At 36.4% G+C, this 72089-nt stretch overlaps 2 protein-coding genes across 2 annotated transcripts; both read left to right on the top strand.

Annotated features, from left to right (window-relative positions):
- The first annotated feature begins 14018 nt into the window (after nt 1–14018).
- LOC110882513 (biotin carboxylase 2, chloroplastic) lies at nt 14019–21552 on the top strand. Its single transcript, XM_022130515.2, has 17 exons — nt 14019–14188; nt 14365–14430; nt 15436–15761; nt 15899–16040; nt 16444–16542; nt 16640–16696; nt 17692–17763; nt 17907–17996; nt 18165–18224; nt 18905–19090; nt 19197–19289; nt 19377–19458; nt 19879–19985; nt 20546–20621; nt 20723–20769; nt 20864–20926; nt 21316–21552. Exons 2-17 carry the CDS (start codon nt 14380–14382, stop codon nt 21370–21372), a joined length of 1608 nt encoding a protein of 535 aa, XP_021986207.1. The 5' UTR covers nt 14019–14188; nt 14365–14379; the 3' UTR covers nt 21373–21552.
- A 15525-nt stretch (nt 21553–37077) lies between these two features.
- Nucleotides 37078–42099, top strand: LOC110882507 (delta(24)-sterol reductase). The gene is made up of 3 exons (XM_022130509.2): nt 37078–37251; nt 39598–40861; nt 41502–42099. The coding sequence occupies exons 2-3, from the start codon at nt 39614–39616 to the stop codon at nt 41943–41945; spliced, it is 1692 nt and encodes a 563-aa protein (XP_021986201.1). The 5' UTR covers nt 37078–37251; nt 39598–39613; the 3' UTR covers nt 41946–42099.
- Nucleotides 42100–72089: the final 29990 nt, after the last annotated feature.

Raw genomic sequence — 72089 nt, 5'->3', positions numbered from 1 at the left:
AAACCCACTAGTTGGGTGATGAAGATGACATGGGTGTTTCACCATGTTCAAGCCTTGCTCAATTCATGATGTAGTGTGAGGTATTAGATGGATTAATGTTAAATGAATTGGGTATTTTATAGAATATGCATGATGTTTGGTTATGATAATGATTTGTGAAAGATTATGTTAATTCATGGATGAACTAGGAAGAATGTGCTTTAATTAGTTATACAATGTGCACTAAATGGTGTACGCACACCAAGTGTATGATGAAATGTCTAAGTGAAGTTAAGATGTGAGATTGTATGAAATGGCTTGATATATATGAATGAGATGAGGTAATGATGTAATTAGTAGTATAGTAACTTGAAAAATGTGCTTTAGATGGAACTCATACAAGAATTCGGGTTGAATGAATGTCTTGGTCAAGACTATGCATTAAAGACTTGTATGTTGTGTTTAATATCACTAGGTGATCATGTGATTGTAAGAACATTTGCATCGTGAGTAAGAAATGTATATAGTGTCATTGTTATAGCATAAATGATGTTACGGATATATGTGCACAAGTCGGAAGTTCATATGATAAACCGTTGACTTCTGAAAGTCAACTACACATAGGAAGCATAACTTGACTTGTTGTTGTAAAGGTAGGATATCAGAAAGTCGTATGGTACATGTTACATCTATACACATTATATGAAATGATATGGTAAATTGCATGAGTTTGAAGGATGTGAAATTGGGTATATGTCTTATGCTTGTTATAATCGACTAATGAAAGTCAATGTGAAATATGCATTTGATATGATCGTTAACATGCGTAATCATGTATGCTAATAAGAATGTGATTGCGATGATGTGAAAGTATAGGGATCATATCAAGACGGATAAAAGCATAAAAGGTTAACGGATCAAAAGGAGACAAGATAACGGACGCGAACTCGGACGCACGAGGTAAGTGATTCCGTAATCACTTCTTAGTTGTTTATGTAATGTTATATGCAATTTAATTATATGTGATATTTGAGGTCGAATAGGAATGAATTGTATGATGTCAATGAAGTATTAAACGGATCTTAGTTTTGATCCGAGCAAGGTAGGTGTGATTAAGAAATTGTAGCTAAGTAGTGGAATTGGTTACTTATGTAAGGAATTCCTTTGTTGTTAAGGATAGAGCATAGTTGACTAAAATGCCCTTGATAGGTATATCGGGCAAACGACCTTAGAAGTCGTTTGGAAACAAGCTATTCGATTAGAGTGATGTTTTGGACAAGTATGAAAGCGAAGTATAGGGTTTGGTATGTCATAGTCCACTTATTACGCAAATACCCATAACGGGTCAAAATAATCATTCAAGTATAAATGAGTTTAAGATTGTGCATAAACTTGTGAATTGAACCTAATATGTTAGACAACATTGAAATTATAAGGTTCATGTGAAATCGGGATCAAACAATCATGTTTGTTTGATAAAATGCATAAACGGGTTGAAATTCGGTAAAAAGGTGATGAGTCGAAGGCTTAAAAGTCTAAAAATTTATTTTGTTGGATGTTGGGTTTCAACTCCAAAAGATGGAGGATTAAATTACGGACGCGTGGGAAAAAGAATCGGGTAAAACGGATCAATAACGAAGAAGTTATGGCCGTTTCCGTAAAAACTGGCATAGCTGAACTGAGCTGCAGACCTGCTGGAAAAGCGCCTCCCCCGCGCCACGCGAGGGAGCAACATGGCGCCGTCACGTGGCGCGAAAGACCCCATTTTTGTTGAAAAACTTGTATTTCAATCAGTTCAGCTTCCTGGACTCGTTTTGACACGTTTTAAAGTACGTATGACTGATTCAATTCATGTTTTATGCATTGTAGGTTTATTACGTTTTTATGAGCTTAAGGGTATGCACTTATGTAGATAGGTATGTATGTATGTTTATAAGTATGCGAGCAAGTACGTGGACCTATGATGGTATGTATAGGAGTAGGTATGTATAAGCTTGGTATGATGCAAGTAGGGATGTATGTATGTGTACATGTATAATGTCCTGAGTGTATGTAATGATGTAGGTATGGGTACTTGTAGATACGTATATAATGATGTAGATGTGTTTATATGTAAGTATGCATGTAGGTTGACATGTATGTGTGTGAGTATGTATGCAAGTAGGTATGTATGCATGTGTGTACGTATTGTATGTATGGAAATAATATGTATGAAGTTAGGTATGCACGTAGGCTATTCAGTACGCTTAAGTGTTTACGTTGTTTATTCGTGTACCTGGAGCTTTAAGGGAAATGCAGGAATAGCAAAGAAGTCTCACCACGGATGGTATGACAGGATGGGAAAGCTGGGATGTAAAAAGTTGTCGAAATGAGAAGTAAACATGAACAAACCTTGTGTGTTTATTTTGCGTACTAATATTGTAAATTTTATGTGGTGAGCGCAGGTAGTATCAGTCATGAGGATATCCAAGGATTTGGAAATCGAGGATCGAGTCACAAGACAGATTGTACGGGAATGCTTAATTATGTAATTTAGTGAGGATAAGTTATGTTCTAATATTATAAAAATGAATTTTTAGAATGTCAAGACGTATATCATGAAAGAAATTTTTATGGCACGAATTTCCGCTGCGTCATTTTAAGGTATTACGTTTAGGGCGTAACAATGCAAGTGCTCGCAATGTTCATCCTGACTTTTGGAATAAATAAGTATGTCGTCGATAAAAACGATTACAAATTTATCCAAATACGGTTTACAGATTCTATTCATCATGTCCATGAATGCTGCAGGAGCATTAGATAATCCGAAGGGCATGACTGTAAACTCGTAATGTGCATACCTAGTTCTGAAAGCAGTTTTAGGTATGTCTTCTTCTTGTACCTTCAATTGATGATATCCTGAGCGCAAGTCTATCTTAGAAAAATATCTAGCTCCTCGCAATTGATCAAAAAGATCATCAATCCTAGGTAATTGGTATCGATTCTTAATTGTAACCTTGTTTAATTCCCTATAGTCGATACACATTCTCATCGATCCGTCCTTTTTTTAACAAACAACACTGGAGCTCCCCATGGAGAGGAACTTGGTTGTATAAACCCTTTACTTAGTAATTCATCTAATTGTTTCTTTAATTCCAACATTTCAGTGGGTGTTAACCGATAAGGTGCCTTGGCTATCGGTATAGTTCCTAGAATTAAATGAATTCTAAATTCTACCTCCCTATCGGGAGGTAATCCTGGTAGGTCTTCTGGAAAGACATCTGGGTATTCTGATACTATTGGTATATTCTCAAGTTTCTTACTTTTGGTATTAACAACTACCGAAACCATATATGCTATTCCTTGTTTTCTTGAATAACTGGCCAACTTTATTACTGAAATGAATTTCAGTGGCTTTTGTGGCTTATTTCCGGTAATCATTACTAATTCTCCTGTGGGTGTATGGATTTCTATGGAACTTTTATCACAGAGAATTCGAGCATGGTTGGCTACTAACCAATCCATTCCTAACACAACATCGAATCCGGCTAAATTCATAGGTAACAAGTTTGCAGAAAATTTATGACCTAAGAGTTCTATATTTCCTTCTCGCAAAACCTTATCTATTTTAACAGAATTCCCATCTGCCGTTTCAACTGTAAAAATTTGCCTAAGGTTGGTTAAGGGTAAATTAAGAGCTTGGCAGAACATAGTATTTATAAAACTTTGGTTTGTACCAGAGTCAAATAATACTTTCGCATAAACGTTGTGAACTAAGAACGTACCAGCTATAACGTCATGAATCAGTTCGGCTTCCTGAGTAGTCAATTGAAAGGCTCTTGCGTTCTTCTTGGTAGTTCCTTCTGCAAGTTTAACCTTGTTGTCTGCTGGTTTGATAAATTTAGGGCATTCTGGTCTAAAATGTCCAGCTTCTCCACAGTTGAAGCAGATTTTTGTCTTCTTCCGGCAATTTTCTTCACGATGTCCTACAGCTTTGCAAAAGTTGCAGGTTTCATTACACCTTCCAAAATGCTTCTTCTTACAGTTCCTGCAAAGTGGCGGAACGGAAGATTGACCAGTTCCTCTTTTCCTGAAATTGCTACTATTACCCACATGAATTCCTTGGGTAATCTTTTGGGCTACTTCCTTCCTTCTATTTTCTTCTCGAGTGCGCACCAGTTCGTCAGTTAAAGTGTTGGCTAACTCCACAGCATCGTCAATCATGCGGGGTCTAGCTGCCCTGACAATATCACGGATCTCGCTAATTAAACCCCAAATATAGCGAGAGATAAGTACCGGTTCTAGCGAAGCCATAGTAGGTACAATTCTGGCATACTCAAAGAATTTTGAAATATACCCTCGACAATCCACATCCATCATTCGGTGGCTCAGAAATTTGTTTGCCATTTGTTCTTTTTCATATTCGGGACAGAATTTTCTTTCTATCATTTGCTTAAATTCTTCCCAACTCATGGCGTAAGCCATGTCACTTCCCTTAGCTTGTAATACCGTGTTCCACCATTCTAACGTTTCTTCCTTAAAAAGGTGAGAAGCGTACATGACTTTATCTTCCTCAACACATTTACTTATTTTGATTACCGCCTCGGTTTTCTCTAACCAACGCAATGCCGCAGTTGCCCCTTCATTGCCTGCGAACTCAACAGGTTTACAGACAAGGAACTCTTTATAAGTGCAACCAGGTGTTGCAGCTTTCATTCTTTTGTATGTTAGGGCTGGCATCCCATTATTATTATTACCTCCTCCATTAATACTATTACTGGAGGTATCGTCGCGCGTGCGTTTGCTAGGGTGAGCTTGAGAAGGCTCAACAGGGCTTTTTACCGCAGCAACGATTGCTGGAATATCATTAACTATTCCCTGAGCAACGATGTTTTCTATGTCTTGCCGGTTTAGGAAGTGATCCTCATTATTGTGTTCCGATTGGTTAACTTCATTAACTGGTTCATTAACAGCGTGTTCCATCTGAATATTTATCAAGCACAACTATTTATTTAGTACAACATTTTAATACAACTATACAGCCAAATTTTATTTAAGATAGCAAACACAACAACCTTATAGATCTATTACAACTGAAATTCAAAGACATACTATTATTTTCACTTAACTATGACTATTATGCTCCGCATTTATTTTATTGCCTCGTATTTATTTATCTAACTTTCATGGTTGGTCTAGGTTTGGCAGCTTATCTTAATTAAGGATCAAGATTCACTGCTGTAGTGGCTAACATATAGAGATCTGACCATTTTTCATCTAACTTGTCTTCCCATGGCGGGTTTTTGCCTAGTTCCTGAGTCTCCTTATTAACTATCACTTCTTTTGAATTGGACGTCCCTCTTTTCTCTTGGCTTTTTCTAATAATCCAGTCTCTCTTCTTGGGAGTAAGTGGGTTTTCATAGTGTGCCTTACGAATAAATATTCCTTCATTAGTATTTACTGAATATCTTGAGAAATTTGATTGGGACGAGGTTCCCTTATTCTTTTGGGCACTATCTAGTTGACGATAAATGTCCGAAAGCTTTTGCTTACCCATTCTGTAAATTAACAAGTAGTTAAATAACCCGAAAAGAAAAATAGAGAAACAAATAATCACACAAACATGTACAGCCAAAACTGTCGACTTTGCGACTATCCGATTTTTAATCGTAGCAGCGATCGAGTTAATACCCGGTATTGTGGCAGCACCTCACTAGGGATGGCAATGGGTCGGGTTTGGGACGGGTTTAGGTAATCCCAAACCCAAACCCGGTTAGATAAGCTTGTCCCAAACCCGTCCCAAAACCCGTCGGGTTTCTAGCGGGTAAATACCTATCGGGTATCGGGTAAACCCGTTAATTTAAAAAGATTACTTGTTGGGTATACTCATCTCAAAACCCATTGGGTATTTATCGGGTAACTACTAATCGATTACATTTTGTATTGTCATTATAAAAATATATATCAAATAACTATAATGTATACGAAATAGAATACCTATATGTGTAAAAAATGGGAGTATCATATACATATTTAATAATATAAAAGAAATTATATCGGGTATACAATCGGGTAAACGGGTACACTTTATCGGGTAATTGGGTCGGGTAAACGGGTATATCACTAAATCCCAAACCCGCGAAAAAAATAAAAACTATTCCCAAACCCGTCTCAAACCCGAATAACCGACCCCAAACCCGTCCCAAATATGTCGGGTTTCGGGTTTACCCAACGGGTTCGGGTTTGATTGCCATCCCTACACCTCACTATATGAAATTATGATTTTGAGCAGTAGAACTTCGTTTGCGATCAAAATTTTGAGCACAGATGAATTGCTCATGGCCTAGCAATTTATAGCTGAAAAATGTGTTTTAGCGGCCCGCATAAGCCTTAACAGGCTTTTACGCGACCCGCGAGAACGCCCTATATGTAGATTAGGGCATCCGTGTCATGCGTAGGTGCGCCACGTGGCCTGGAACGCGCATCCGGTCAATTTCTAGTTGAGACGGCCCGCGTAAGTTTCTCTTAATGGCTTACGCAGCCCGCCTGGAACCCTAAACGCTTATGTGTTGATTCAATGAGTTGTCGCGGCCCGCGTAAACACGCCTTATGGTTTACGCGGCCCGCGTGAAACCCATTTTTCTTGATTTCTTGGTTTTTCATGCTTGTTAGGGTTTTAGGGGTCCGGGTTTTCACTTATGGCTCCTCTAGGGGCATTTTTGAAGGTCCTTACATCAATGAAATGGCTTACCCGAACCATGCTACAATAAATATTATATGAATAAGAAAACTGCAAAAATCGAGTATCACAATTTGATGTGTCGCTCCCAACATATTGCGCGGACATCCTGCTAGTAAAAAGTATTTGTGAGGGCTTAGTAAAAAGCTTTCGGCCAGATTCCGGCACAAAACATGTATATTCCGGCCAAAATGTCTAAATTCCGGCCAGTTTCCTCCCAAACCATGTGAATTCCAACAATTAATCTTGTATACTTAAAAAATGAGTTGAGTAAGAGTTAAAAGCCAGTTACTTTACCTATAACAATATGTATATGTATACATAAAACTGAAAATTACATATAAAAAAACGCGACCCGATTAATCCCGAGTAGTCGCTAGTCTCCACCTCACCGGCCGACTAGCGACTAGCGAGTTTTCCAACCTTGCATTTCGGTATACATCCAAGCTAGTTTACGTTTTGACGTAAATTTAGCTTGGCAATGAGTGAGGTGAAATATTATATGTTTTCAGTTATTCTATGTTTTGACGTAAGTTTTGCTCGGAAACGAGTCGCGTCAGATATTTGAAGATACAAATTCAAGTTACTTTACATTTCGACGCCACCGCAACGCGCGGCGGCTCAAAATTATAGTATATGTACAAGTTTGGGTTGACGAGTTGGAAATGTAACCTTAAAGGCCTCATTTTAAATCATTGTAATATTGCTTTATGTCTAACACTTGTAAGAATACTTTTCTTTCTATGTACCCCGTAAATCTTTAGGAAAAGATATTTTTACATATATCCGCTTTCTAAGTATGTTTATTGCATATTTACCAACTCATTTTGTTAATTACATATTTCCCCTTCTCATAGAAAATTACCCAGTTACCCTTTTCTAATTATATAAGCCTTCCACTTTCTTGATGATTTAAGATTAAACCAAGATAGATCTTTTGCCAATCACCGCATACCGGAGCTTATCGTTTCACCGGGATAGTGAGATGGAGCCAACCTCCAACTTCTACACACCATGACATGTGAGCAACTCCGACCGCCACCGCCCAGACTCAATCATGTCGCAACCCCCGACCCCTACCCCGGGAGCGGGCGGCCGTGAGGACAGTATCAGTGGTACCGGTGTTTATTAATTTGGCAGCGAAAAATACATCAGGACCGTAGTTAGGAATTAGTTTATCAGAGTTAAAACACCACACTTTTATAAATAATAAATACATGGGAAAAAAACCCAAGTTTCCATTATAATTATGTTTATAGGGGTAAACCCTAATTTATTGAAATAAAACTTCTTTCTTGTTTAGGTAACTTTTATAGCTTCTTTTCCAAGCCTTCAGTGCTCTCCAGCTGGCTTCTATTTAGCTTTCACATTTTGTTACTTGAAACGCGTTTTAAAAAGTTTTATCATCAAAAAATATTGGCGAGTGCATCCCAGTTTAATCAAAACAATTTTTATCACTTTACAGCATTGAGGGCATCCGCAATTACATTTGTTTATATCTACCCAATTACCACCCACGATACTGTCAATCCTGACTTGTGGTCATGCTACTACTCACAGTGTAGTAACAAGTAATGTATACAAAACCCCAACATAACGACAGTAATTGTAGAATCACAAATACTCAATCACTGTTAAATGTAATTTAAATAACTGAGGTTTTGTAAAAACAGTTTACAAAAATAAGATGTACTCACTTTGCTATTTTAGATACTATTACTGCTTTCTGGTGACTTCCTGGTTATAATCTATTAAAATAAACAATGCACACGTGTTAGTAAGATAACCCAATTTACATTAGTTATACCCTCGAGACAGAACTCCAACGACTGAGTCAGGCAGAGCCTTGACATGCGTTACGGAGCTCTAGATCAATCGGGCATAGTAACTAATACGTAACCGAGGGTTATAATACTTACAATGAGGCAGAGCTTCGCTTTTTAGGGGTATTATTTCGAGCACTACTATTGCTATTATAGGGACAAAGAGAGAAAAGAAAATGAGCGACTGAATTCTGAGGCTGAAGCCCCCTTTATAGGGTCTGATCAGGGTTCGCTCGCGCCCCGCGAGAGATAGAAGGCAATGCCTCCGAGGGCCACGAGAACACTAGGGTAGGCCCTAGCCTTGTCGATTCAACCCCTAGCTCCAACACGTAACGGACACGTGGCGCAACAGGGTGCGACCTGGTGTCATGCTGTCGCGCCCCGCGACAGCCTTAGGTTGTCTGGGTCGTGCCCCGCGAGCGACCTATATTTTTGTTTTTATTTGATTTTTAATAACATAAAGGTATTTCAGACCCGTTTTTCGTATACGTGGTGTATTTTAGGACGTGTATGAGTGTTTGAATGGTTTTAGGAGAGTTGTTATAAATCACCGCCACTACAACCCGCTGATTATCCGATTCATCGCCGTACATCTCTTTTACTTCTCTATCGTGGCCCATTGTCCGCTTTATTTTTCAGGATTTGTGTTTTTTCTTCATGTGATACTGATTTTGGGGATATGAGTTTAATTTTAAGGTGAGTATATGAGTATTTGATCGGCCTTTGCCCCAAACCCTTCATGATCTCTTCTCATCAGAAGTGTTTTTTCATTTTTCTCTTAATAATCGGCATTGAGCGAGTACTTTGGTATGTATTAAAATCATAATTTCTTGGAAACATTAGAGCATTCACATTGGAACCTCTAACTCCATCTATATAATTTAATAAAAAAACACATTTTTCTCTAAATTATATTTATTTTCAAAAACCCTTTCACACCCAATCCTCTATCTATATCTCTATCTTCCTCACAAACATTTATTTTATTGTTTCTTTCTCTTTCCTATACACTCACAACAAAAATATAAAGGCTTGGATATGAGCATCTAAGAGCATTCACATTGGAGCTTCTATCTCTATCTATATAATTTAATAAAAAACACATTTTTCTCTAAATTAAGTTTACTTTTCAAAAACCTCTCGCATCCAACTCTCTATCTATTTATCTATTATACTCACAATCACTTATTTTATTATTTATTTCTCTTTCCTACACACTCACAATAAATATATAGAGGCATGGATATGAGCCTCTAAATATAGACGTTTACTTTAATATCTATAAAACTTTCTCTATTATAGAGATTCCAATGTAGTGGTGTTTTTGTTGTTTACTCTATTTCTTCCTCTATATTATGTAGAATGTACTAATTGTGGTTCAAATGTACTAACAAGAGCATTCACATTGTAACCTCTATATTAGTACATTCTATATAACATAAAGGAAGAAATAGGGGAAACAAAAAAAAAAAAAAAAAAAAAAAAACACCACTACATTGGAATCTCTACAATAGAGAAAGTTTTATAGATATTAAAGTAAACCTCTATATCATCGCCTCTACATTCGGATAACAAAGTCCGCTTGAAACAACCAAAGAACACATATCTAAATGAAACAAGTCGACAAAGACATCACACATACATCTCACCAAAAGTTAATCGCGTCTGCATTTCAAATGTGAAATATTATTATACCAAAATAAACATAAACATAACCCTTAAAAGAGTCACAAAGTCACAATTTCGAAGATAAACCCATATTTAATGGAGTTAGGGTTTTCAAAACAACCCAAAAAAGGTGATGTTCAAAGAAAGGATGAAGTCCTACCCGGTTATAATCGGAGACAAACAACAGCCTAACAGAAGTTACGAGGCGATTCTAGAGAGAGATAAAAGAGCGAGAAGATGAGCAACGTAACTAAGAGAGAAAAGGAACATATGTAACACAAAAGAAATGAGGGACCCCCCCCCCCCCCAAAAAAAAATGTGGCACACTACAAGGAAATTAAACAACACATGCCCACCGAAAGAAATCAAACAAACATTTCTACAGATGATACAATAGCCTATTGCACACAACACCACAAATGCATAAGCTACACACAAAGCAAGCCCACCATGTTTGCTAACTGATATTATATAAATTATGATGGTTTTGAGGGGTGGTAAGTGAGGGATAGATTGCAGGTTAGGGTGAAAACCACGTGAACTCGACCAAAAAAGATAGAAACACGAAGACTTAACACCTAACAAACGACGATACGCGGCAAGAAGGAAGGATGCAAAACAATCTGACAAGATGATACGTGGTTAAGAGTCTTTAGCTTCTCATGTTTAAATTTGTGTTTTTATGTGAGGTTTGGTTTTCAGATGCTCTACTTTGATACGATTTGCGTTTTGTAGATCTTGATAGGTTTAAGGTGCATTTCGGGAGCTAAATGGGGCTTTGGATTGGAGCTAGGAGGATCCGAAATGAAGAAATGAAGAAAACCAGAATGAGTGGTTAAACTCGCGTCGACGAGGGGCTCATACGATGTCGTCATATACTCCAACCGACCACTCGTAGGCAGCGTAAGGCTTCGTCAGAAGAAGTATAGCGTCACTGACGCCACAGTAGGCCGTTGGCAACGCGACGTGCTGGTCAGTAGATCTGAATTTGGTCAAACTTGCAAGTTAAATCGATTTTTGGGGCAATTAAGGAAGAATTTCTAATTTTTTGGAGTTACTAATCATTCGAAGATCAATTTTGATCATTATCATTCATTCTAGAGCTCTTTAATCGTGATTCAATACCAAAATTTCAAGATCAAAGGCGGAATGTTCTAGTTTTCTTCATCCGATTTCCAAGTTCATCAATCCATGAGTGGCTAATCTCATAGGTTTCACCCTGATGTAGACTTTGTAAGATTCTAGGATTCTTGAAACATTATTTTAGTTCATGAATCATTGTGTTTACGTTTGAAAATTTGAACAATCGTGTTAATTGCTTTAATCTTGTTTTGTATTCGCAAATTGTCGATATATACTCGCACCATTGACTTTGCGAAATGAATTCAATTAACTATTCTTAGAGAAGATATTATGATTTGTACGTTCTTGAATTACGAAGTGTATTCTTGTCCATTGAAACCCAACCCGTTTATACTAAATTGTGATCGTGATTCCAACTTAAATCGTGTTAGAGAACCTTAGGTCTTATAATTTCGAACCGGGTATGATCCTTTTACCAATCTTTGTTTTAATCAAAATCAAAGTATTGCAATTGTTAGTTAAAAATCGTTAATTTACTCTTAGTTTTCAAACACAAATCGTTGGATATTTCAAACACTTTTTCAAATCAAATAACCAAAAGATAAATTTAGCAAGCTTCATAACCTATTTCTACTCAACTTGGTTTTAACACATATCACAAACTCTTCGTGAATTCAACACCCTTATTGCCATCAACTATGGTAATTAGAAACACACTTTAACTCTATTTTTTACCGGACTATCTTTTTTTAACCGGACTATAACATCCGATCACAAAACATGTAATTACAATGCTTCTAAGACACAAAAGAAAGTTTCCATTTAAACTGTAAATGTAATGTAATGTAATTGCGGTACAAAATAACCACTAAAATATAAATAAATAAAAGTAAAGGATTGAAAAAATTGAACATATCGTTAACATAACTTACTACTTCTACCCTAACTTAATTAAAAAAAGGGAACTTAAATAAATTTGATATTATCTATCACTCAGTGGCGGACCCAGAAATTTTTCTATGGGGGTGCGGAACATTTTTAAAAATTTTAGGCCCCTAGGTATATAAGTAAAAAATCGGTTCGTATCGGGTTGGGTCGGGTCAGGTCGGGCCGGGTCATATAAAACAAACGAACATCAAACTAAATTTATATAATAATAAAAAACGTCGACGCCCTGCGGGTTTTCATTTTTTGAAATCTATTCAAAACATCATCTAAAGCTAATTTCTTAAGCAATTCTTTATCTATTTAATTTTCAACTATTGAAGCCCTACAAATCATAACGTAAGTTGTAATCACCCTAAAAATATATAAGCAACATAATCACCCTAAAAATCATCTAAACAACCATAAACAACGTCAAAACACACAAAATTTCAAACCTATTTAACAACTTTATTACCCTTTTTTTCTCTTATAATATCAACCAAAATCATCAAAATAACAAAGAAACTTACCCGTGTTCGGATTCTGGTTAGATTTGGTGTCGTACGACGGTGGTATGGTGGCTGATTACGGTGGTCGCCGGCTGCTGGACTGTTGTCGCTGGGTGATGTTATTCCTTGGCAGTGCAGGGACGAAAGAGAGAGAGAGAGAGAGCGGGAGAGAATTTCTAAAGCTTTTGGGCTTTAATTATTTTATTATAGTTTGAAATATTGTTAGGTTTGGTTAATGGGCTAAGACTTAGTGGGCTAGCTAGTTATGAATTATAAGTTGGTAAATGTATGAGTATTTGGGTTTAGTTAGTTAGGTATTAAAAGTTATATAATTTAGGTAGTATTTTTTTTAAATAAGAGTTTACTTAAAAAAATTAAAATATAAATTGATAACACTTTTTACCTAAGGGGTGCGGACGAAAAATTTCAAGGGGTGTGGTCGAAAAATTCCAAGGGGTGCGGTCGAAAAATTCAAGGGGTGCGGACGAAAAATTCCAAGGGGTGCGGACGGGATTTTCGACGGAACTTAGCACTAAATATTTTTTTCCCCGGGGGTGCGCCCGCCCACCCTGGGCTGACCTTAGGTCCGCCCCTGCTATCACTTGTTAACGGTGAATTTCATATGAGTGACCTAATGTCATAGCGTCTAATCGGCGACTCTACTCAATATCTGCCAAGACTTACGTTGTCTAAATCGAGCTCGCGCTGGGTTGGTCAGACTTGGTTAAGGCGTTCCCCCGGAAACTGTATTGCCTCCACACGAGTTGTCTCGTTGAATTAACAACCGGATGAAAACCGGGGTGTGGCTCATGATCGAACCCCCCTTGGTGGGTTTGTCACTATCACTGCCATACCACTGGGCTACAGCCCAATGATATCTAGCACTTGTGGCCTGGTGGTAAGGTGACTTGGGTTCTCCAATAGAGACTCAAGTTCAATCCCCACTTGTGTCACTTTGTTAATGATAGATAGAGCCTAGCCTCCTTGCAGGTGTCAGGTTCTATCCTAAGCCCACCCGGGTTTTCGTTCCACTGTGTGTTATGGCAGAGAATTCTGCTCTTGTGGTGGCACGACCACTGTCAAGTGGTAGCCGGCGGTATGGTTTCCCGGTGGAACGTCCAAGCCAAATTCTAAAGCCAGCATGAACCCAATTATAACAACATAGTCTGGCCAGAGTGAGACAACAAAGCTCTTCAATTTAGAGAGTTCGGTTGCCTAATACAAAAGTCGCCGCTTCATAAAACAATAATTTTGATATTACTTGAAAGATAAAATGATAATATAATAATGAAAAGAAAATAAACCCGATTTTGGGCGGAGAATTCAATCTGCAACCATCATAGATTTCATCGATACCCCTCTTTCTTCCTTCCTTACTTGTATTTCCTTGCTCACTCTCTCTCTACCTCTCTCTCTCCCTCTAGCGCTCAACTGCTCCGCCTAATTTCTTCACAATTTGGCTTCCTCTCAGCTAATTTCAAGTAAGTTAACCTCTTCTTCAAGCATCACTCATCTTTCATTTCTATTTTTATCTTAATTTTCGCACTAACAGTTCGGATCTCAGTTACTCGATCGATACTTACATTTTAATGTATCTATAAATGCTGTTGTTATTCACTCGCTGATTCAGTTTTGATATTGTGTGTGATTTGTGTAGCGTTTGGTATTCGATATGGATTCCGCCGCCGTGACATTTTGCAGTAAACCTATCACATCTCCTCCGGTATGTTTTCGTCTTATTCTGTATATATTTGTTAGGTATATGTTTGTGAAATTGAGTTACAGGAGATATGAAGTTGTGATTTGTAGGTTTATCTTGTTTTTGTGGATTCAATGTGTGATGTGTTGTGATTGTGTGTGTGAACTAGTGTAGCTGATGGTTGATGCAAAGGTTATGTGTTAGTTGTTTGATGATTTGTGAATTTGTTATGTGGGTTGTAAACTGTTTGTTTCTAGATGCTATTGGAGATATTTTGACTGGTTAGAGATCTGTAGGAGTGTATTTCTCATTCAGGAAACTTGTAGGATGTATAAAGTTGTCTCTAGATAAGTTTTATAGAAGAAAAAAGTATTCTGTGTGTGAAACTTGCTAAATAGATACGTTTTGAACGACAATCACTTAGTTAGCGATATTTGATGACTGCAAACCCTGGCCTCCTTCATAAAAAGTTCATTATATTATCTTCTGTAAATATATAATATGGCTGAATCCTAATTTTGAAGGTTAGCTGAAATTGAATTGCCTGAAATAGCTTTATCAAGAAAAGACGATAACTGTAGTTGATTTTCTATTCGGTGTTATATAGAGACAAGAGTCATATAGAAACACTGGTTATTAAGTTGAGAAAACCCTAAAAGACACGTATAACTTGGAACACACCGAAAGCCAAAAAGCTTATATGATTCGGAAGTCGGAACAAATAGAGTGCAGTTATTAGATGAACAGAGATCATGCTCTGAACATATTATGCATACATTAAACTAATTTTATGTTTTGTAAGTTATGAGTATAATCAATCAACTGAAAACAAAGATATTTAATCTTTGGTAAATAAACTTTGTTGCAATTTTCTAGACTTTAGAGTTTTCATACAAGTTCTATTATTGGCTTACTGTTTCATTATGTTTATTTTTAATGAACTTGCCTTGCAATTATGTTACAAACTGAATTTTTCATGAATACATTTTTCCGATTAGAACTTTTCACATGTGATGTTTAATGCTCTAGGGTGTATTCATCGGGAGGTCTAGTGGAATCAAGAGTTCCCAGTGTAACTTCTTAGTGGGAAATAAGTTGAACTTTCCCAAGCAAAGATTTCAGGCTTCCGAAAAGGCTCATAGATCAGCGAAACGTGAGGGAGCACTTGGTGTCACTTGCCGTGCAGAAAAAATTCTGGTGGCAAACAGAGGGGAAATTGCAGTGCGCGTGATTCGAACTGCCCATGAGCTAGGGATCCCCTGTGTTGCAGTGTACTCTACTATAGATAAGGATGCACTTCATGTGAAACTGGCTGATGAATCAGTTTGTATAGGGGAAGCTCCTAGTAATCAGTCGTAAGTTTACCTATCTTCATCGCATAAAATTGTTTGAACTTCGAAATTTTATTTTGTTTCAAAGTTTGCTGGAAATCTAACTGTCTGTTTGATTCATGGTATAATAAGTTGTCACTTTTTCGGCTTTTCCTCAACAGGTACTTGTTGATACCTAATGTCCTCTCTGCTGCTATCAGTCGTGGATGTACGATGTTGCATCCTGGTTATGGTTTCCTTGCAGAGAATGCTGTTTTTGTTGAGATGTGCAGAGAGCATGGAATCAACTTCATTGGGCCAAATGTAAGTAATTTTGTAGTACTGGTTGGCAATAAAATTTATAAAACGATGATATAGAATCGTTCTTTTACTCAATACATGTTTTCATGTTTTAAGTTCTATGAAGCGTAAGTAAGATACTGTTGGGACTTAGGAGGGCTCTATGATCACCTTATCGAGATATGGACAAGTTAAAACAAGTAAAAAATATACATATAGTTTCATATGATAACTTTTCTATCTATTCTTAGTTCTAAAATCACATATTTTACTCTGGTAACACGTAAGTAATATTTCTGATCCTCACAAATCATGTGTATATTGTTTTTAATCAGCTAGATTTTTTATAGTTACTCTTGCATATGCCAAATATCTTAATCTTGCTGTATATTTAGATGGTTTAATGTATCTACTTGCACCTTTGCAGCCTGACAGCATTCGTGTTATGGGGGACAAAGCAACTGCACGAGATACCATGAAGAATGCTGGTGTTCCAACTGTACCAGGAAGTGATGGTCTGTTACAGGTATTTTAATTCATTTTCATGACACTATCATATTAAATTTGTTGGTACAAAAAACAATCTTTACAGTGAGTCAGTGACATATTTATTGTCTTGTTAGAGCACTGAAGAAGGCATCAGGCTCGCTGACGAGATTGGCTTCCCTGTGATGATTAAGGTACGTTGTGATAAGTGTTAAAAGTTAGTTGCATATAGAAGACATTATACTCTTCTGATGTAGCATAATAACTTCCTTCACATTTCCAGATAAGCTACATATAATTAATTGAAATGGAAAAGTAGGTTTTGCACTTAAAAGGGACTATTTGGACTTCTTTACACTCAATATTGAGATTGATTCATTGAATCTCTCTGATTCCTAGAGCCCCTTTTGTCTGTCTTATGGCTTATGCTTGTCAATGGCTCTGAACTTCTGTCCTTGATCAATAATTCTATATAAGATTTAACTCTATTTATTTATATGGACCACCAAATAAAAAAGCGATCCAGTTATTCAACCACAATTAAATAAACCGTACTTGAATCACCTTTGCATGTATAGTATAAATGACTATAATATTGTTGCGATCACATTGTGATCTTGAATGGCCTCTGTCACTCTAATATCATATTTAAAAAATAACCCCCCCCCCCCCCTTGTAATTATAATGCATAATACACGTGTCATGTGTATGGAGCACATGTACACTTTTAACATTGTACATAGTACATATTGGCATATTGGCATATTGCGTAATAACATTGTATTCGCCACAGTTTAAGTTTCATATTGTACTCTATAATTTGTACGCTACAAAGTAGATGATTTTTTAATAATATGGTACAGTTGTAAATTGTAATAAAAACTATGCTATACAATAGAAGTTCATATAGTATGCTATTAAGACTTGCATCGAACGGAGATGTATTTTTTACTTATATGATAGAAATTTTGTTTCTCATCATATGCAAAAAGGTTAAATGATGAATCTTCATTCATTTAGATTAGTTGGATCATGATAGTATGATACATTAGCAAATGGATCATATCATGACCCCCAAAATTCCAATTCTATCCCCCAAAGTTAATCATTTTGCAAAGGGAATTTAGGGAGTGAATGCAACTTAGTTTAATAAAAAGCTTACATCAATATATCTTTTTATGCTCTGAAGGCTACAGCAGGTGGTGGAGGTCGTGGAATGCGTCTTGCAAAAGAACGTGACGAGTTTGTAAAGTTGTTGCAGGTAATAAATAATATAGCCAGCTAAGAATGAGGCAACCAACGTTAATTAATGTTACTTGTACTTTTATTTCAGTTATCAAATTCAAGTTCTACAATGCTCTCTATTTTGTTTCTCAATAGTTTAGTATTTTTTTTTCAATATAGCAAGCTAAGAGTGAGGCTGCAGCTGCATTTGGAAATGATGGTGTATATTTGGAGAAATGCATTCTAAATCCAAGGCACATTGAGTTCCAGGTAACTCTTTTTTGTCGTAGAAGCTGAATAATTGCCAAGAGTAAAAGAAATAGAGTGCAGGCAAACATAGCTTTTAATATTACACTTACCATTACCATGTAATAAAGTTATTTTTGGTTTTTAATTACCAACTTGTTGATTTTTAACCTCCTGATACTTCTTGTTCAGGTTCTTGCAGACAAATATGGAAATGTTGTTCACTTTGGGGAGCGTGACTGCAGCATCCAGGTCCATATGTTTTAACTTTTATCATTCAACATGCGTGTTTCCTTTATGAGTTGTTTAAACGTTATTGTACATTCTAAGGTAGTGTTTGGTATGCTGGAATCAGAGAAGTAATGGAATGGAATGAATCGTTTCTGTAAAAATGTGATTCTTCCATTTAGGTGATTTTTATTCCATTGACATGGCATGTTTAGTTATGGTCCAGTTTTATTCATGTATTCTACTATAAAATAGACCCGTTTAAAGTTGCAACTAAACCACTAACTTGTATTTTAAAAAATAACAGAGAATATAGTTGTTTCATAAAACTCAATTGACGTTTATTTTATATGTTTTTTCATTATGTTTAATTGTTATTTGTACATAAAAAAATCAAGTAGCTTTACTAGAAAATATATAAAGTATGGATAAAGTTACACATACTCTATATATAAAACAAAAATAAATCACATTCAAAATCATTTCATCTCCAGTGACATAGACATATTACCTTTTTTTAATCCATTACGTTGTCCATTCCATATCTTTATCGTTCCATTACAGTCAAACACTACTACCTGAATGAACAGCATATCAGATTAAACAATTCCAATAAAATAAGTATATGATTTAGTGAAAGAAATCCGAGCATTAGTATAGTAAGTTTAACTAAAAACGTACATTAAAATTGCCTACTTGTACAGAGAAGGAACCAGAAGCTTTTAGAAGAAGCACCCTCACCAGCATTAACCCCAGAACTGAGAAAAGCCATGGGTGATGCAGCAGTTGCAGCGGCAGCATCAATTGGCTACATTGGTGTTGGTACTATAGAGTTTCTTTTGGATGAAAGAGGTGACTTTTACTTCATGGAAATGAACACTAGAATCCAGGTTGGTTAAATATCTACTGAACATATGTAGAATTACCTAACTGTAAATTCCATATTATTAACTACAAGCGTTTTGACAATTTCTTTCTTTCTTTTTCATAATAAAGGTAGAGCATCCTGTGACAGAAATGATATCGTCGGTTGACTTGATAGAGGAGCAGATTCGGGTAGCTATGGGTGAGAAACTCCGTTACACGCAGGTACATAATTGTTTGCTTCAGCTTTATCAGTATTAAAATACTACTGTTTTCTTTTTTCAATTTAGTTGTTTGTGTTGTGTATCACAGGATGACATCGTGCTCAGAGGACACTCGATTGAATGCCGTATTAACGCGGAAGACGCTTTCAAAAATTTCAGACCTGGACCAGGTATGTTATCATTGGTTGTATTTATTTCTCATCTGCAAGCCGTGTTTTATACATACAAAATGTCTTACTTTTCAATAAATGATATAGCCATATATGATTACAAATGTCAATTTGTTTTAGTGACAATCGTATTTTAAAATAAATGTTATAGGAGGTATTATACATTTAAAATTAGGTTTTTGCAACTTCCAATATCATATGTTTAACCTATTCTACCCATTTCATTTTTAGCTCATTTTATTTTATTTTAAATTTTTACCCCTTTGACCTGAATGCTATAGAATAGTTTAATGTAAAGTTTAGAAAGTGCCATGACTATGTTATTAATTTATTTTTGTTACATTTCTTCTTTGCTACATAATTTTGGTTTTAAATTATTTAATAGATGACCTCTTGATTCCTTCTGTTTATGAACATTAGGGAGAATAACATCTTACTTGCCATCTGGAGGTCCATTTGTGAGAATGGATAGCCACGTATATACCGATTATGTTGTTCCACCAAGCTATGATTCTCTACTTGGAAAGGTTTGTAATATTCTATAGACTTCATTAAAGTTAAAAATTTATAAAATCAAATGGTAGTTTGCTTCCTGACTGAAATATGCAAATATACTTTAAAAAAATTTAAGAAAATACTTTCAAGTTTAAAGGTTGGTATTCGAATTTCGAACGATTGCGTAGCTGACCTATTTTTTATTTTTTTTCCTTTAATCTGCATAACTTTTTTTGCATTTTCCAAAGAAAACAAAGGTTTAAATGTTTAATTTGCAACAACGAGAAAGGAGGTTCTATCGGTTTGATATTTGATTACATTTTGGCTGATTCAACCATTTCCAGTTTAACCAAATTTTAAGGTTCTACTCATTTGATCCCGTTAGAGACGAAATATAGTCCAAAATTCCAAATCGACCAGTTTTCTCATAAATGGGTCAAAATTACCACCTCTAGGGTTTACAATCCTTCAGATAACTTATTGAGTTGACATTTTCTAAAGTTTAAATCAATAGTATTATATCTAATCAAACCCCTCAAATATGAGTTAATTTCGTCTCTAACCCATAACTTTTTTTTAATCATGGTTTTAGCTTATTGTATGGGCCCCAACAAGAGAAAAGGCGATTGAACGCATGAAAAGGGCTCTTGATGATACCATCATCACAGGTAAAATAAAACCTTCATTTCATGTATTATATTTCAAGCATGATCCATTTTCAGGTTTTGTAATATGTTTTCATATTATTTTGTATGTTTTACATTTTCAGGGGTTCCAACCACAATCGAGTACCACAAGCTAATCCTCGACATCGAAGTAGGCAACTTGTCATGTTTTTTTCTTCTTTTTCTAAAATCATCATGCTAGTCATGCGTTTAATTTTACTTCTTTATTCGTTATTTCATTACAGGATTTCAAAAACGGAAAAGTTGACACTGCTTTCATTCCAAAGCATGAGGACGAATTAGCCGAGGTAAGGAACTAAAATACCAACAAATGTGACACCTTTATAATTCTAGTAAATGGTTTATTTTATAATTCAAAATAGATAGGTCAAATAGTTAATTAAATGATTTATTTCATATTCATCCTTCTAAATTTCATAACATCATATTAATCATTTCCAAACATTAAAAAATACCTTTTCATAATGATGAAAACAAGGCTATTAATGTGAATAATCTATATTGTAGTGTTTTGAAAAAGGTAAATATGGTTGTATGATATTGTGAAATTTGGAAGCTTGACAGTGTAGAAGTGTATATTATATGTATATTGATATAAAATTTGAACATATAGAAATACCCACGAATTAAATTGATATTTTTTTGACTGATTCTTTGCCTGCAATTATGGATGCAGCCACAGAAACCGAGTACTTCAAATGCTGCTAAAGAAGTGGCAAAGGCTGTAGCTTAAGGAGTGTTTGTACTTTTGTATGCAACAAAATGTTACATTTTTTGTTTGGTCAAGTCTTTGATCCCCCAAATGTCTTGAGCTAACTTTCTTTCAGGCTGTGGCATCCTTTTAACTTTTTGAGACATATTCATTGCTTGCTAAATGTTGATTATAAATCCTTGAGCCAAATTTGTAAGCCTAGATGATTGGTTTCCTTGTGCAATCTGCCGCGTACACACTCACACTCGGAGAATTAGGTGCTCGGGTTCGGGTTTTACACACAGATTTGAGTGTCTGGGTTCGGTTTTACACACGCATTTAAGTGTATGGGTTCGGTTTTACACACATCTAGGGGGCTGTTTGGTTCAGATATGTTTTTAAAGGAATTGGAAATAGAATTGGAATTGGAATTTGTATTAACTGCGTTGAAAATCCATGTCTCGTTTGGTTTGTAAATTTGAACATGGAATTGGAAAAGTAAAAAAGACCATATTACAAAACTACCTTCATCCATGTCTCATTTATGAAGTAGATAAAGGACTGTTTGGTAAGCTTTGAAACATTCCTCTGGAATGTTTAAACTCTATCACTAGATGAATGGAAAGTTGAAATCCATCAAGTGTATGGGTTCGAATGTTGTGTATATTTTTTTGTATGAATATTGTTATGACACGAATTTAGAATTAGACCATGTGTATGTGTAGTAGATGTTAGCCCACTACCACATCACCATTGAGGAGTGCCAAAGACCGTTCCATGGATGCCAAGGGCACCTCCGTGAGTGTGGTAACGAGCGCAAAAGTGGTACACGTTAAACTCCATTGATCACCCAATGAGAAGCCTCCAAATGGAGGGAGGCAACACTTACCCCAACCACTACACATGGTCTTAATTGAATATGTGATAGCAAAAACTTCTAGCCGTTTTGAGAGCATTAGTTCAGCTAACCTTTAGAGAGGAGCATTTGTTTCCTTCGTAGGAGCACTAGCTAGACCTTTAGGCAACCTTTTCATTATAACATCCAACTCATTTACTCGTTTATGACAATGTCCTTCAACAACCTCCGTTGTCTCTCATTTGTTACAACGTCCGTACTCAAACCCAATTATTATAACTCTTCTTTCCTTCAACAATTTCCCTAGTCTAGCACATTTTTCATTTAACACTTTTACAAACCATCAATTGGCTTAACTGGTGGTTTAAGATAAACGGACTAAATAGGTAATGTTTGAGCTACTAGGTTTTAACTGTGTATGAACTAGAGTCGATGTCTTTGACATGAATCAATATAGGAGTCGTGCTTGGCTTCAACGGTTCAAGCCGTAAGCCATCCAACTTGACATGATTGACATATCTAGTTACAAGGGTTTTGAGTTATTAAGCACAAAGATCTACAATTTTAAAATTTTGGTATATAAGAATTTAAGTGTATATACCATCTAAATACAAATCCCTTTTCGTGTAAAAAATTTAAATGATTATTATTATTATTATTATTATTATTATTATTATTATTATTATTATTATTATTATTATTATTATTATTATTTGTTAATTTGCATGTTTAATAATTAAAGGAGGAGGGGAAAACGACGAAAATGAGGGGGTAAAAAGAGAAAGGTAAAAGTTACAAGAATCAAAAGAATCATTTATTTTCGTATTGATTTTCTCAAAATGCAATTTTTTTTAACACTAATTTAGATTATTGATGAACCACTGAGTATCATTGTATCATCAGTAAAACCACTCAATCATATTCATCTCCATTAGGCTATAATGTCCTGGAGTATCATTAGGGCTATCTTTTTTGACTGAAACTCAAAACCCGACCCGAAACCGAAGTCAATTGAACCCGAAATAGACGAAACCTGAAGAATCCATAACTGAATAACTGTAAACCTGAACCCGAATATAGTTCTATGGATTGGTTAATGGGTTAAATAATGGGTAATCGGTTTAACCCAAAATAACTTTAAAACCATTAGCATATTTTATAGATAGAGTCATATATTCTAAAAGGACTTAATAATTCTTTTATATTCAGCCAACCATATCTTCCAAAATTTTTAGATCGCCTTCTTCTAAAAATTTTAAATCACGAAGTCCATCCATATCTCTACTTTTCTGTTAAACTAGTTCATTTTCTAACCCGAAACCCAATCTAACCCGACCCATTTAACCCGCACACTGAAGAACCAGAACCTTGGTTCGGTTATCCGGTTAAATATTTAGCTTTGAAAACCCGAAAAACCCGAAACCCGATTAAAAGACCCAAAGTATCATCGTGTTATGAGTAGAACCACCTGATCATATCAATCTCTACTAGACTATAATATCTATACAAACCCAAGACCTTATGGTACCTAAGTCTTATCCCACCTCGAAGATACCATTAAGCTATAATGCGATGGCTCATGTAAAATGGTATAGATCTAAACTTGAACAACACAAACACACCAGAAATAGTGACAAAACAGGTAACAAAAGTTTTATTACTTAGCCAACCCAAAAGATCCCAACCAAAACCCTAGATCTCAAGAATATGAGATCTTAACAATACAAAGTACCGATTTAACAGATTGAAGTAATCTGTTGAATACAAATCAAAGTACAAACAAAATATAAAGGATACAGACGCAGAGATCAACACAATCTCTAAGACAGAAGTGATCTCAACACAGAGATCTACAAAGACTGATGAACAAGTACAGAGAGAATCAAAGAGAAAACCCTAGAAATATCTCAAACAATTGAGCTCAATCTTCTCTCTCTTCTCTTATATAGCAGCTGGGAATAAGAGTTACACTTTAGCCCTTCAGTCTTCATAATATGCTCACTTAGGTCCTCGGCCCATAACAAACTGCGTAACAAACTTAAACAGCCCAATAGATAACACAGAGCCCAACAATATAATACATCAAAGATAATATGACCCATAATATGTTTGAAATATGAATTACAAAATAAACCTTTATAATTTCAACATCCCCCATCATTCATACTGCAAACATATCAAACAACCCTAACTTTTCACACAACACACTATGTTGAGCAACGCTCAATCCTTTAGTAAAAATGTCTGCTAACTGAAAATCAGTAGCAATTTTTTGTGGTTTAATAATGCCACTTGCAATTTTTTCTCTCAAAAAATGCAAGTCTAACTCGAAGTGTTTTGTTCTTTCATGGAAAACAGGATTTAATGAAATGGAAATTGCAGATTTACGATCACAGAACAATTTAATAGGCAAAGTACAATTTACTTTTAACTCTTGCAAAACATTTTTAATCCACATTACCTCACATGTGGCTGAGCACATTGCCCTGTACTCAGCCTCAGCTGTAGACCTCGAAACAACTCCTTGTTTCTTGCTTTTCCAGGATATAATAGTATCTCCAAGAAATACTCCAAACCCAGTAACTGACTTCCTAGTCATGGTACACTTTGCCCAATCCGAATCAACAAATCCTGACAGTTCAAGATTACCTGTTTTCCTAAACATAACACCTCTACATGGACATTGCTTTAAGTATATCTTAATAGCCTTAAAGCAATATCTAAGTGTGACTGACATGGTTTATGCATGTATTGACTCAAGAACTGAACAGCATAACTTATATCTGGACGAGTTAAAGATAAGTATATTAACTTACCAATTAACTTTTGAAACCCATTCACATTTTCCAATTTTTTTTATCTTTGTCAGTTTTACTTGTAACAATATGTGATTGTTCAATTGGTGTTCCAACAGGTTTGCACCCTAGATATCCAAACTCATTGAGAAGTTCAAGACAATACTTTCTTTGGACAAACAAATAGACCCATTGGAATATAAAACTTCTATACCAAGAAAGTATTTAAGCAAACCTAAGTCTTTTATTTGAAAATTTTCACTTAAACACCTTTTAACTCTTGTGATTTCGGAAGGATTATTTCCACTAATCACTATATCATCACATAAACTAATAAAACTACCAACACATCATTTTTGCTTAAAACAAACAAAGAATGATCACACAAACTTTGAACAAAGCCCATATCAAGTAACACAGAAGTTAATTTTTCATCCCACTTCCTAGGGGCTTGTTTAAGTCCATAAAGGGACTTAACAAGTTTGCACACTTTATTTATCTCATTATTAAAGTGTCCTTGTGGTAAAGACATATAAACTTCTTCAGACAATGAACCATACAGAAAAGCATTATTTATATCAAGCTGATATAATGGCCAACAATTATTCACAGCAAGTTTTAACACAACTCTAACAGTAACCATCTTAACAACAGGTGAGAAGGTTTCCCCAAAATCAATACCTTCTCTTTGGTTAAAACCTTTAGCTACTAACCTAGCCTTATACCTCTCTATTTCACCATTTGCCCTGTACTTTATTTTGTATACCCATTTACACCCTATGGGTTTTCTACCTTTTGGCAAATCTACAATCACCCAAGTATTATTTCTATAAAGTGCCTCCATTTCACTATTCATAGCTTCTATCCATTTAGTGTCTTTAATAGCCTCATTATATGTACTAGGTTCAACAAACTTATTCAATGAAACAATCAAACAGAAGTTATCAACAGACAAATTAGCATAGCTAACAACTTTTTCAATACCATACTTGACCTTTCCTTCAACAACAAATTCATTAATTTTTTTTGGAAAAGACACATTTCTAGAAGATCTCCTAACAGATTGTCCCTCAGATGGGTTAGTCTCATCATGTGATCCTACAGTGTCCTCTGCCTCGCCACTATTACCCAGATAACTACTACCCAACTGCCCACTTTCAGGTTGAATATTCTCAACATTTGGGGCAGTGGCAGATGTAGAGGGTGACAATGGCTGCTGATCATCACTGTAGTGATCTTGAGCACCAGTTGTACCCTCTTCATCATTGGGAACTGTAGGAACTTCAGACAACATTGTTTCAGTATAATAAAAAAAGTTTACATGATTTAGATCAGCTTTATTAAACAATTCTTGACTATTAACCGGATTAGATTTAAAAGGATAAACATTCTCATAAAATTTCACATCTCTAGAAAAAAAAAACATTTTTCTATTGTCCAAACTTAGCAATTTATATCCTTTTTAACATTAGAATAACCAATAAGAACACACTTATCAGCATGATAAGCAAACTTATCGGATTCAGATAAAACAGTACTAAAACAAAGACATCCAAAATTCCTTAGATGAATTAAAGAGGGCTTAAAACCATATACAATTTCATAAGGACTTCTACCACCTAACACTGAAGAGGGTAACCTGTTAATTAAGTAAACAACAGTTAAAATGCAATCAGACCAATACTTAAGAGGCAAATTACTTTGAAACATTAAAGCTCTAGCTGTGTTCAAGAGATGTCTATGTTTCCTCTCCACCACACCATTTTGTTGTGGTGTATAAGAACAAGACGTTTGATGTAAAATACCTTTGTTTTTACAAAATAAACCCATTTGGTTATTCACAAATTCTGTTCCATTATCACTTCTAATTGTTTTTATTTTTTTCTCAAATTGAGTTAGAATAAGTTCATAAAAGTTACACAGATTTTCAAACACTTTAGTTTTACTTGACAACAAGTAACACCAAACAGTCCTAGAAAAATCATCTACTACAGTTAAAAAATATTTAAACCCCTAATAACTGGTAACTTTATATGGACCCAACAAATTAAGATGGATTAACTCCCCAATAGACTTAGTTTTATGTTCACTTAATGGAAAAGGAACCCTAACTTGTTTAGCCCTATGACAAACATCACAAGGACCATGTTTAATACTTTTAACATCAAAATTCTCTTTTAACACAGCTAGCACTTGATCAGATGGGTGACCTAATCTGCCATGCCACAAACTTGACTTAACAAAACTATTAAAGCAAACATTCACAGACTTACCATTTTTACCAATAAAATATAGACCACTATCTTGATTACCAGTCACCAGGATTCTCCTTGATTTGGAATCCTGTAATATACAACTGTCCTCATTAAACACAACATCAATATTATTGTCTTTGGCTAATCTATGAACAGACAACAGATTCACATGATAACCTGGGACATAAAACACATCTTTTAAAATGACATTATCCATTAACTTGATATTACCAATTTTCAAAACTTTTACATTAGTACCATTTGGGTGACCAACTTTAAGATCAAATTCAGAAGCATCAACTGTATTAAACATATCTTTATCACTATTAACCATGCGTTGACTTGCCCCAGAGTCAACAATCCAACTAAAAACACCTCCAAAGAACATGGAACTAGAATAACTAACAAAACTATTAACAGTACAGGACTCACCTCCTACACTTGTTGACTCCATACCAGACTTCTCACCAACTAAACTTAACAACTTTGCTATCTGCTCAGATGTAAAAGGCAAACCAGAAGTAGACACACTAGCAGATGACCCAACAGTAGCATTAGATTTATTAGTTGATGTAGTTTTACCAGACATAGTGTTAGCTCTTTTCTTAAAACATGGAGGATAACCAATTATCTCAAAGCATCTATCAACAGTATGACCAATCATATTACAATGTGTACACTTTAAATTTGGATTAGGTCCTCTTTGATTAGATACTTTTTTCTTTGACTCAAAAGATTGATTAGACTTAGATACAAAACACACATTCTGACCTTTTGACCCACTACTAGACAATCTATGTGATTCCTCCCTAGAAACCACAGAAAAGGCAACCTTGACAGATGGAAATTCTTCTCTGGTTAACAAATTAGTTCTTACTGGTTGATAAACATCATCTAATCCCATACGAAATTGCATTAGTTTAATTAACATTGAAAAATCATTATAATCTTTAGCTGCTTTACAAGAACAGGTGGGCAGTTTAAGCATAGCATCAAACTGTTTCCACATGGTAGTCAGCCTATTATAGTAATCAGCTACAGTAGAACCATTTTGAGAAATACAGTTTATCTTTTTATACAAATCATAAACCACAGAACCATCAATCTTGTCATAGGTTTCCTTTAAGTCCTCCCAAACCTCTGAAGCATATTTAGAAAACACTTGTCCTAAAAACAACTCCTCAGACATAGAATTTATCAACCAAGTCAACACCACAGAGTTACATCTATCCCATTGACTAGCAAGCACATGATCCTCAGTGGATCTTTCACATGAACCATCAATAAAACCATACTTATTCTTGACTTCTAAAGCCAAATTCATAGAACTAGACCAGACAGAATAATTTTCAGTACCCTTCAACTTAACACTAACAATAGTTAAAGCACTAGAGTCACTAGGATGAAGATATAATGGATCTCCAATATCTAACTTACTTATCAAAGTCTGAGTTGTACCAGAACTAGTAGGATCAGTATCAGTCATGATTACAAATAAGAAACAAACAAGAATAGCAAATATAGATTCACAAACAGAGAATCAAACAACACAGCAGACAAACAATCAATCAGATACAATATAGACAACAACAAGACTGTATTAGAAGCCAGATTCCAGGGTCATCACTCTATAGGTGCTTGGACAAGCATAATACAGTTGCAAGACACAACAATGGAAAATATGCAAGACACAACAAAAGACAACAACACAGAGACAAACTCGATCAAGTGCCGGCCCGATTAGTCCGGTAAACAAGATGCCTAGACTCAACAGATATGATGCTGTAAAAAAAATAAGAAAGAGACAAGAACGATCTTACAACTTTGCGTTCCAAGCTAATATGAAACTGTAACCTTCTAGGGTTACAGATCATACAAAGAAGACAAGCAGACAATATAAACTGGTCAGTTTGCTCTGAAGCCTTCTAGGGTTTCAGAGACCAACGCAGCCTTCACACACCAAGATCGAGAAGATATACACCAAGATCTACACCGTCACACTCCCAACATCAACAAAAAAACTACAGATTTACAAAAACAAACAACAAATCAGTAAAAAATACAACAAACTCTAACAGCGAAAGACTTAGATCTGTAATCCAGAGCCTGAGATGCTCTGATACCATGTAAAATGGTATAGATCTAAACTTGAACAACACAAACACACCAGAAATAGTGACAAAACAGGTGACAAAAGTTTTATTACTTAGCCAACCCAAAAGATCCCAACCAAAACCCTAGATCTCAAGAATATGAGATATTAACAATACAAAGTACCGATTTAACAGATTGAAGTAATCTGTTGAATATAAATCAAAGTACAAACAAAATATAAAGGATACAGACGAAGAGATCAACACAATCTCTAAGACAGAAGTGATCTCAACACAGAGATCTACAAAGACTGATGAACAAGTACAGAGAGAATCAAAGAGAAAACCCTAGAAATATCTCGAACAACTGAGCTCAATCTTCTCTCTCTTCTCTTATATAGCAGCTGGGAATAAGAGTTACACTTTAGCCCTTCCGTCTTCATAATGTGCTCACTTAGGTCCTCGGCCCATAACAAACTGCGTAACAAACTTAAACAGCCCAATAGATAACACAGAGCCCAACAATATAATACATCAAAGATAATCTGACCCATAATATGTTTAAAATATAAATTACAAAATAAACCTTTTATATTTCAACAGCTCAAAATGCAAATTAAACTATATAAATTTATATGTGAACCTGTATATAAATGCTACAATTTTTTTTTTTTTGAAGGGAAAAGGGGTCTTTAAAATCACGAAGGCCTAGTAAGATGCTAGACATGACACTACAATAATATTTTAAAGATCAAAGTTGAATTTACACCAAACATTCTAAGGGGCTGTTTGTTTATCTCTTAATGAATCTTTTAATGGTTCAGACCTCTTATTGGTTCAGCACTCAATGGTTTAGACTGTTTGTTTCGCAAGCAAATGTCTGAATGGTTCAGACATTTGCCTCTGAATGGTTAAGCATTATACTGAGTCTGAATGGTTAAAACCTCTAATCTGAATTGGTCAGACATTTGCCTCTGAATGGTTAGACATTATATTGATTCTTAATGATTCAGACATCTTACAGGTTCAGCACTTAATGGTTCAGACCTCTTACCGGTTCAGCACTTAACCATTCAGAAGTTGCCAAACAGCTCCTAACTTAGCTTAGATACTTTTTCCTATTTATAATCCAAAGGAATCACAATATCTTTGTTTCTTCCACGATCTTGTATAGGCAAATCGATTTGCCATCGAAGACATAGTCAATTCTCGAACGCGCTAAATGCTATAGTCAATTCTCGAACGCGCTAAACGCTACTAACTAAAGCAAGGTTCATGGGTTGTTCGAGATTAAAATTTTAATATAGACAAAAGAGGGTGGGAGGTTATTAATTGTTTTTATTTTTTAAGCATTATTATATTATAAAATCACCTAAAACAAACACAAATGAATAATCTAATACGTAGTTTGGTTAAAACATCCAAATTTTTATAATTAAATATGTATTTGATAAAACACTCATAATTTTATAATAAAAACACACGATCAATGTCATTAGATTTGTAATTATTTATTAATAAACCCCGATATCGAGATCTTTGTATCTACAATCCCCAACCCCACAAAAGCAACCATGCATCACACGTGATACGTCCGAGGGCCTACTGGTAACTCAATTGGAAACCGGTTCGTGATTCCCCTCACCTCTATCATCTGTTGTCTTTTTCGATCCTTTATCTTTTGAAATATGTACACTTATGCCCTTTAACTTAATACAACACTCATTATAGTCTTGTTTTTATATAAGTCATAACGAGACACTTGTTTTTACAATAATAAAATAAGGGTAAATTACATTTTACGTTCTTTAAGTTTCAACAAAATTTCAAACGTTGTTCTTTAACTAACGAAATTAGTGCGGGTGTCCTTTATGTTCTAATTGCTTTACAGATAGTGTCCTTTCTCCCGAAAAGATTACAAAAAATAAAGGACATCCCCTGTAAAGAAATTAGAACATAAAGGATATCCGCTGTAATTTCGTTAGTTGAAGGACAAAACCTAAAATTTTATTGAAACTTAAAGAATGTAAAATGCAATTTACCCATAAAATAATAAAACAACATACATCATATTTTGTTAAAGCAAGCACCTTGAATCCAATAGAGAGTAAAGGATCTTAGATACAACGCAGAACCCCATGTGAATGAGACAAATATAATAGGAGCATGACCTTGCCAATTTTGGAGCATTTGGAAGGCGAGAAACAATGTCAAATTCAACAACAAGCTGGTTAGAATAGAGAATATCATCAGCGAAGTCAAGTTCTTGGGTTTTTTTGTGGTATTCTAATAGGTCGAAATATAGGGAGACGACTTGGGACATGTGGCGTAGGTTTGTAATTGTGTAATTATGTAGCCTGTTTTGTTTGTTTTGTCGGCCCGATTTGAATCGATGGTTTGTGTTTTAATGAAGTTTACAGTTTAAAAAAAACAAAAGTTAAATATTAGGACTTTTACATGAACCACCTATAGACTTTATCAACTCTAATACTCTATTGTGGTGTCATGACCATTGGGAAAAGAGAACATTCAAAATAGTGTTTGTGTGAAGTCACTAACATGTGTTCTATAACAATTACACACATATAGGTTTGTCAAAATAAAGTTGGGTTTTGTTCAGTGGCGGATCTAGGATTCCGACCAAGCGGGAACGTTTTATAAATAGGCGGTAACGAAATCGAAAAAACGTCAAATTTTTCCAAAATTTACACTAAAAACGTCAAAAATTTTCCGACCAAGCGGTAGCGGGCGCTCCCCCTTGTATGTGTATACATCCGCCCCTGGTTTTGTCAAAGAAGTGTAGAAAGGATTTTCTAACACATTACACACATATAGGTTTGTCAAAATAAAGTTGGGTTTTGTCAAAGAAGTGTAGAAAGGATTTTCTACCATTGATTAAAAGAAGATCAATAATTGAGATCATAGAAGAATTAAAGGGATATTAGGGGCAAAAGAGGAATTTGTTGCATTTTTTATTATTATTTTCTTAAAAGTGTCGATAACCTTTTTGTACGTTACAAAACTTTATAGGTACACCATAAAATCAAATCATTTTTATCTTTAATTTGAGTGTTAATGAGCTCAGGTTAGTTTCAGATCAAATTCATGAATCCGTTTAAATAAACAAGTCAAGTTTGTGTCAACCCGACAGATTCACGGATTAACCCGTTTAAACGATTTACACACACACACACACACACACACACACACATATATATATATATATATATATATATATATATATATATATATGGTAGGGTTCCAGCGTGAACAACCTCCCAAGAGTGAACTGCGTGAACAGATATGGACTCTTGATATCCCCCTTTTAGTTGTTAAGGGTAGGATTGTAATTATATAAAAATTAGATTTAAATCATTATTTAATAATTGAATTAAGTTACATCTTTCCTAATTTAAATTGATTATCCACATTATGTTTATTTATTAATAAGATAATTATCAAAACAAATCACCAGATTTCAGTTTTAATTTTTATTTCAGATTTCATCAACAGAATTCAAATTTTGATTTTTAAGATCCACATAACCTTCATATTTCAACGGAATACACATGTGTACTTGGATATAAATAGAACAGTACACATGTGTACTCAGTATCGTACATATGTGTACAATAATTCACAGGTGTACATCAACAATCAATACAAAAAAAATTCTGAGATATCACAAAAACAGAGGATATACACATGTGTACATCGCATTAAAAAGAGGGCAAAATCAGAATACACATGTGTACATCCCATTTAAACAAATAATTATTTTAATAATTGAATTAAGTTACATCTTTCCTAATATTTGATTTGATTTGTGAGAGATTTATGCAATCAATTTAAGAGGATAATTGATTACTTGATTTGTGAGAGATTTATGCAATCAATTTAAGATTGAAATTACACATATACCCTTTTTGTATTTAATTAAATGGAAAAAATTAACCAAATAATTACCATCATGCCACTCACTTTAATCTCAAGATCATAAAAATCAAGGGTCCAGATCAGTTCACGCAGTTCACTCTTGGGATTTTGTTCACGTTTGAACCTAATCCTATATATATATATATATATATATATATATATATATTATGTGTTTATGTCATAAACTTTAAATTCAATGGGTATTTAATGCCAAATCTAAAACTTAAAAGAGAAATTAATAAAATTTATAATTAAAATGGATTTGTTTTATACACATTTGTATTTTTTATTGTTATAAATTTAAACTTAGAGAATTAATATGCGAGAAAATAAAAGTTTCAGTTTAACTTGTCGTGTTTGTGCTAACCTAGAAATATTCATGTCTTCTTCGAGTTCCGAATGTCTAACACAATTTTCAACTTCAGGTCAATGTTTTGGTTTGTGCCGGGTTGGACACGCGACCACAACCCATTTAACACCCCTATTTATACTATATAACCGTTTTGTATCTCGTGTGTGTAAATGGACACAATACCCGTGCTTGTAAGTTTGTATAAAGAACTATTAATTTTACCCTGCATGTTGCGTTGGGTGTTGGGTTGATTCGTCACATTAGCAAGAAAAAACACTAAAGGCAAAATACAAAAGAAATAAAAGTTGAGAGATTAAACATGTATGTTACCAAAGTTAAAATAGGACTAAACATTTATGTAAGACATTAGTAAAGTTAGCTAAAAAATCTCTCTTAAAGTAAAGGGACTAGACATTTATATTAGGAAAATTATACTAGAAGGACTAAACATGTATATTAGCAAATTAAGGGTGTAAACAGAAAAACACCCCCAACACGTTGCATCAATATCAGTACAGTACTAACACACCATGTAGTTATCAAGAAACGGGAAAAAGTAACTTTATTGAAGTTTAAAGACTGTACGATAGCTTTAGTATCTTACCTCGTGCGTTGCGACAATGTTATTACTGTACCGGCACGAGGTGTACTTGTCAAGAAACTGGGAAAACCAACCTTATTGAAGTTTATGCGTTGTATGTATGGGCGAAACGTTTAAGGGGCGGGAGGGGCGGCCGACCCCCTGAACTTTTCGCTTAGTAGTGGAGAGTATGTAGTTTTCGTATAGAACTTTTTCGGTATATACGTTTTCGACCTCCCGGTTTTATAGAAATTTTTAGGTCTGGTGACTTTCGCCTATTCGGTCAGAAATCTTAAGATTCGTCACTGGCTGTATGATAAATTTATTAAAGTGTAAGGATGCAAACACATATAAAAACTAAATGAAAAAAAAAAACGTAAAAAGGAAAAAATAAGAGGGGCATCACGTGCCGACGCGTCATAGCCATGAATAGTAATATTAGTTAATTAAGAGTAATAACATTAATTTTCAATGTATTTGATAAAGTATATTGTTATAAGTAATTGCTTTTATATCAACTACTATGAAATATGAGCTTTTGGGTTCAAGTCTTATAGACCTTAGAGATAAATTTATCCAGTGACGAATCTAGCCTAAAAATTCAGAGGCCTCATATTTTTTTTTGAATCAGAGATATTCTTTATATAAAACCAGTAAATAAAATTAATGCTACAAAAATGGTACGGAGACGAGGTTTAAAGGTAGCCCATGCTACCCTCCTAATACACTACCGTTAAAAAAGTGTGACAGTCTTCTCTTTCAAATACCATAAATACAACAAACATGATATTTGCTATAGGGTGTGGTCATGAGTCATGACCACCATGACCTTCCACGTTAGCGCCATATCACCCACCTCTAATTTACTATCTAAAACCACTATCCTAAGGATGTGGTCATTACTACCAGTGTTGTAAGAATCGCTAGGCGCTAGTCGGGCGGTGGGGTACCTACTAGCGATTAATCGGGATTAATAGGGATTAATCGAAATTAATCGGATCGAGATTTTTATACGTAATTTTTAGTTATATATATGCACACACATTTTTATATGTAGTTTTCTAAAGTAGATACGTTTTAACCCCTCATTAACCCATTTTTTAAGTATCTGGAAGGAATTCATAAGGTTTGGTGGAAATTTGGCCGATGTCTCGCAAAAATTTGGCCAGAATAGGACCGTGATTGACCGCCTTGCAATTAATCGGCCATTAATCGGTGAACGTCCGATTAGTGATTAATCGGTGACTAATCGGAGACTACTCGGGATTTTTTCAACCATGATTACTACTATCCCTTTATTTATTTTTGTCTAAAAAAAGAAAAGTAAATATTAGAAAATAGAAAAGAGGACCATGGTTTAATTAATGCGAACCATGATGGATTAGGCAATGGGTGGTGTAGTCTTCATTCATATTCCTACGTGACGAATTATGTTCCAATCATGACCCTACACCATTTGTTACGAAGAAACAAATACCAACCTTCATAACGTTTTAGCAAAGGAGTGTGATAATTATACCCAAGATAAAGATTAATATACCCAAAAGTCAAATTTATTAATGATTAACTACTTTATTATATTATTTTATTATAAAGTTAAAAATAATAATTATGTTTTATTATAAAGTCAAAAGTAATAATTATGTCTTTTTATCTTATTTTATTTTATAATACTTTTGTTACTTTTTTATATTTTGTTATACTATTATTAGTATTAATATCAATATTAATAAATAAATAATCAAGACACTTTATTATAAATAGAAAGTGAAAAAGTTAATCATAAATAAATAACGAGTCTCCAATAAAACAGTAAACGTGCAAACATTAAAACAATTAATCACCTAGATCGACAAAATCACTTTCACGACGATAAAGCTGCGTATATAATTCTAGACGCCACCTATACATGGTCTCCCATCCAGCCGCAAACATGCTAATGTTGCGAAAATTCCAATAAGGCGTGATTGTAGGCATCGGGTACCCTCCTTGTAATTTCACTTTGACCGGCGCTCTAAACAACGAGAACAAGTAAATAGGAAGACTCCCAAGAACCGCTTTGATAAGAGAATTATCAAAGCGGAAAAATTAAATGGAAATAAAATGAAAAAACGATTAAAAAAGGAAAAGTTAAATGGAAAGAAAATGAAATAAAGTTGCTAGGATGTATTCTTTTTGAATAAATGTCTCTCCAAGTATTAGTCATATATAAATGTTGCAAGAGAGCTTTTAGGGAGGATGTATTCGAGTGAAGCCAACTTGTTCAGTTATTCGAGTGAAGCCAACTTGTTACTTATTCGAGTGAAGCCAACTTGTGTTATTTTTTACTTGTGTGCGCTGTACACAATTGTTGTATATAATTGAGTGGGGTCAAGCTTAATTCGAAGCATTGGGTTGGTTAATACCATTCTGGCCTCCATTAGTAATATTACAAAAAAATTAGTACAGATAACTTAAATCCAAGCTTAAAAATATCACTAATCAAATTGAGCATGTATAATATATAAACCAGGAGATTTTCGTAGATAAAATACATTAAGTAAAATAAAAAAGAATTATCACTAAATCAAGTTGACTTCACTGAGAATTGAAATAGAAAGAAATTGCAAAAACGATAAAAAAAGAAAAAATTAAATGAAAAGAAAATGAAATAAAGTTGCTTTATGAAAACTTGTTTCATTAAAGTTTATTTATAAAAAAAAAGTTGAAAAGTTAACTGAAATTGTTTGACTTACAGGTAAAAATAAAAAAAAGTTTAACTTTTTTGAATGTATTTAACACCACCACCCTTTAGCAAATGTAACATGCCTAGGGACTAAGTTTGCAACTTCCTCTATTCTCAAAAAATTATTACAAAATAATCACTGATGACAATGGTGCAATAATGATAGGAATACTCTACACCCATTTTTATTCCTATATATACAAGTGTTCATCTTCTTTCAACAACCACCTACTTCACTCACTGCGTAGCAGTGAAACCTTTCCCCCATATTTCCAAGGTCCGACCCGTTTAGGTTCGGATCTTCTCTGCAATCTCTCACTACTGTTCTGGTAATCTTCTAATCTCTCTAACTTTATCATTTAATATTCTATATTTTTACTTGCTTTTTTAGCTTTTTCACTAGAAGATTCCACTCATAAAGTTAAATATCTTTAGATCTATTAATATTGATTATATGTTTTATTGATTAATTATAACTTTATATGTTTGGATTAGTGATTTTTCTAATATTGATTTTTGTTTACAGGTTTTAGTTATGTGTGTTTGAATAATGTGTTCTTGTGTGTATAGTTGTAATGATTTGTAGATCTGTGCTGCATGCAGTGGTATTCTTTTTTTTTTTTTTTTTTTTTTTTTTTTTTTGAAGTGAATTTGTTGATTTTTAATTGTTAAATTTCCAAGGGTTTGGATTCTATGTGCTCTGTTTTTAGGGACAAAAGAATTTTAAATCCAAACAAATTGAATAAATCGTTAACCGAACTGACGAACACCGCTTACACACTTGAATACCGCATTAGACGAAAGATCATTTGGTAATAAATATGTAAATCATCACCAAAATAAAACATAATAAATGTTTAAACTTAAAACTCACTTTGTAGTAAACTTGTATGTTATTTTTTTTAGTAGATATTGTGTTTTGGTCGTTTTAACTACTTGAGTACAGTTCCGAAATTCCTAACTATCTGAGCGGGCGCCTGACGTTTCTAATTGCACCAATTTTAGTTGTTAGTTTGAAAGGTTCTGGATACATGTGCTCTCTGTTTTTAGGGTTTTGTAGATCTAGTTTGTGATTTTATTAGTGGTTGTTGAATGTAGTTTTGATACTGCAACAGTACTCTTCTGTCCTCAAAAGAATCCAATTCTTGAACAATTGTACTGCATTGTCTTTATCTACAAAAGGTGTTTAAAACTTTAAATAATTGAATGTCACTTTAAAAATCAAATAATCACACAATTAGTTGCTTAAAGTTAGGGTAATTAGACTAAAGGGTATGGAGAGGATGGGCTTGGAGGGGATGAGCCGCCACGTAGGAGTGGCTTGGAGGGGATGAACCTAGGGGGGTGGGGGATGAACCCCTTTATGTATATATATGTATGTATGTATAGGTATATGTGAGAGGCAAGAGAAGAAAGGAGGTCCGGCTACCCCGGCTGTGGGTGGCCGGTTGTGCCGAGCCGAGCCCCAGGGGGGCGGTGTGGGGGACCGGCGCCGGTCCTAGCCGGGCCTCAGCCGGCCCCCATACCTTCTAGTCTTAGACAATTACAGGTTTTTTCAAATTAATAATCTACATACCCAAACAGTTAAAAGTTAAAACACTCATTATTGCAACTATATGTTGAGTTGTTTTCAATAATATTTTGTGGGTACAAGATATAATTGATATGCAGAACTTTCTAAAATAATTAAGCAATTGTTTGTCTTTACATAATATGCACATGGAAAATCCACTCTTATGTGGTCCACTATGTTCCATATTTTCTCATCCATTTATTGTTATAAATGTAGATTATAATTATATCTTCATTGTGATATTTATATATGCATGATGATGTTTGTATTGTTGTGGGGGTCCCCTTAAGACATAAGCACATGCAAGTCATACAACAACAACCACCACCACAAACAAATATCGATTAACCAAAATGAAACCAGAAGAAACTGTATCAATATCATACCTTCTAGACACTACCCTTATTTTGTGCCCGGTCTAGTGGGCTATATACCCCATCCTCGATTGGCCCGGTCTTCCCCCATACTTTTAACTTTTAAAGAGAGTAAAATGCGATTTCCGTCATGAGGTTTGGCCAGTTTTACGACTTTCATCCAAAGGTTTGTTTCTTGACTTTTTTCGCATCTGGATCCAAAAGGTTTGAAATCTTGTCATTTTCATCCAGCTCGTAAACTCCATCCATTTTTCTTGTTTAAGTCAAGGGTATTTTCGTTCCTTTTGTTAACTTAAAGGGCAATTCGGTCTTTTTCAGGGGTATTCGCTCTTTTTACATAAAGAGAAAAATACCGAATTGCCCTTTAAGTTAGCAAAAAGACGGAATTACCCCTGACTTAACGGAGAAAAATGGATGGAGTTAACGAGCTGCATGAAAATGGCAAGATTTCAAACCTTTTGGACCCGGATGCGGAAAAACAAACCTTTGGATGAAAGTCGCAAAACTGGCCAAACCTTAGGGACCAAAATGGCATTTTACTCTTTAAAGATTTCAAACATATCTCCTGCTGATTATCTATTAAATGTCACATAACCAATTCAAAAACACAATGCCTATACTACTTTCTTGTATGGTGTAAGGTCTTGTAACCTTATAATTTATCTTAATGTGCTATAAACATTCAATTTTTTTTTTCTAAGATAGAAATGTTTTATGAAATGTGACAGATTTTGATCTCGCAAAATGTCGGATCTTGAAGCCCCGTTGGTCCGCCCGAAAAGAAAGAAGGTTTGGGTCGACTATTTCGTCCAATTCAGATGGATTATCGTCATTTTCGTTGTACTTCCGATCTCCTTCACTCTATACTTCCTCACGTATCTTGGCGATGTTAGATCAGAATGGAAATCATACAAGAAACGCCAAAAAGAACACGAAGAAAACGTCAAAAAAGTTGTCAAACGTCTAGCAGAACGAAACCCATCAAAAGACGGGCTTGTATGTACAGCCCGAAAACCCTGGATCGCTGTTGGAATGAGAAATGTTGACTACAAACGGGCCCGTCATTTCGAAGTTGACCTGTCAGCTTTCCGCAATATTCTTGAAATCGATCAAGAACGAATGATTGCAAAATGTGAGCCATTAGTCAACATGGGTCAAATAACACGAGCCACAGTCCCATTGAATCTCGCACTAGCTGTTGTCGCTGAGCTTGATGATCTAACCGTTGGTGGACTGATCAACGGTTATGGTATCGAGGGTAGTTCTCACTTATACGGGCTGTTTTCGGATACTGTTGTGGCTTATGAAATCGTTCTTTCTGGCGGGCGGGTCGTTCGCGCTACAAAAGATAACGAATACGCCGACCTTTTTTACGCAATTCCATGGTCTCAAGGAACTTTAGGGCTACTAGTATCAGCCGAAATCAAACTTATACCGATTAAAGAATACATGAAGCTAACTTACAAACCCGTTAGAGGTAGCGTAAAAGAACTCGGACAAGCATACATCGACTCATTCGCTCCACGTTTCGGTGAAGAAAACAACGAAGACATTCCTGATTTCGTCGAAACGATGATCTACAATCCTCATGAAGGTGTTTGCATGACGGGAAAATACGCGTCTAAAGAAGAAGCGAAGAAAAAAGGGAACACGATAAACAGTGTGGGGTGGTGGTTTAAACCATGGTTTTATCAACACGCTCAAACCGCGCTTACGAAAGGGGAATTTGTTGAGTACATTCCGACTCGCGAATACTACCATAGGCACACACGGTGTTTGTATTGGGAAGGGAAGCTTATCTTGCCGTTTGCGGATCAATGGTGGTTTCGATATTTACTCGGGTGGTTGATGCCACCGAAGGTTTCGTTGCTAAAAGCGACACAAGGTGAAGCGATTCGAAATTACTATCATGAAATGCATGTTATTCAAGATATGCTTGTTCCGCTATACAAGGTTCCTGATGCTTTGGAATGGGTTGATCGCGAGATGGAGGTAACATGTTTTATTATCTATTGTTTGTTACGTAACCCGTTTATCTATAGGTGGCTATTTTGTAATGTTTGGTTATGAATGGGTTAGTTTGGGTTACTTTTATCTCTAATGGTTCGGGTTATCATTTGCCTAAAATAGGGGTGTGAAGTTTTTACATGACCCGAAAACACGACGCGAACCTAACACGAAATTCGCGGGTTTAGGTTTAGTCTAAACGGGTCAGGTTGGCGGGTTGACCCATTTAACCCATTTATATAACATATTTTTTTACAATATGTTTATGTCGTAAATTAAATTGGGTGTGTATTTTATGCAACTTAAAAAGAGAAATTAACATAAGATTTTATTATTTAAATGTAACTGTATCATATAGATTTGTGTGTTTTTTGGAGCAAATTTTTATTTTAATATATTAATTTGCGGAAAAAAATTAACAGACAAAAAAATCTGGTTGAACGGGTCGTGTTCGGGTCAACCCGCAAATATTTGGGTCGTGTTCGGGTTCATATGTATCACACAATTTTTGGGTTCGGGTCATGTTCGGGTTCGGGTGGGGTTGAACCCATTCAAGCCACCTCTACTTTCATGTAAAACACATTACATGAGAATTCCGTTACATTTTGTTTATCTTAATCTACAGGTATATCCTCTATGGCTTTGCCCGCACCGACTATACAAGCTTCCCTACAAGACCATGGTGTACCCCGAGCCGGGATTTGAGGAACAATGCAGGCAAGGTGACACACCGTATGCTCAAATGTACACAGACGTCGGTGTCTATTATGCACCAGGGCCCGTGTTAAGGGGTGAGGTTTTTGATGGGGCCGATGCGGTTCGTAGAATGGAAAGTTGGTTAATCGAGAACCATGGGTACCAGCCACAATACGCGGTATCTGAATTGAACGAGAAGAATTTTTGGAGGATGTTTGACGCAGGGCTTTATGAGCAGTGTAGGAACAAGTATGGAGCTGTGGGGACGTTTATGAGCGTGTATTATAAGTGTAAGAAAGGTAGGAAGACCGAGAAGGAGGTTCAGGAAGCCGAGCAAGCTCAAGTTGAAGTCCCGTATGCCGAAACCGATTAGCCAATGGCGGTTTCAGTGTTGGTTTTGGTTAAGTGGAGCTTAGAACTTCTTCTTGATTTCTTTTACCCATGTATTTGTTCATTTCCTTCACTCTTGTTTGAAGCTTAGAACTTGGTTGAGTTTGATTACTCTAGATTTGACAAGGATCTTCACATGTTTTTTTTTTTTTTTTTTTTTTTTTTTTTTTTTTTTTTTTTTTTCTGTTGGTGAATTGACCAAACCGGGGGGGGGGGGGGGGGGGGGATTTATAAACGCGAAGCAAGAAAACGACTAGATACGTTTTAGTAAACGTTTAAATAAGGCCTAAATGAAAGAAAGTTTATTGTCATATGTCAGATGTGTTCCTATATATCATAAAAATGAGCCTTTAACATCATTAGGGAACTGAACTTTGATTCACTTAAACATATTTCCACCATGTAGTTCTGGATCAGACACAACCAGCAAAAACATGGTTCGGATCCTCCTCATCCATACTGCATTTGTCACAAATCAGGTTCGGGAGCGCACACCCCCCCTCTTCGCCAAAGATGTCTTGCTGGCCACCTTACCGTCCATTGCTCTCCAAGTCAAATAGTCCGCTTTCAACATATCCCAAGAGTTCCAAGAGAAGGGAGTGTCGGGCCGTGTAGAAGCATCCCCTCAAGCAAGTTGTAGTCTCACTACCTTTGTGGAGTACCCTACATCAAAGTTATTATCCCATTTCCAAAAATCTTCCACAATTCAATTTCCCTGCCAATCTTTCCACCTCCTCGTCATCCACTTCGACCCCCAAAAGATGACTTTTTTGAAGGCTCGCCTTCGATCCCATTACAAGATTGAAGCATCTAAGGAGCCAGTTTAAGTAAAGAATCTTTCTTTCCGACGCATAAAACAAATATGATAGAACCGGTCCACTATCCGATGACTTCACCCCATAAAAAAGGCCCATGTTAACCGCCCTAGCCATGAACATCTCCAACACTTCCATGGCCAAGATACAGAGGAATGGGGACATTGGATCCCCTTGTTTTAACCTTCGCTTGAAAGGGAATTCTTTTGAAGGAGAGCCGTTAACCAAAATAGACTCCATGCCCGCCATGAGACACCAACCCATTTAATCCAAATATCCGGGAAAACCATACACTCCAACACTTCAAACAAAAACTTCCAATTGATAGTATCATAGGCTTTTTCGAAGTCGATTCCAATCTTTGTCTTTCAAAAATCATATCCCAGTAATGCTTCAAGAATTTAAACGAAAATTCGTCCGGCCCCAGTGCTTTACTTCCCCCACACCTTTTAATCGCTTGGTGAACCTTCGAGTCTAAATGGCTGTGAATGGCGAAAAATATGGTCATCACTCATCCTGTTCAAACCAAAGTTCGTGAAAGTCAGCCTTCGTCTGATTTGTTTGGCGTAGTTTTTCTTGAACCATTTCATCACCCCATCTTTAATTTTATCCAGCTCTGTTGTAACACCCCGAAAACGGGTTTGGTAATCAAACCACGTTAATACTAAAAGACGGGTAAAATACCGTTAGTGGTAAAATTAACCCGGTGAATATTACGATTTTTAAATTAAAAACCTAATATTAAATAAAAATAGTATAAAGGCTTTTGATGAAATAAAGTTTATAGAAGGCCCGAGTTAACGGGACTCAAAATAAACTTAGTCATAATTTCCCCAGACTCACTGAGTTAACTAGGAATGTTTAACCTAATTAGTAAATGAGAACATTGCTATTAAAATAAATAGGTTGTGGCCTACTTAATAATGAACCAAACACGAGGGGTTAAAGTGGGATAACCTGAAAGGTTATTTAAACAAATCAAAACACAAACACACACATACGTGTGTGTTCTAGATCGAGCAGGGGAAGCTCCCCATGGAGCCAAACCCTAACCTTCAACAAATCCATCCGATTGAAGGGCCAAACGAAGCTCAAATTCACAACCGAACGTGAATAAACGATCACCCGAACAAGAGGATCATAAGGTATGTAAAATCTTGATGATTCGTGAAGTTTTAAAAATTGGATAATCATCCTAATCGCGAATTAGGCATGGATTAGAGAAGCTATGGCTAGATTAGTGATGTATATTTGCTTAGGAACAAAACCCTAAGTGAAAATCATACATAACATGCTATGAATTGAAGGATTGGATGATTTACCACACTAGGTTAAGTGGGTTTTAACCGTAGGAAGAACTTGATGATATAATTGTGTTTAGGATCATCATATACGATTTTAATCAAGAAATACTTGAACAAAATTGTGTGTTCAAGTACATGATCATACTTACTAGGAAACGGGTGGTATGATAAAATGAAAATGATGATATCTTCTTGATTAGAATGATGTCTAATATCATCAGTTGTTAAAATGATTAAACCGGTAACATAAGAATGATGCTTATCGGATAATTGATCAATGATATGATCGAATGAAAAATTCGACATAAGAATCGTAGGATGGAATAGTTGTAAATGATTATGACAAATCTAACAATCTTACAAATTTCAATGATAGTTTGACGCTTGATAAGCTAGGTGGAAGCTTGGGAATGAAGCGGGTCAAACGAGTCAAGAATGAAGGAAAAACATAATTTGGATGCTAGGTAAGTAAAGCTTACACTCTATTTATTTAATACCTATTGATTTTATAGGTTCTGAATAATATAAATTCTTGTTTGAATTCTGATGTTCCGACACGACATGTGCGGTTCAGAACAAAAGACAATAAAGATAAACCATGTTTAATGGTTAAAAAGAGCTAATACGGTTATTTAGTCATGAAAGGACTAGTAAATAACGAGTTTTGAATAATTACCTTATAAGGTAAACTAAAACAAATAATAAAGGTAAAACGGTAATTCAATCACTCGTTGACGATTACCGTTAGTTTGTGAAAGACACTTTATAGCGTAAGTAATAATGGATCAAAAGAGTCAATAAATGATTTATAAGGAAAATGACCGTACGGTGTAAACTGGAGCGAGTCATGTAGGCGAGATAGTAATAAACATCATCTCCCCAATAAATTCGGTCACTTAGACTAAACGGGTCAAAAGGTGAAGATATTACCTTTTGACAATATCGACTAATGACTATTGTCGAGTTATATTATTTCTGGAGTAAATATCAAATGGATATTAGCATCGCTATGAATTAGCGGTTATAAAAGAAAGGGTAGGAAAAACGGGTCAATATATTGATCCGAGCCAGGTATGTGTAATAGGATGACACTCATTTAGAACGTAAGGTTCAATGAGTGTTAAATAAAGTAAAAATAGACATTTGGTTACTTTAATATGTAAGCCGAATGTTTCAAATAGTAGACATTGCGTTTGAAAAAGCATAACGACTTTTCAAACAAATTCATAGTTAAAAAGAAGAATTTTGGTCAAACATGCTTTCAAAAGTCCTTCATCTTAAATGAAAGGCTAAAATGGACCAAAACGCCCTTGTAGTATAATACGAGTGCTTGTTAATGTTAACGTTACTAACAATTGTAGACGTTTTAAATTAAAGGATCCTTGCATCTGAAGATGATGAGAGTCTAAGGATCTATCGATACGATGAAAAGATGGTCTGAAGTATGACAAGTAAGCCTTACATGTTAAGGACATGCATCAAGAAATGATCTCGAATGAGAGATTGAACAAGAAAGTTATCAGGGAAAGTATCTACAAGGTACACGTCTTAAACTTATAGTATAAACAATAATATGCAACAAATACATTGTGAATGACAGTTGCATGTAAAATATGAAACTTGGAAACCTGGATAGGTACCTATCCAGGATGACGTTTCCAACAGAAACTCAGTAGAGTTACGTATTATTCACAGTCGTGAATAATAAGATAATAACTGCATTTGGTTTAAATACAAACTTGGACGAGAGTAATAATCCAAGTAAGAATTATCAATATAAATCCTGTTAAGGAAAAAAATAAAGATCATATCAACGAATGTGATTGTATAAATGTTTATAAAAAGGGGACATTTAAAATGTTCAAAGATAAAACGGGTAGAACTAATAATTTTTAGTTGACAATTAAATAAAATTTTACTAAACAAAATAAATCAAGAGATTACTTATATGGGACGTGGTGTGGTAATTATAATAAGGTCATGTGTACCATGCGTTGATCGTTTACTCTGGCCAGGTAAGCAGTGAACACATGATACCATGAGCTTCTTATAATGAGCAAATTTATGTCCGATGTAGTAAAGTGGAGATGGATAAAGAGTTAAAAGAATCTTGGGGTCAAGAAATCTTATGGGCATACTCGTATAAATGGTTTTCGAGAGAACCATAAAAACGATGTATGGCGCTTATAGAAATAAATGACCAAAGTAAATAGTGAAATAAGTCATAATGGACGAAAGAGCCATGGTTGACAAAAAGGGGCATATAAAACCAAAGGATAAATGACCCGCAAGGTCATAGAAACGAAGGTATTGCTCACACAAAAAGACGATTGAAGTCATTAACTTTGGTCGTAGTAAAAAAAGGATGATGATGATAATCATCATTCAGAATTTATAAGACCATCAAGCATGGTCACATAAAGAATAAAGGTCTGGTTAAATAAAGCGATGGATTTTGCTAAGAAAACCGAACAAGTCAAAACGAAGTCTTAATGCATACCTAAATGGTTGCATTAATGAGGACTTCACTAAATCACTTGGTTGATGGGTAGGGAATCAAACAAATGCGTGAACCGAGAGAGGGGAACGCGGATTGAAAGTCAAAAGACTCGGATATGATTTATGACTAAAAGACTATAAAATTTCGCAAACAGAAGTTTTAATAATTATGTTCAACTATTGTGAGGTTGAACAGGGTGAATAAAGAACAAAGTTTAACTGTTCACAAGTGATGGATTTCACATGAACAAGTCAAGCGGGTTAAATACAAAGTAAGGTCGGATGGCATAAGAAAACGATTGTGGATACGGACTACAGTCACACTTAATAAATTTAAAATATGAAAACAAATGAATTTTAAATATAAAAAGAAGGATCTACGGGATCATCATAACCTTCGGGTTATAAATAGTGTAAAGGCCTACAGGATCAAAATGACCCACGGGTCATGAATAGAAAGAAATAGATTATAAAGACCTCACCTTAAAAAGGTGAAGTCTAATGAAATAGCCCACGAGGCTAAGTGATAGAACCTACGGGTTAATTAGATAAAGAGAGGGAACCAGTTAAGAATCCCCGCATAAAACAAAGACTGTAGAAGGATAAATTCTTTGTTGTCAATTTCTTGATATAAAGTAATTGACATAAGTAAAAAGAAAACGTCAGACTAAAATTTAGTTTTAGTAAGAAATAACGTTTTTACAAATATGAATTCTGATAGGAACTAACATAGTAAATATTAAAAGATACACGTTTGGACACTGATAAATGCAAGACGATACATCCGAAAATAAATTTTTTCGATAACGAAAGGTTGAAATAAACCTAAAGATTATGTGACACGATCACGGTCAAGAAAAGTAATATGAAAAGTAATCATATTGTAGCCCGAATGATGGTATAATGTAACTGGACTAATAAGTCTAGTCAGTGAGACCGGTTGAGGTCAAAACTTAAAATTTAGAAATTTTTTATACGCTATCCATTATAAGATTAGCGTGAAATACATATAGTCGACAAGCTCATATGACCAAGCGGGCAAGTTATGACGACTCAGTCAAGTAAATGATAATAGTATATAGTACAAGATTAAAGTGACGGCCCATGAGGCCTCACTAACGAAAAATACTGGTCACTTATGTTGAGGGATCAAAAGGCTATAAGTTCACAAACAAAGGAGTTTGTTTGTTAAAAGTGAAAGATCTCACTAAAATATCCGAACGGATTAAATTAACGGATTCATAAAAAATTCAAAAGTATAAAAGCGATGAATTTCGCTAAGTTAACCAAACCGGTTGAAATAACGAGATTACGTTATTTTGATTTACATTAATTCATATAAAATATGTATATGCTTTGTAACCAAAAAGATATTACCATACTTTTCTGGTAATACTAACAATTTGTTAAAGTATAAGTAATGTTTAAAAGATTACTCGGGTCAAATGCATTGAGTTTAAAATCAAATAATTATGTAAGAAAAGGTTTCGAGGACGAAACCTCTTTAAGGGGGGTAGACTTGTAACACCCCGAAAACGGGTTTGGTAATCAAACCACGTTAATACTAAAAGACGGGTAAAATACCGTTAGTGGTAAAATTAACCCGGTGAATATTAGGATTTTTAGATTAATAAACCTAATATTAAATAAAGTAGTATAAAAGCTTTTGATGAAATAAAGTTTATAGAAGGCCCGAGTTAACGGGACTCAAAATAAACTTAGTCATAATTTCCCCAGACTCAATGAGTTAACTAGGAATGTTTAACCTAGTTAGTAAATGAGAACATTGCTATTAAAATAAATAGGTTGTGGCCTACTTAATAATGAACCAAACATGAGGGGTTAAAGTGGGATAACCTGAAAGGTTATTTAAACAAATCAAAACACAAACACACACATACGTGTGTGTTCTAGATCGAGCAGGGGAAGCTCCCCATGGAGCCAAACCCTAACCTTCAACAAATCCATCCGATTGAAGGGCCAAACGAAGCTCAAATTCACAACCGAACGTGAATTAACGATCACCTGAACAAGAGGATCATAAGGTATGTAAAATCTTGATGATTTGTGAAGTTTTAAAAATTGGATAATCATCCTAATCGCGAATTAGGCATGGATTAGAGAAGCTATGGCTAGATTAGTGATGTATATTTGCTTAGGAACAAAACCCTAAGTGAAAATCATACATAACATGCTAGGAATTGAAGGATTGGATGATTTACCACACTAGGTTAAGTGGGTTTTAACCGTAGGAAGAACTTGATGATATAATTGTGTTTAGGATCATCATATATGATTTTAATCAAGAAATACTTGAACAAAATAGTGTGTTCAAGTACATGATCATACTTACTAGGAAACGGGTGGTATGATAAAATGAAAATGATGATATATTCTTGATTAGAATGATGTCTAATATCATCACTTGTTAAAATGATTAAACTGGTAACATAAGAATGATGCTTATCGGATAATTGATCAATGATATGATCAAATGAAAAATTCGACATAAGAATCGTAGGATGGAATAGTCGTAAATGATTATGGCAAATCTAACAATCTTACAAATTTCAATGATAGTTTGACGCTTGATAAGTTAGGTGGAAGCTTGGGAATGAAGCGGGTCAAACGAGTCAAGAATGAAGGAAAAACATAATTTGGATGCTAGGTAAGTAAAGCTTACACTCTAGTTATTTAATACCTATTGATTTTATAGGTTCTGAATAATATGAAGTCTTGTTTGAATTCTGATGTTCCGACACGACATGTGCGGTTCAGAACGAAAGACAATAAAGATAAACCATGTTTAATGGTTAAAAAGAGCTAATACGGTTATTTAGTCATGAAAGGACTAGTAAATAACGAGTTTTGAATAATTACCTTATAAGGTAAACTAAAACAAATAATAAAGGTAAAACGGTAATTCAATCACTCGTTTATGATTACCGTTAGTTTGTGAAAGACATTTTATAGCGTAAGTTATAATGGATCAAAAGAGTCAATAAATGATTTATAAGGAAAATGACCGTACAGTGTAAACTGGAGCGAGTCATGTAGACGAGATAGTAATAAACGTCATCTCGCCAATAAATTCGGTCACTTAGACTAAACGGTTCAAAAGGTGAAGATATTACCTTTTGACAATATCGACTAATGACTATTGTCGAGTTATATTATTTCAGGAGTAAATATCGAATGGATATTAGCATCGCTATGAATTAGCGGTTATAAAAGAAGGGTAGGAAAAACGGGTCAATATATTGATCCGAGCCAGGTATGTGTAATAGGATGACACTCATTTAGAACGTAAGGTTCAATGAGTGTTAAATAAAGTAAAAATAGACATTTGGTTACTTTAATATGTAAGCCGAATGTTTCAAATAGTAGACATTGCGTTTGAAAAATCATAACGACTTTTCAAACAAATTCATAGTTAAAAAGAAGAATTTTGGTCAAACATGCTTCCAAAAGTCCTTCATCGTAAAAGAAAGGCTAAAATGGACCAAAACGCCTTTGTAGTATAATACGAGTGCTTGTTAATGTTAACGTTACTAACAATTGTAGACGTTTTAAATTAAAGGATCCTTGCATCTGAAGATGATGAGAGTCTAAGGATCTATCGATATGATGAAAAGATGGTCTGAAGTATGACATGTAAGCCATACATGTTAAGGACATGCATCAAGAAATGATCTCGAATGAGAGATTGAACAAGAAAGTTATCAGGGCAAGTATCTACAAGGTACACGTCTTAAACTTATAGTATAAACAGTAATATGCAACAAATACACTGTGAATGACAGTTGCATATAAAATATGAAACTTGGAAACCTGAATATGTTACCTATCCAGGATGACGTTTCCAACAGAAACTCAGTAGAGTTACGTATTATTCACAATCGTGAATAATAAGATAATAACTGCATTTAGTTTAAATACAAACTTGGAGGAGAGTAATCATCCAAGTAAGAATTATCAATATAAATCCTATTAAGGAAAAAAATAAAGATCATATCAACGAATGTGATTGTATAAATGTTTATAAAAAGGGGACATTTAAAATGTTCAAAGATAAAACGGGTAGAACTAATAATTGTTAATTGACAATTAAATAAAATTTTACTAAACAAAATAAATCAAGAGATTACTTACATGGGACGTGATGTGGTAATTATAATAAGGTCATGCGTACCATGCGTTGATTGGTTACTCTGGCCAAGTAAGTAGTGAACACATGATACCATGAGCTTCTTATAATGAGCATATTTATGTCCGATGTAGTAAAGTGGAGATGGATAAAGAGTTAAAAGAATCTTGGGGTCAAGAAATCTTATGGGCATACTCGTATAAATGGTTTTCGAGGGAACCATAAAAACGATGTATGGCGCTTATAGAAATAAATGACCCAAGTAAATAGTGAAATAAGTCATAATGGACGAAAGAGCCATGGTTGACAAAAAGGGGCATATAAAACCAAAGGATAAATGACCCGCAAGGTCATAGAAACGAAGGTATTGCTCACACAAAAAGACGATTGAAGTCATTAACTTTGGTCGTAGTAAAGAAAGGATGATGATGATAATCATCATTCAGAATTTATAAGACCATCAAGCATGGTCACATAAAGAATAAAGGTCTGGTTATAAAGCGATGGATTTCGCTAAGAAAACCGACCAAGTCAAAACGAAGTCTTAATGCATACCTAAATGGTTGCATTAATGAGGACTTCACTAAATCACCCGGTTGATGGGTAGGGAATCAAACAGATGCGTGAACCGAGAGAGGGGAACGCGGATTGAAAGTCAAAAGACTCGGATTATGATTTATGACTAAAAGACTATAAAATTTCGCAAACAAAAGTTTTAATAATTATGTTCAACTATTGTGAGGTTGAACAGGGTGAATAAAGAACAAAGTTTGATTGTTCACAAGTGATGGATTTCACATGAACAAGTCAAACGGGTTAAATACAAAGTAAGGTCGGATGGCCTAAGAAAACGATTGTAGATACGGACTACAGTCACACTTAATAAATTTAAAATATGAAAACAAATGAATTTTAAATATAAAAGAAGGATCTACGGGATCATCATAACCTTCGGGTTATAAACAGTGTAAAGGCCTACAGGACCAAAATGACCCACGGGTCATGAATAGAAAGAAATAGATTATAAAGACCTCGCCTTAAAAAGGTGAAGTCTAATGAAATAGCCCACGAGGCTAAGTGATAGAACCTACGGGTTAATTAGATAAAGCGAGGGAACCAGTTAAGAATCCCCGTGTAACACCTCGAAAATTTGTGTCCATTAAATAAACGACACGTGTCACTTACGACAAAAGTATGGTAAACCCGGATTTAATTAAAGATGTATGGTAGGATTTTTGAACATGTCGACATGTTAATTTATACCTCTGAACGGCTTCATTATAAATCCCAAGACCCTAAGCACGATTAATAAACATCTAGTATACTTTTAATCCGGTGATTACTAATACTAATGGATTCCAATTTGCTAAAATGGTCCTATGAAAATAATGTACGTTAATTCATCATTCATGAATCCCATCTTTGTCCAAATCAATTATACTATATGATAGGGTGGACAACTGTTCAAGCATGGGTTAAAGGCATTTTACTGATAATTCATGACCAGAAATCATGCAATACAGGTTGTCTGTTCAATGCATGAAAGGTTATTTTTTTTGCTTCTGACAAGGTCTTATGGACCGCAAGGGTCCTGCCTTACGGTCCGTAAGGTGTGAAAGGTTAATTTTTTCCTGTTAAAGGCTTACGGACCGCAAGGGTCCTGCCTTACGGTCCGTAAGGAGTGCCCAGCGACAGCAGCTTGGCTGTTGGCTGTTAGAAACGTTTAACCGCCTTAGTAAGATATTTTCAGCAACATGGGCGACCCCTAACAGTTAGTCGGCACTAGGAAATACTTGTAAATGATCTGGACACAATCGTAGACCTAGTTTTCATGATCTCAATGGATTAAATTCACTATAAAAGGCCAATGAGTTGCACATTGTGTTCACTCATCACTTCTGCATTCCTGGAGCTTTTCTGGAGCACAAGTGCCATTCCTAAACCTTCCTAATCTTGCATTAGACTTCTGTAAGTATGCTTAACCCCTCTTAGTTAAGTTTTTGCTTAGTTTTAGCTTAAAAGTTAATCCGTCGTAATTAACGATTGACTTAACGGTTAATCACCAATGGTCCAGTGATTAGCCGAATCAAAGGTAGTTATATGTTGGTAATTATGTGGGCTTTAAACCCCTAAAAGGGCACCCTCTGATTCCCACTTTAACTAGTCCAAATGTCGAGTCAAACTTGCTTAGAAAAAGTCAACAGAATGCTAATTTTCGATTTTATGCATAATCAGTAATGTAGATAGAGTGTAACCTGTTTTAACACTCATATAACATGATAATAAGTATATTAACTAGTCTAAGCTTGTTTGAGCCGACCATTTACTGTTTTGACCCGGTTCGGAACCGAAAGTCGCAAAACTGTGACTTTTGCTTTGACTTCAGTTCTGACCCGTTATGGTATGATTTAGATATGCCTTAGGACTCTCTTAGGACATGGTTACATGATGGTATAACCCTCTGTGACCGGTTCGTTGTTTGTCTGAGTCTTTTGCACATTTCCGTTAACTGCTTAAAAGTTGACCGTAACGCCCTTCTCACTTTAAAACGAGAATTTTGGCCATGTGAAAAGACAATAACCTTAGTTACTGATTTCTAAGCATGTCCCTAAAATTTCATGTCAATCCGAGGTCTAGAATAGGAGTTATGCTAAATAGCGCAATTACGGAAACTTTAGTAATTAAACGGCGCAATTAGCATAAAGCCTACCTAAACCCAAATTTCGACACCAAACCTTTTACACACTGATGTAAAATAATATTTTGAGATTTTTAAAGATTTTTAATTATTTTTAACCTTCTCATAACCTGTGGTTATGGCATCGATTTGGTAAATACCGAATATACCCTTTTCGAACATAACTTGAGTTCTACAAGGTATTTTGACCCGATTTCAGTTGCTACTGATTTCAAATAAAAAATAAAGTATTTTGAACTTTATAAACTGTTCGGAAAACTCAGATTTCCTGTAGAACTCGGAAACCTCTTTTATAATCTTTAAAATGACCGAAATACCCCTACGGGGCATATATTGGAGTTAAACTCGTTACGGGCATTATGGAAGGTATCCTACTGATACCACAACCTCTTTAGAGCATATTGACTTAGGAAATTTGTGTAGGACTCTTATGGTTACCCGTTACGCCTTTTGCGCGTACGGTTCGGTTTATGTAATTAGTTTACATACGCTAGCCGAAACGGGTCGAACCTTATCATTTTTTTTACTTCAAAATCCAGAATGTGGTTATATTACCCACATAAAACAAGTCTTCAAACTTATTGGGTCCAAACCACATTCCATTCCCGGTTTTCGCCTTTCACGCGATTAAACCGTAACTATCCTTTGAAACCAACCGGTCTAAGCTAAGGCTAAATTAAAGACCCGTTAGGATTCTAATAGGTTGTTATAAACCTTTGTTCCAGAATAGGAGACCAGTAAAAGATACTTGCATTTGTTTGATTGAGGTTATTACTTGCTCAGGTAAATACTTTTAACTTATTTTCCGTTATACGGGCTTGGGTTACGGTATTTAAAATACCGCTTGGTCGGGCAATTGACCTTAACTCATTAGTAGTTAGGTATTATCAATGTGACCCGTTTAAAAATTGGTTTTGTTGGCTTTACGCCTTTGGGAGCTTAATGACCATGTCCCGGATATCCTTGGCAGCATTTTACAAAATGGCCACGACCTTGACACGCGGGTGTAGGCGTACACCCGACAATGTGTCCATAATTATAAAGGTATAGCCGTTGGTTTTCACGCCACGGTTTTATGCTATGTGGTGTGTCAATTAACCTTAAACCCGGCACGACCCGGGCGACCGAACGCATAGTGAACATGTAATTCTTTTACAAGATTTAATTGATAAATTATCCCAAGTTATAAAGAGTTTGTGCCTTGTGCATTCAAATCAATTTTATTAAATATTTTACAAATGTGTCGGTTGAATGTATTTACCAGTGTAAACTGACGTATTTTCCCCAAAAGATTAAATGCAGGATCTATACGAAATAGGCTGGCCACTCTTTAAGTATCGTTAGAGTCTCGCAAGCTTGGGATGCCATATCTGTTGAACAATATTTATATTTTATTTTGATCCCATGTGGATTATATTTCGACGATTGTGATACTTGAATATTACATTCGATAGTTGAAATATATTTATCTTTATGCTTCCGCTGTGCATTTATATATTGTGTGGTTTGACTATATTGTTGCCAAGTACGTCACGGTAATCCCCCACCGGGCCCACCGGTGATACACGTGGAAATCGGGGTGTGACAGGTTGGTATCAGAGCCAACGTTGAGTGAATTAAACACAAGTCTTTTGTGTTTAGTCTCAATGACACAATTGCACATACTCGAGTCTAGACAAGAACATAGGACAAATTCGAATTGTTATTCTAGTTTGTCTTTTATTGTTTATTGTGATTTAAAAATTTGTTAAGCAGGAAATATGCCACTAGCAATTAGAAGAGGAGGAAGAGGCAAAGGGCCGATCACTACTCATAATGATCACGAGGCCGGACCTTCGAACATGCGAGCTCCTTCCAGTACAAGAAGCGAAGAACCTCAGAGACGTAGAAGAAACCTCTTTGAGCCAGCAAGGTGGTCCACCTCACACAGTTCGACACCTTCATACCGTCACTCTTTTGGACCAAACTCAGAGAACGAGCCCAGTAACCCTCAACCTTCGTTTATACCTCTCCAACGTTCTTTTTCGCACCATTCCTATGGCGATCCTTCTCCTTTCTTCCAAGGCCAGTTCAACCCAGCAGACTATGTCCAAGAACCTAGAGGTTATAACCCTTTAGGACCAGAAGATCACTTCTCCGAAGACAACGCGATGGATATGGATGAGGATACGGATCCCATCGAACCTGCAAAAGGTACTCCCAACCATCCTATCGAGATCTCTGATGGGTCATCCTTCCATGGAACACCCTATCAAGGTCCCGACAGTTTTCAGGCGAGGTTTAACCAGTGCGAGTGGTACTTTACACCCTCTCACCATTCTTCACCTCACCACCAGCAGCAGCAACAGGATCCCTCCGAGGATTCGCGTTTCATGGCAGTTACGCCACCGCCTCCACCGCCACTAGTTCAACAAGCACCTCCAGATCCGCCAAGGCGTAGGAGATCAGGCGCGCAGATGTCCACCCGAGGAGGGGAATTCCACTTTAGCACCCCTCGCCACTCGAGTGCAAGCCATTTTCCGCCACTGCCCGAAGAACCACAATTAGGTGAACCTTTGAGTCACCCTGCAAAGGTGAATTCTGCACCAGTTGCACCACCTCCGCCACCTTTCGGCTATGATAACCCGATACCAGCATACGCCAGTTCCACGGCATATAACCTATTTGAGCAGCTGACTCACACTCACTATAATTATGCTGATGCCGACCCATACGTGGTAGCGGCTAATTACAACGCTCTCCATCCCGAAGGACTTTACGGAAATCCTTGGGGACTAGGATACTCAGCTCATGGGTATCCAGCACCTCCTAGACCTCCGGTTCAGCAACCGTCGCAGCAGCCACGTTTTTCTCCACCGGAGCAAGAAGAAATCCTCCACCGTTTAAACCGAGTGGAACGAGACTTTGAGCAAGAACGTAAAAGTAATCGTGGGTTCCTCAAAGGCCTAGCAAACCTACTAAAAGGGAGGAAGAAACGAGATCATTAGTCTCTTAATGTACTATTGTATTTACTATTACAATCAAGTCCCTGCGAGGACATTCGTCTTAAGTATTTTAGTCCCTGCGTGGACATCTATCCTTGTTTTGGTCCCTGCGTGGACTTGTTTCTGTAAACCTCTGCGTAGGTATGTTGTCTATTTAAAAGTCCCGTTTAGGGCAGTATGTAATCTTTATTATGATTAATGGAATGTTAAGTTAAAAATTTCATTTTTGTTATTATATACATTATTATATGAAGTAAATTAAAAAATCATTCTTTTTTTAAAATTAATCTGCCTAAATAAAGAATCTTAATGGTGAAACCTAGCCTGGTGTCATTATAAGACCCGGCCAAGATGGTAAGACCTAATTAAAAGATTCAGATTTCTGTTAACCTCTGTAAACATGTTAACGTTCTTGGCAGATGTGATTCGTTAAAAATCACACGCGTCATTCTTATATAAGAATCCTTCAAAGGATCCCAAAACCCAAATTTATGATTTGTAGATCATGGGTTAAATCGTCAATAACGATGATCATTTATCAAACATCCATTAGTGATGTAGTGCCTACGGGCCATACTTATTGTCATATAAGACAAAGGACAGTTGTAGTCTATGACTCCCTGTCAGAAAAGGTAAAAGAACTATGGTTCAAACCTTCATGCCTTGATTCTCCGAAATCCTGGCTGATAATATATAAAACGTCCTTGTGACTAGGTTTTTGTGCCACTAACAATATTGTTTGTAATTAGGATAAGTTGTATTCAAATCCTAAATAAAAGTGAGTAACAAATTAACCAGATATGGTCTATGTTTACCATGGTTAATGAATTGCCATAAAAGACAATTCCATAATAAACTCCTAAATAAAACTTTGTCATTATCTTCTGCAGTAGATTCAAGTTGCAATGGCTGACCCAAATGAAGTTAATAGTCATTCAAAGGAGGATGACAATGATAACGCCCAAATTCATATAACGGGCGCAGAATTGAAAGCTTTGGTAGACGACGCTGTAAAGACGGCCTTAGATCGGCAGTATGAAGAGTACAACGAGTCTCGGAGCAGGACCCTATCTACACCACACTCAAAGCCAAGAACCCATTCTAAATCTCACAGCAAACCACCCTCGACCCTGTCTAAGCCTAAGAAGCACGATGATCGACACTCATCAAATGAGAATAGTGTCCGTCCTAAGGAGAAAGTGTTCGCTAATGCATCTCGCGCCAAGGGTTGCACATATAAGTACTTCGTTTCCTGCAAACCCCGAGATTTACTGGGGAGAAGGGCGCTGTGGATTGCATGACCTGGCTAGACGAAATGGACACTGTGGTGGACATTAGTGGTTGTGCTGAGAGGGATGTGGTGAAGTTTGTATCGCAATCATTTAAGGGTGAAGCCCTAGCGTGGTGGAGATCATTGGTTCAAGCCTCTGGGAAGGCTGTTTTGTATAGCATGTCATGGGAGGAATTTATTGCTCTCATCAAAGAAAACTACTGCCCTCAGCACGAGGTTGAGAAGATCGAGTCTGATTTCCTATCGCTGGTCATGAAGAACCTGGACTACCAGGCATATCTCACAAGTTTCAACACTCTGTCGAGATTGGTTCCGTGCCTTGTAACACCAGAACCCAAACGGATCGCGCGTTTCATTGGGGGTTTGGCCCCAGAAATAAAAGCTAGCGTGAAGGCTTCTAGGCCTGCTACCTTCAGATCCGTGGCAGATATATCTCTGTCTCTCACACTAGATGCAGTGAGACAGAGATCGTTGAGAAATGCTGATAGCGAGAAAAGGAAACGTGAAGATGATGATTCACGTAGGTCTAGCAAGAAGCATCGGGGTAATCGTGACCACAAGAAGGAATCAGAGAACAAGAAGAATGACCGACAGTTGGGCGATAAGCCTTTGTGCAAGGTTTGTCAGAAGCACCATTTCGGAAGGTGCAGGTTTGAAACTAAATCCCAGCCGAAGGCGTGTGGGATATGCAAGTCCTCTGAGCATAGGACTCTTGAGTGCAAGAAACTCAAGGATGCAACTTGTTATAGTTGCAATGAGAAAGGGCACATCAAAACTAACTGCCCGAAGATAGTGAAGAAGGCTGAAGATGGGAAAAAGACCAATGCGAGGGTCTTTCAGATGAATGTTCAAGAGGCTATCCAGAACGACAACGTCATAACCGGTACGTTTCTTATTAATGATGTATTCGCAAGAGTATTGTTTGATTCTGGAGCAGATAAATCCTTTGTAGATGATAAGTTCTGCGAATTGTTAAAATTGCCTATTAAAATCTTGAATGTGAAATATGAAGTAGAACTAGCTGATGGGACTACGGGAACAGTCTCAACTGTGTTAGATGGATGTGTTATATCCATTAGGAACCACTCATTTCCTTAATCCCTGTTACCCTTTAAACTAGCTGGTTTCGACGTAGTGTTGGGTATGGATTGGTTATCGCATAACCAAGCTCAGATTGTGTGCAACCAGAAACAAGTGGTAATCAAGACTCCGTCTGGAGAACCACTTACCATTCAGGGAGATACTCGACATGGATTGCCTGCACAAGTATCTATGCTAAAGGCATCCAGATGTTTGAAGAAAGGATGTGTCATCTATATGGCACAGGCGACTATTGGGGAGGAGAAACCCAAGATTGAAGACATCCCAGTCATCTCTGACTATCCTGAAGTATTCCCGGAAGAACTGCCTGGTTTGCCACCAGACAGGCAAGTGGAATTCAGTATCAACATCATTCCAGGAGCAGCGCCTATTGCAAGAGCGCCATATAGATTGGCACCCACGGAAATGAAAGAATTGAGGACGCAGCTAGATGATCTGCTAGCCAAAGGTTTTGTTAGACCAAGTTCATCTCCTTGGGGAGCGCCAATCTTGTTCGTTAAAAAGAAAGATGGTTCGATGCGTCTATGCATCGATTACCGTGAGCTGAATAAACTTACAATCAAGAATAGATATCCTTTGCCCAGGATCGACGATCTGTTCGATCAGTTGCAAGGAGCGAGCTACTTTTCCAAGATTGATCTAAGGTCAGGCTACCATCAATTGAAGGTCAAAGACGAAGATGTGCACAAGACTGCATTTAGGACTCGCTATGGTCATTTCGAGTTCCTAGTGATGCCTTTTGGGCTCACTAATGCACCTGCCGCATTCATGGATCTCATGAATCGCGTCTGCAAGCCGTATTTGGATAAATTTGTCATTTTCTTCATCGATGATATCCTCATTTACTCCAAAAGTCAAGCTGACCACGAGAAACATCTTCGATGTATTCTTAAACTGCTTCATCAAAAAAAGCTTTATGCCAAATTCTCTAAATGTGAATTTTGGCTACGAGAAGTCCAATTCCTTGGACATGTAGTCAGTGAGCATGGTATCCAAGTGGATCCCACCAAAGTTGAAGCCGTCATGAATTGGCAGGAGCCGAAGACGCCTACGGAGATTCGCAGTTTCCTAGGTCTAGCAGGATACTACAGACGCTTCATCGAAAATTTCTCAAGGATTACTGTACCCTTAACTTCTTTAACTCAAAAGAAAATAAAGTTTAATTGGGGCCCTAAGCAGCAAGAAGCTTTTGATATCCTCAAACAAAAGCTGAGCAATGCTCCAGTGCTGACATTGCTGGAAGGAATGGAAGAATTTGTCGTATATTGTGATGCATCGCACACCGGTATGGGTTGTGTGCTTATGCAGAGGGGCAAGGTGATTGCCTATGCTTCACGACATTTAAAAGTGCATGAAAAGAATTACACCACCCATGACTTGGAGTTGGGTGCCGTTGTATTTGCACTAAAGCTTTGGAGGCATTACTTGTATGGCACTAAATTTGTGATCTATTCTGATCACAAGAGCCTCCAGCACCTGTTCAATCAGAAAGATTTGAATATGAGGCAGCGACGTTGGATGGAAACTCTGAACGACTATGACTGTGAAATAAGATACCATCCAGGCAAGGCCAACGTGGTCGCAGATGCCTTGAGCAGGAAAGAAAGAGTGAAACCAATAAGGATCAATGCCAAGAGCATTGAAATCAAGAACAGTCTGAATGAGAGATTGTTAGCTGCACAGAAAGAAGCTGCGTCAGAAGCTAACTATCCTAACGAAAAGCTAGGGGTAACTGAGGAACAGTTATCCTATGGCAAAGAAGGAATTTTGAGATTGAATGGAAGGATATAGGTTCCTGCTTACGGAGGTCTTCGTGACGTTATCCTTCAGGAAGCCCACAGTTCCCGATATTCCGTTCATCCTGGTGCTGATAAAATGTACCGGGATTTGAAGGCAAACTTTTGGTGGATAGGCTTGAAGAAGTCTATAGCCACCTATGTAGCAAAGTGCTTGACTTGTGCACAAGTAAAAGCCGAGCATCAAAAGCCGCCAGGCTTGCTACAACAGCCTGAACTTCCCGAGTGGAAGTGGGAAATGGTAACGATGGATTTCATCACCAAGTTGCCAAAGACAAAGAAGGGAAACGATACAATATGGGTAATAGTTGATAGACTGACTAAATCAGCACATTTCCTACCTATAAAGGAGACTCATAGCTCCGATATATTAGCCCAGTTGTTTGTAGATAAGATTGTAGCCCTTCATGGCGTGCCTGTGTCAATTATCTCTGATATAGATACCAGATACACGTCACACTTTTGGAAATGTTTCCAACAATCTTTGGGCACACGTTTGAACTTCCGTATGGCTTACCACCCTCAGACAGACGGACAGAGTGAGCGTACAATCCAAACGTTGGAAGACATGCTTTGTGCATGTGCGATCGACTTAGGTGGCAGTTGGGATAACCACCTACCATTAGTCGAGTTCTCCTATAACAACAGCTACCATACGAGCATTAAGGCTGCACCTTTTGAAGCCTTATATGGTAGAAAGTGTAGAACGCCCGTTTGTTGGGCAGAAGTTGGAGATGTCCAGATGACAGGACCTGATATAATATTCGAAACAACGGACAAGATTGTCCAAATTCGCGATCGATTGAAAGCTGCCCGAGATTGGCAGAAAAGCTACGCAGATCTGAAGCGTAAGCCTTTCAATTTTTAAGTAGGCGACAAGGTTTTGCTTAAGGTATCACCCTGGAAAGGGGTGATGCGATTCGGTAAGAAAGGCAAGTTAAGCCTGTGATATATTGGACCATTCGAAGTAATCGAACGTGTCGGATCGGTTGCCTATAAGTTAAACTTACCGGAAGAGCTTAGTGGTATCCACAATGTGTTCCACATCTATAATTTGAAGAAGTGTTTCGCTGATGAATCGCTGGTTATACCGCATACAAATGTACACATCGATGAGAGCTTAAAATTTGTTGAAAAACCTGTGTCGATCGAAGATCGGCAGGTTAAGAAACTTCGCAGGAAGTATATACCGATTGTGAAGGTAAAATGGGATGCCCGTAGAGGTCCCGAGTACACGTGGGAGGTAGAGTCCACGATGAAAGAAAAGTACCCTCAGTTATTTCAATAAATCTCGAGGTCGAGATTTCTTTTAAGGGGGCGAGGATGTAAAACCTCGAAAATTTGTGTCCATTAAATAAACGACACGTGTCACTTACGACAAAAGTATGGTAAACCCGGATTTAATTAAAGATGTATGGTAGGATTTTTGAACATGTTGACATGTTAATTTATACCTCTGAACGGCTTCATTATAAATCCCAAGACCCTAAGCACGATTAATAAACATCTAGTATACTTTTAATCCGGTGATTACTAATACTAATGGATTCCAATTTGCTAAAATGGATCCTATGAAAATAATGTACGTTAATTCATCATTCATGAATCCCATCTTTGTCCAAATCAATTATACTACATGATAGGGTGGACAACTGTTCAAGCATGGGTTAAAGGCATTTTACTGATAATTCATGACCAGAAATCATACAATACAGGTTGTCTGTTCAATGCATGAAAGGTTATTTTTTTTGCTTCTGACAAGGTCTTACGGACCGCAAGGGTCCTGCCTTACGGTCCGTAAGGTGCGAAAGGTTAATTTTTTTCCTGTCAAAGGCTTACGGACCACAAGGGTCCTGCCTTACGGTCCGTAAGGAGTGCCCAGCGACAGCAGCTTGGCTGTTGGCTGTTAGAAACGTTTAACCGCCTTAGTAAGATATTTTCAGCAACATGGGCGACCCCTAAAAGTTAGTAGGCACTAGGAAACACTTGTAAATGATCTGGACACAATCATAGACCTAGTTGTCATGATCTAAATGGATTAAATTCACTATAAAAGGCCAATGAGTTGCACATTGTGTTCACTCATCACTTCTGCATTCCTGGAGCTTTTCTGGAGCACAAGTGCCATTCCTAAACCTTCCTAATCTTGCATTAGACTTCTGTAAGTATGCTTAACCCCTCTTAGTTAAGTTTTTGCTTAGTTTTAGCTTAAAAGTCAATCCGTCGTAATTAACGATTGACTTAACGGTTAATCACAAATGGTCCAGTGATTAGCCGAATCAAAGGTAGTTATATGTTGGTAATTATGTGGGCTTTAAACCCCTAAAAAGGCACCCTCTGATTCCCACTTTAACTAGTCCAAATGTCGAGTCAAACTTGCTTAGAAAAAGTCAACAGAATGCTATTTTGCGATTTTATGCATAATCAGTAATGTAGATGGAGTGTAACCTGTTTTAACACTCATATAACATGATAATAAGTATACTAACTAGTCTAAGCGTGTTTGATCCGACCATTTACTGTTTTGACCCGGTTCGGAACCGAAAGTCGCAAAACTTTGACTTTTACTTTGACTTCAGTTCTGACCCGTTATGGTATGATTTAGATATGCCTTAGGACTCTCTTATGACATGGTTACATGATGGTATAACCCTCTGTGACCGGTTCGCTGTTTGTCCGAGTCTTTTGCACATTTCCGTTAAATGCTTAAAAGTTGACCGTAACGCCCTTCTCACTTTAAAACGAGAATTTTGGACATGTGAAAGGACAATAACCTTAGTTACTGATTTCTAAGCATGTCCCTAAAATTTCATGTCAATCCGAGGTCTAGAATAGGAGTTATGCTAAATAGCGCAATTACGGAAACTTTAGTAATTAAACGGCGCAATTAGCATAAAGCCTACCTAAACCCAAATTTCGACACCAAACCTTTTACACACTAATGTAAAATAATATTTTGAGATTTTTAAAGATTTTCAATTATTTTTAACCTGCTCATAACCTGCGGTTATGGCATCGATTCGGTAAATACCGAATATACCCTTTTCGAACATAACTTGAGTTCTACAAGGTATTTTGACCCGATTCCAGTTGCTACTGATTTCAAATAATAAATAAAGTATTTTGAACTTTATAAACTGTTTAGAAAACTCAGATTTCCCGTAGAACTCGGAAACCTCTTTTATAATCTTTAAATTGACCGAAATACCCCTACGGGGCATATATTGGAGTTAAACTCGTTACGGGCATTATGGAAGGTATCCTACTGATACCACAACCTCTTTAGAGCATATTGACTTAGGAAATTTGTGTAGGACTCTTACGGTTACCCGTTACGCCTTTTGCGCGTACGGTTCGGTTTATGTAACTAGTTTACATACGCTAGCCGAAACGGGTCGAACCTTATCATTTTTTTTACTTCAAAATCCAGAATGTGGTTATATTACCCACATAAAACAAGTCTTCAAACTTGTTGGGTCCAAACCACATTCCATTCCTGGTTTTCGCCTTTCACGCGATTAAACCGTAACTATCCTTTGAAACCAACCGGTCTAAGCTAAGGCTAAATTAAAGACCCGTTAGGATTCTAATAGGTTGTTATAAACCTTCATTCCAGAATAGGAGACCAGTAAAAGATACTTGCATTTGTTTGATTGAGGTTATTACTTGCTCAGGTAAATACTTTTAACTTATTTTCCGTTATACGAGCTTGGGTTACGGTATTTAAAATACCGCTTGGTCGGGCAATTGACCCCAACTCATTAGTAGTTGGGTATTATCAATGTGACCCGATTAAAATTTGGTTTTGTTGGCTTTACGCCTTTGGGAGCTTAATGACCATGTCCTAGATATCCTTGGCAGCATTTTACTAAATGGCCACGACCTTGACACGCGGGTGTAGGCGTACACCCGACAATGTGTCCATAATTATAAAGGTATAGCCGTTGGTTTTCATGTCACGGTTTTATGCTATGTGGTGTGTCAATTAACCTTAAACCCGGCATGACTCGGGCGACCGAACGCATAGTGAACATGTAATTCTTTTACAAGATTTAATTGATAAATTATCCCAAGTTATAAAGAGTTTGTGCCTTGTGCATTCAAATCAATTTTATTAAACATTTTACAAATGTGTCGGTTGAATGTATTTACCAGTGTAAACTAACGTATTTTTCCCAAAAGATTAAATGCAGGATCTACACGAAATAGGCTGGCCATTCTTTAAGCATCGTTAGAGTCTTGCAAGCTTGGGATGCCATATCTGTTGAACAATATTTATATTTTATTTTGATTCCCTGTGGATTATATTTCGACGATTGTGATACTTGAATATTACATTCGATAGCTGAAATATATTTATCTTTATGTTTCCGCTGTGCATTTATATATTGTGTGGTTTGACTATATTGTTGCCAACTACATCACGGTAATCCCCCACCGGGCCCACCGGTGATACACGTGGAAATCGGGGTGTGACACCCCACATAAAACAAAGACTGTAGAAGGATAAATTCTTTGTTGTCAATTTCTTGATATAAAGTAATTGACATAAGTAAACAGAAAACGTCAGACTAAAAAAATATTACCATACTTTTCTTTGTTGTCAATTTCTTGAGATTACGTTATTTTGATTTACATTAATTCGTATAAAATACGTATATGCTTTGTAACCAAAAAGATATTACCATACTTTTCTGGTAATACTAACAATTTGTTAAAGTATAAGTAATGTTTAAAAGATTACTCGGGTCATATGCATTGAGTTTAAAATCAATAAATTATGTAAGAAAAGGTTTCGAGGACGAAACCTCTTTAGGGGGGGTGGACTTGTAACACCCCAAAAACGGGTTTGGTAATCAAACCACGTTAATACTAAAAGATGGGTAAAATACCGTTAGTGATAAAATTAACCCGGTGAATATTAGGATTTTTAAATTAATAGAACTAATATTAAATAACAATAGTATAAAGGCTTTTGATGAAATAAAGTTTATAGAAGGCCCGAGTTAACGGGACTCAAAATAAACTTAGTCATAATTTCCCCAGACTCACTGAGTTAACTAGGAATGTTTAACCTAGTTAGTAAATGAGAACATTGCTATTAAAATAAATAAGTTGTGGCCTACTTAATAATGAACCAAACATGAGGGGTTAAAGTGGGATAACCTGAAAGGTTATTTAAACAAATCAAAACACAAACACACACATACGTGTGTGTTCTAGATCGAGCAGGGGAAGCTCCCCATGGAGCCAAACCCTAACCTTCAACAAATCCATCCGATTGAAGGGCTAAACGAAGCTCAAATTCACAATCGAACGTGAATTAACGATCACCCGAACAAGAGGATCATAAGGTATGTAAAATCTTGATGATTCGTGAAGTTTTAAAAATTGGATAATCATCCTAATCGCGAATTAGGCATGGATTAGAGAAGCTATGGCTGGACTAGTGATGTATATTTGCTTAGGAACAAAACCCTAAGTGAAAATCATACATAACATGCTATGAATTGAAGGATTTTGATGATTTACCACACTAGGTTAAGTGGGTTTTAACCGTAGGAAGAACTTGATGATATAATTGTGTTTAGGATCATCATATACGATTTTAATCAAGAAATACTTGAACAAAATAGTGTGTTCAAGTACATGATCATACTTACTAGGAAACGGGTGGTATGATAAAATGAAAATGATGATATATTCTTGATTAGAATGATGTCTAATATCATCACTTGTTATAATGATTAAACAGGTAACATAAGAATGATGCTTATCGGATAATTGATCAATGATATGATCGAATGAAAAATTCGACATAAGAATCGTAGGATGGAATAGTCATAAATGATTATGACAAATCTAACAATCTTACAAATTTCAATGATAGTTTGACGCTTGATAAGCTAGGTGGAAGCTTGGGAATGAAGCGAGTCAAACGAGTCAAGAATGAAGGAAAAGCATAATTTCGATGCTAGGTAAGTAAAGCTCACACTCTATTTATTTAATACCTATTGATTTTATAGGTTCTGAATAATATAAAGTCTTGTTTGAATTCTGATGTTCCGACACGACATGTGCGGTTTAGAACAAAAGACAATAAAGATAAACCATGTTTAATGGTTAAAAAGAGCTAATATGGTTATTTAGTCATGAAAGGACTAGTAAATAACGAGTTTTGAATAATTACCTTATAAGGTAAACTAAAACATATAATAAAGGTAAAACGGTAATTCAATCACTCGTTGACGATTACCGTTAGTTTGTGAAAGACACTTTATAGCGTAAGTTATAATGGATCAAAAGAGTCAATAAATGATTTATAAGGAAAATGATCGTACGGTGTAAACTGGAGCGAGTCATGTAGACGAGATAGTAATAAACATCATCTCGCTAATAAATTCGGTCACTTAGACTAAACGGGTCAAAAGGTGAAGATATTACCTTTTGACAATATCGACTAATGACTATTGTCGAGTTATATTATTTCAGGAGTAAATATCAAATGGATATTAGCATCGCTATGAATTAGCGGTTATAAAAGAAGGGTAGGAAAAACGGGTCAATATATTGATCCGAGCCAGGTACGTGTAATAGGATGACACTCATTTAGAACGTATGGTTCAATGAGTGTTAAATAAAGTAAAAATAGACATTTGGTTACTTTAATATGTAAGCCGAATGTTTCAAATAGTAGACATTGCGTTTGAAAAAGCATAATGACTTTTCAAACAAATTCGTAGTTAAAAAGAAGAATTTTGGTCAAACATGCTTTCAAAAGTCCTTCATCGTAAATGAAAGGCTAAAATGGACCAAAACGCCCTTGTAGTATAATACGAGTGCTTGTTAATGTTAACATTACTAACAATTGTAGACGTTTTAAATTAAAGGATCCTTGCATCTGAAGATGATGAGAGTCTAAGGATTTATCAATACGATGAAAAGATGGTCTGAAGTATGACAAGTAAGCCATACATGTTAAGGACATGCATCAAGAAATGATCTCGAATGAGAGATTGAACAAGAAAGTTATCAGGGCAAGTATCTACAAGGTACACGTCTTAAACTTATAGTATAAACAGTAATATGCAACGAATACATTGTGAATGACAGTTGCATATAAAATATGAAACTTGGAAACCTGGATAGGTTACATATCCAGGATGACGTTTCCAACAGAAACTCAGTAGAGTTACGTATTATTCACAGTCGTGAATAATAAGATAATAACTGCATTTAGTTTAGATACAAACTTGGACGAGAGTAATCATCCAAGTAAGAATTATCAATATAAATCCTGTTAAGGAAAAAAATAAGATCATATCAACGAATGTGATTGTATAAATGTTTATAAAAAGGGGACATTTAAAATGTTCAAAACGGGTAGAACTAATAATTGTTAATTGACAATTTAATACGCCATTTAATTCTCAGTCAAAGCCTGTTAACTCGTCAGTAACGAAGCTGGACTGAAACTGCACTGTCATTCAATGCTGGAAGCTTCTGCGCGCGCGTGCGCGCGCAAGTCACCCTGGTGCGCGCGCGCCTAGGTCTGCATGCCCATGCGCGGTGCGTCCTCTTGGCTCATTGCCATGCGCGCATGTTCCACACTGGCTCAAGTCCATGCGCGCGTGCGCCACGTCACCTATGAGCCCATACGAGCGCGCCACACAGTCGCGCCATATTGGCTCACTCTGCTGCGCCGCGCACGACACAACAGGACCCAAGCACCATGCGCGCAACCGCGCGCCTCCAAGCCGCATACCTTTACCACTTGGTCCTTGCACCTTGCGCGCAACCGCGCGCCTCCAACCCGCATGCCTTCACCACTTGGTCCTTGCAACATGCTCGCAACCGCGTGCCTCCAACCCGCATGCCTTCACCACTTGGTCCTTGCAACCTCTGTGATCCACCACGCGCACGTGGTCAAATATACAAAGGCGGCTCTCAAGCGCCACATTGCGCCTCATCGCCCACGCCACGCATGCGCGCGCAAGCGTGTGCGAGTGCGAGTTAGGGTGCGGACCCTTCGCGAGGACACTAGTGTGTGCTTCCATGAAACAATAAAGATGGAGAGTTTCACCTTAAATATCCATTTAAGTTCCATCTCTCCTCCGATGTGGGACAAGGTGCTACTTTCCCATTTGTTTCAGCATTCAATGTTTCAAACACCCAACTTTGAGCATCGATATCTCATTCATCTTAGCTCAGTTTTGGACGTGGTTTTGTTCGTTGCAAAGCTCTTCCAACATAGAACACAAACCCACAAATAAATATATAAAACCCGCTCATTTTATTATATTTATTTCTAGTCCAAAATAGGAAAAAATCATTTTCTTATATTTGTGAAAAATGCTATTTTCACCTATTTTTCCAACAATCCCCCACATGAAAAATGCTATTTTCATCAAATTTCCAACAATCCCCCACATGTATGGAAATGGATCTTTTCCTTACACTTTTCAACGATAAACTTCGACAGTTGAGTATTGCAAGATAGGTAGGTTGTCACCTTTTAACCTTCTTTTGTGAAGCGCACTTAGCTTACTAGCGGTGTGTAGACGCGATGTCCTTGAACATACCCCCATTTGTGTAAACGAGACACTTCACACAATACTCTCCCTGGTTTGTCCAACTCCTTATTGCCGTGTCCTATTATGGTCCTGGAACACTAGCCTGGTTCTGTGAGAGCTCTAGGATTTGCGCACCCCACAAATCCATTTGAAGCGACCCCACTTCTCTCTAACATAGGTGATTCCCATGAATCATTAAAAGCATCATGGTTATTTGATTTCCCGAAATCGTTAACCTTAATATGCTTAACCTCACTTCAATGTCACTGATTGGAATGGACTAGGAAGTATATTTAACTCCCTTTTAGTTTTGGGGTACTCCCCCACAGTGACTCCGTTTTGGTAATATGATTAAGTTGTCCTATTGAACTTAGATCTTGGGATCTCCAGTCAACTAATTTAGGTTTCCCTCATATTCCCATTTACCACGGGCTTTAGTCCCATTCCTCTTGACGACGTTTCTACTAACTCTCTGCTTAAGCCTTTTGTAAACGGGTCCGCAATGTTATCCGCTGATCTCACATAATTAATTGTGATAACACCAGTTGAGAGTAGTTGTTGTATCGTGTTATGTCTACATCGCATATGCCTTGATCTGCCATTGTACATCAAGCTTTGAGCTCTACCAATCGCTGATTGACTATCACAATGTACACATATGGCTGGCAAAGGCTTTGGCCATCTTGGAATATATTCCATGAATTGACGTAGCCATTCCGCCTCCTCACCTGACTTATCCAAGGCGATAAATTCAGATTCCATTGTGGATCTCGTTATGATCGTTTGCTTAGAAGACTTCCAAGCAATAGCAGCTCCTCCAAGTGTAAACACGTAACCACTTGTTGATTTGGAATCTTTATTATCCGATATCCAGTTTGCATCAGTGTATCCTTCGATCACTGCTGGTTGTCGGGTATAATGCAGTCCATAATCTCTTGTGTATCTTATGAATCTAAGCACCCTCGTGATAGCCTTCCAATGATCTGCGCACGGATTGCTGGTGTATCTACTTAGTCTACTCACCGCGTAAGCCAAGTCGGGTCTAGTACATGTATTAGATACATGAGACTGCCAATAATTCTTGAATACTCAAACTGAGCAACTCCATCTCCTTTATTTTTCTTGAGATGTTGGGAGGTATCAACTGGAGTTCGAGCTACACTCGTATCTTCCGAGTTGAATTTTTCAAGAATTTTATCCACATAGTGAGATTGAATTAACACAAGACCATCTTGGGTTCTTATGATTTTTACTCCAAGAATCACATCCGCTAAACCCATGTCTTTCATGTCAAATCTCGCTTTCAACATGCTTTTAGTAGCTTTGATAATTTTATCATTACTCCCAATGATAAGCATATCGTCTACATAAAGGCATAAAATCACATAACCTTCATTTGTGTCTTTGAAATAAACACATTTGTCGCACTCATTTATTTTGAAACCATTGTCAATCATGACATGATCAAACTTTTGGTGCCATTGTTTTGGTGCTTGCTTCAAGCCATATAAAGACTTGACGACTTTACATACTTTACCCTCTTGACCTGGGGCGGAGAAACCTTCAGGTTGCTCCATGTAAATCTCTTCTTCTAAATCGCCATTTAGAAATGCGGTTTTAACGTCCATTTGGTGAACTTCCAAATTTCTTAAAGCAGCTATAGCAAGAACCAATCTAATCGAGGTTATGCGCGTCACAGGCGAGTAGGTATCAAAGTAATCTAGACCTTTTTTTGTCTAAATCCTTTAATCACCAACCTAGCCTTGTACTTATCAATACTTCCATCAGTTTTCATCTTCCTTTTGAATATCCAACGATATCCAAGTGGTTTGCAACCAGGTGGAAGATCTACTAACTCCCAAGTATGATTTTGCAATATAGAATCTATTTCATTTCTTATTGCTTCTTTCCATTGAGGTCCTTCTGAAGAGGAAACCGCTTCGCGATATGTATTGGGCTCGCCCTCAACCATATAGCTAACGAAGTCTGGACCGAAGGATTTTTCAACCCTTGGCCTTTTACTTCGCCTATGATCACTTTCTTCAACCTCAGGTCGTTCATGTGTCTTATCATGAACTACCTCATCAACTGGTGTAGATGAACTTTCACCTACTTCAAAATTAGGTGTTGATGACGTTGCATGTGTTTGTCTTCTCAAAGGAAACACATTTTCAAGTAAGACACAACGTTAGGATTCACCTCCATGATAGTGTTTACGTGTACATCAGGATTCTTGGCCTCATGTACAAGAAATCGATGTGCACTACTTTGATGCGCATACCCAATAAATATGCAATCAACAATTTTGGGTCCTATCCTAAGAGCCTTAGGAGGTGGGTACAATCACCTTTGCTAGGCACCCCCACACTTTCAAGTATTTGTATGAAGGCTTCTTCCTTTTCCATAACTCATATGGAGTTTCGTCTCTCTTTTTGAGTGGTATCTTGTTCAAAAGATAGTTAGCCGAGAGAATGGCTTCCCCCCACATTTCCTGGCTCACCCCAGAACTTATCAACATGGCGTTCATCATTTCTTTCAATGTACGGTTCTTGTGTTCCGCCACGCCATTTGATTATGGAGAATAAGGAGGTGTACACGCATGTATTATGCCACTTTTTGCGCATAAATCGGCAAAAGGTGCAACATATTCGCCTCCTCGATCGCTTCCCAAAGCTTTTATCTTCTTTTGAAGTTGATTCTCAGCTTCATTTTTATACAAGATAAATTTACTTATTGCTTCATCTTTACTTTTTAGTAAATATACATAGCAATATTTAGTACTATCGTCAATAAACGTGATGAAGTACTTATTTCCACCTCTTGTGGGTACCGCTTTTAAATCACAAATATCAGTGTGAATTAAATCAAGGGGTTCGGTTATTCGTTCAACCGATTTCAATGATGATCTTGTAAGTTTAG

Source organism: Helianthus annuus, chromosome 16 (genome assembly GCF_002127325.2).
Source record: "Helianthus annuus cultivar XRQ/B chromosome 16, HanXRQr2.0-SUNRISE, whole genome shotgun sequence".
Classification (NCBI taxonomy): domain Eukaryota; kingdom Viridiplantae; phylum Streptophyta; class Magnoliopsida; order Asterales; family Asteraceae; genus Helianthus; species Helianthus annuus.
Note: the sequence above shows the minus strand (reverse complement) of the source record. Positions and strands in the feature narration are given on the sequence as shown.

Bases quoted from the DNA above. Each gene is read 5' to 3' on its own strand.
- LOC110882513 (XM_022130515.2), top strand. From the start codon at position 14,380: ATGGATTCCGCCGCCGTGACATTTTGCAGTAAACCTATCACATCTCCT. The intron at 15,762-15,898 runs GTAAGTTTACCT...TTTCCTCAACAG, and splicing joins GAAGCTCCTAGTAATCAGTC to GTACTTGTTGATACCTAATG. The intron at 19,986-20,545 runs GTTTGTAATATT...TCATGGTTTTAG, and splicing joins ATGATTCTCTACTTGGAAAG to CTTATTGTATGGGCCCCAAC.
- LOC110882507 (XM_022130509.2), top strand. From the start codon at position 39,614: ATGTCGGATCTTGAAGCCCCGTTGGTCCGCCCGAAAAGAAAGAAGGTT. The intron at 40,862-41,501 runs GTAACATGTTTT...CTTAATCTACAG, and splicing joins GGGTTGATCGCGAGATGGAG to GTATATCCTCTATGGCTTTG.